Raw genomic sequence first — 72,089 nt, 5'->3', positions numbered from 1 at the left:
GGGGCGAAAGGGCAACTACGCCGAGTGCGTTGGTGCCAGTGCTCCAGTATACTGGGCCGCCCTCATGGAATGCCCAGCTGCTGCAGTTCTCAGTCGGTCGTATTCACCGTCTGCTCCGCAAGGGCAACTACGCCGAGCGCGTTGGAAAAATGGCCCTTTTCAGGGCCACAATATTATCAAGAAAGAGTTTAACGTACGTATGCGAGTATCTGACACCTCTGATATTTTCTGTTCTACTATATAAGCGTCCAACAAGGTCGCCCGTTCCATCATTGTCAACAACATCAGCCCAACAAAACGGCCCTTTTCAGGGCCACCAAACTTTCGCAAAAGAGTTATTAAGGAATATTCCTAAAATATAATATACACAATTAAGTACAACACATAACAGACGTTATCCAACGCCAACCCTGCGGTCGTATCTAGTATACAACCCTTCCAACTTTTTGGCTCAGCTCTGGTACTCTCTTCGGTCCCAAGCTAATCGATTCACCCCTCGAAACATAGGAAAAACCGAGGGGGGTGACACATCTAAATCTCAAGTTTAGATGCTCAACAAATCTCACACTAGCGAATCAATCTTCGAAAAACCTTCTTTCATTTGCCGCAGCTACTTGCATCGCGCATCATCTTTTTGCAGGAAATCTTCAGAATCGTCATCAATCTTCTTTCTACCTACTCAGCATGCGCGCAGCTAGCGACAGCAAAACAAAATCTTTTCTGCATCGTAGATAGAGTCGTCCCCCTCGGGAAAAACCACTAAAGGCTCAAACTCAATGTGGACGGAAGCGGAACGGAAACGGAAAGTTTGACAGTTGTCACAAATGACACCAAGATGGCTAACCGAAGTCGATTTGGTTCCAACAAGGTTTCAATCCGACAAGTTAGCTTACTCAGATCGGGCTTTCCCGCTGCCGTTGCCGTTCCGCTTCCGCTGTCATTGCGCTTGGGCCTTAACCCCTCATTTTATCTGTCAAACTTTCATAGCGAATCAAAACAAACATTGTGTAGTAGTAGAATTTCGACTAGAATGGGGTACGTTAATCGTTTGCTTGGGACCAATAGGCTAGTCAAGTAGTGAGCCAATTTAAAATCGTTAGTTTCGTATTGATTGTTGCTATTGGTCCCAAGCAAACGATTAACGTACCCCATTCTAGTCGAAATTCTACTACTACACAATGTTTGTTTTGATTCGCTATGAAAGTTTGACAGATAAAATGAGGGGTTAGTGGATTTTCCTATGTTTCGAGGGGTGAATCGATTAGCTTGGGACCGAAGAGAGTACCAGAGCTGAGCCAAAAAGTTGAGCACGTTTCTTTGGGACCTTCTGGCAACAATCAATACGAAACTAACGATTTTAAATTGGCTCACCACTTTAGTAGCCTATTGGTCCCAAGCAAACGATTAACGTACCCTATTCTAGTTGAAATTCTATTACTACACTATGTTTGTTTTGATTCGCTATGAAAGTTTGACAGATAACATCAGGGGTGTGTGGATTCATGCAGAACATGCAGGGGTGAGTGAAATAGCTTGGGACTGCTTGGGACCGTTGTTCTGGTACTGAGTGAGCCAAAAATAATAATGATTTTCTTCGAGACCCAGTGGTCTTAGAGTTACCTCTATGCTTCTAGTCTTAGAGTTACCTCTATGGTAATAGGGTGAATTATTAGATAGATGTGAACACAAAATTTGGCTTTCCTATAGTAATTTCCATATAAAATTCAAATGGTTTGTGCCAAGTCAGTTTCTTACTAAATGAGTTCAAATTTTGGAAGACTTATCAGGAACCAAATAGGAACCGTTTGAACACTGTGGAGCGAAAATTTCAAATTTTGCATCAGTCTAGTGAATATTATACTGCGTTCAGATTATAGCTGATATCACTAATATAAAAGACAATTGACACCGCCTTCAACCAGAGGGTCTACATACTTAACACTTAACACTATACAATGGACAACACACACAACACCCAGTAGACCAGTAGAGAAATTGAAGAAAAGTTCCACTGGCTGGAGTGGGAATGGAATCCTCACTTAATGACACACACAAAACGCCTGAACGACGGGTGACAGTGCTAAGGGGCTATTCATAAACTACGAAGACCGTTTTCAAAGGTTTTAGACACCCCCCCCCCCTCTCCCCCTGCGTAGACAACCGTCCATACAAATAGTTGTAAATTTGTATGGACCGTAGGCAATCTCCAATAGCCTCTCCCCTACGTCATTTAGTGTCTACGTGATTTATGAACAAGGCTATCTTCATATCAAAAGTCATACATATGATTTCCAGTAATCAATCTTTACCATTTTTGCACAGACTAATATTTTGGGGTTATAATGATCGCAGTAGGCCACGTCTGAAAGCTGACGTGTTTTTCTTTTGCTGCGTGTTTTTCGTCAGCGAATTAATCATTGTTTGCTTAAAATTTGTTATTTTTTGTACTGAAACTTAGTTTCAAGTGTGCATAAAGTTATCATTTAGTGATATATCGTGTTTTGCCTGAGTTTGCCTTGAGTGACTTGGTTTACACTGAAGCTAACCTCCAAAATCTAAGACGCAGCTTCAGTTCCATTGTCGGTTTTCATTGCCTCCCGGGAACCCGGTTCTCCGAGTTCGGATGCCACACTTTTGGCGTGTAGTTTTGTTCTATTGAAAGGTTCGTCACCGTGGGCGAGTTGGAACTCGGTCCGGTTGGTGAATTAGCCTTGGAACGTGCTGATAATGTGTCCATCGCGTGTTTTGGTGGTGATTCGGTAGTCGACGTGGCCGTGAATCAGCAAGTTTTCCACTTGCAAAAGTGCTCGGCTACTGGTCTCTCACCGGTGTCGAAGATTGCGAGCAATATGGATACACCCAAAACTGGATGGGTAGCCGATGGCCTAATATCCAATTGATAGAGGTTCTGAAATGGGTTGCTGGATCTGCAATAGAGCTATCACCTTCTAACTCCCGGACTAAATTTGTCTACAATGACCATAAATGCGATATTGTAGAGAGAGTTCTTCGATAATAAAACTGCCGGCCAGTGGGTGTTAGAGAGAATATACACACATACATACTAGACTGATGCAAAATTTGACTTTTTCACTCCACAGTGCTTAAATGGATTCAAATCGGGTTCTGATTAGCCTCCCGAAGTTAAAACTCATTTGGTTAGAAACAGACTTCACACAGGCCATTTGAAAATAACATGTAAATTGCTATGGGAAATCTCAACTTTTTGATCATTGCCTTCTAGTCTTCTTCCGTATTGAGCTGCGAAACAGTTCGATAGCCATTCTTATAGAAAATTTTCTCAGCTACAACTTTGCTGATGATCGTTTCTATCTAAAACGAGACAGGAAAAAGTTATTAATTATTTAAGAGATTGGTAAACTTATGACATGATCAAGCAGCTGCTCTGTAGGCAACACTGTATTTTGCATGCCATGATTTTTGTGTCCTATTCAACGCCCCAGAAACACCAATGTTGCCTGCTGAGCAGTGGATTGAGCATGATCATAAGACATCAGCGCATTGAACCATTGATAACTTTCGATCCTTTAATCAGAAAGTAGTCTTCAGCAAAGTTGTAGCTGGGAAAATTTCCTACAAGTACAGTTGAAAACTTTTGAAGCAGACCGATATGACTAATTATTAGATAGACATGAACAAAAATCTTGGTTTACTATAGTAATTCCCATACAAACTTCAAATGGTTTGTGCCATCTCAGTTTCTCACCAAATGTGTTCAAATTTTGAGATGTTAGTTAGGATCCGATTTGGAATCGTTTAAGTATTGTGGAGCAAAAATTTCAAATTTTGCATCACTCTAATACACACACATATTCATATTTTGGGGTTATGAATCAAACTGGGAGGTGGCCAATAAGAAATCTATTTTTTTTTCAAAAAGAATCACTCTAATAAGTGCTCATTGGAACAGTATTACATCTCAAATTGTGTACAGTTTGTCAGAAATAACACTTCAAAATTTCGACTCATGATGACGCAACAAATTTAAACCCCCCTAAGCACATGCCAACTCAACCCATTCAAACCAAATTAAAACAGTAATTTCTCTCACACTTTAAAGTTAAATTATCTGTTAAAAAGTTGAACAGTGAAAAGAACAAGTTAGTAAAACTAAGCTGTCTGTAATTTTTTCACAACGGTACCAAATTTTAAAGACAATTTCATAGAGTAATGTGGGCAAAAGTTTGAGAGGGGTAACACTTCAATTTGAGGATTTCGAAGCCCGAAGGAACCAGGCCTCAGTAATTTGTACGATTACTAATGCCTTGCTCAGACTTCAGAGTTATAACATGCTATAATAATTATCGACAAGAAAAATGTCATCAAGATAGGCTTATAACTCTGCAGTCTGGTCAGTGTTTAAAACTCTGCTCGGCCAAACCGCGTCCTCCCATTCAAATTGATCATGTCGCCTACCTGTATGCAACCGGCTACTAAGAGTTGGTTGGTACCGTACTCGATCCATTGCAGAACATCGCAGAGATCGGCAAGGCAAGATTCAGATCTAACATTTCCAGCTCATGCCATTTTACTCAGCGTTGTTGTTCGTTGGTTGAGTAGATCTATCTTGCAGATTATACGGTATCTTTTAGCATTTTCCCACCCAACTACGACGACGACAAGTCAAGAGCCCACACCGAAGCAGTTCAATTCGACCCGATCAGAAGGGGGAGAAAAGGAACCTACGAAATAGAAGCAATAACTTTGTTTGACATTTAACCAGGCATCGAACAAACGAACTACGGATAGAGGGGTTCACCAACTGCAACAACTATCGACTATCTCGCATAGACTATGCCTCCTCTTCCATACTTCAAAACCAGCCAGCCAGCAATGAATGGTGCATGCGACTCGGTCGGAAACCAAGAAGTCCAAAACCGGTAATACGAGGCGTACAGGTGGCTGGTACCATTAGGAGGAAAGATAAGTTGTTTGTTTGTTTCAGTGTATGTTTATTTTTTTCCCCAATGCGTTCGATCCAATCTCAGCGCTTGCTTAGATGCCGAAGTGGGCCTTACGGCACCTAATTGGGAATGGACTTCTTGAGACAGGTGGTGTACTGGTTTGCTAATAGTGCAACGGCCTACTGCGACCGCCGGAAGCTGATAGCGATGGCAGCTAATGAATGGGGGCCAATGGCCGCTCTCCGTCACGAAAGGTTAGAAACATGGTTTGGCTTTGGCCGCTCATTCAGAATGGTTCAAATCCTGTCCATACGTAGGCTATAAGCAGCACAGATGTGCCAGTTTCGCGATAAGCTTTGAAAGCATATAATCAATTACAACACCGGTCGAACAGACGGTGACGGTGACGACGGCGGTCGGTGGCCCCTGTAGAGCATAACTGCGAGCTTAGAGAAGCCCCAACCGTGGCTCGAGCCGTCGGGGAGCACGCATAGTGCAGATATGTCTGGTTTGTCACTGCATTTTAAATGACACTACCAAGATTGTGCCAGACCGACGCACATTTTCGCTCCCCATTTATTCTGCAATGGCGCATAACATATAGCCACGGTTCGCATAATCTTACTTATTTTAAATGCTAACGTTTTTCTCGGCTGACAGTTCGGAGCGGGAGATAAGATTAAGTTGTTAAATTATTGTTATTATCATCGAGCGCATACTGCGGTTAATTTATTTCTTGGGAACTTGGTCCGCCGGCAGCGCACTCTTTGGACCACAGATTTATGGCTCCAACCAGCCTACTTGAATCAATTTCTTGACCTTTGCGCGGAGCAGTATTTTTACAACCTCTGTCAAAAGCGAACAACAAACAACAAATTCATCAAATTTGTCTCGCTCACGCAACAAGAAAAAAAAAAGCTTTTTATATTTGACCACACCATCAATTTCCCTTTGTAGCATGTAAATCTTTCACGCGTGTTAACTGACTGCTACTCACAAAAAAAAAACCCTTGTAAGTTTTTCAATGCACAGCTGTAGTGTTAAAATCTAACCATGGCGACCGATCGACGACGACGGCAGCGCACCGTGGACGAAGAAAGTAAATTTATTCACTTTTTGTGTGTACCAAATCGGAAGCAAAAAGGCCGCAACAACGACGACGACGACGATGAGCGTTTTGCTTTGCGCCTCGTAAGAAGAAAAGATCGCAGCTGTGTGATATCATTCATTCATTCATTCAAAAAGTGCGTTCTCGGTCTAGTGATTTTTATAGGCACCACCACCATAAATATACACACTACCGACCGACCGCTGTCAGGCCAAGTCAAGCAGGCCAAGACTACGTCTACACTTGCAGCCTTGCAGTGCGCTCTGCGGTGGCCTACTGCGATTTCTTCCTTGCGTCAAAAGGGTAAAGCATGCAGAGAGGCCTTAAGTTTGAACGTTCGCTTGATGCTAATGAAGAGGCCACGAACTTTCCGACTGGCAACTGGTAAGTATATGCAATATTATACATTACTACCGCTGATGTTTCTATTTTTCAAAGGCTTAATTTGTGGTTTGGAATAGGTTATTTCGGTGGCCTCAAAAGGTGCATTAAAATTAGGATAATAAGCCCAATAAATTAGGGCTCTTGTAGCATAAACTGCAGAGGAAGCATTATTCGTAAGGTTCGTTTGGCATGGCTAATAAAGACTGTACTCGAAAAAATGCAACAGACAAAAGTGATCATCAAAACATAGTTTTAAGTCGGATATTTTTGAAACTCTCAGGGAACAAATAAACATATATTAGCTATGTTTTTGCAAACTTGGTTTATTCAAACTCCTCCCCTAGGCTAAATGCCCCCACCTTGGACTTAACGCTACCCCTCAACACTTGCGCCATCTTTCTTACACACTTTCATCTACTCTTTCTTCAAATCCTTGTCGTTTTTGAAGACCTTCTCTGTTTTTCGGAGCTTGCCCTTCATAATCGCCCACTACCACTCCACCACCGGTTTCGCGTAATGGCACGATGCCAGATCCGGCCAAAACAGAGTGTCTCCTTCGTGGGACCGGAGTAAGGACAGCCGTTGATGGTGCCGGTCGTTATGGCGGAACTTGCAGACGAAAAGCTCCAGGCCGGGGATCTGCTTGGCGTTCGCTATACATTTCGGCTGCACTAACCACAGGGCTGCTAGCGATCACTGCTGTCAAAATAGTGATTTTAGTGACCATGTTGAAGAAATAAGTGACCAAATAGTGACTTATAGTTTTAAAAATAGTGACTAAAAAGTGACCTAAGAGAAAATAAACGTTTGATGTTTTAGACTTATTCAACAAGTATAAACACTTATGTACGATATGAACCTTAAAAACGAAAGATTCAATAGAAAGTTTATGGCGAAACCCACGGTATTAGTCAGGGTGTCTACTAACTGCAAAAACCTGGAAAACCGGGAATCCTCATGAGATTTTATTTCTTCCTCAAATACCTGGAAGGCTCAGAGAATTAAATAATTTTCTTACTAAAGGCCCAAGCGCAATGACAGCGGAAGCGGAAAAGCCTGATCTGAGTAAGCCTACTTGTCGGATTGGAAACTAGCTAGAATCAAATCGACTTCGGTTAGGCATCTTGATGCCATTTGTGACAACTGTCAAACTTTCCGTTTCCGTTTCGCTTCCGCTCACATTGCGCTTGGGCCTTAAGGATACTTAAAGAAAAGAATTAATTTTAAAATACAAGCATATAATTTTTCTCGTTATTTTCAATCATAACTTTGACCTTTATAGATCCACAGTGGACTAATATTAAGTAACAAATAAATTTAAAAAAACAGAGGGTTGAAATGTTTTTTTTTTGGGTTTGGGACATGCATGTTTCCTAGTAATTTTAAATTTGAACCAGTTTTGGACTTAAAAGCTATAATACTTCGAGAAATTTTCAAGAATCTGGACTCAAAATCCATGCACAGTTTTAAAAGTTCGTGAAATTTATTATAATTTCTAAGGACCTCATTCATTCATAGATCTGGGAAAAAAATCTTTCAGAAAAACATCAAATGCAATCTGCTTTTAAGGTAGTTCTGAGGAATTTTAGATTTCTTGTGAAGCCTGAAAGTTTGGAGTAGAATTTCAAGAAACCCTGAATTGAATTAAAAGCTAATTTTAATGAAAACTTTGAAAATTTCTGAGGAGCACAACTCCTTCAGAGCACAATTCTAAGGGTCTTCTGAGGATAATTTTATAAAGTTGTGGGAGAAAATGAAACCGGAGCATAAGTCCTTGGAATCTTTTTGAAAATACTAAAAGGAGGATTACAATTTAATCTGAGAACAACACCAGAACATCTTCAAAGGAATTCGGAAAACAAATTCAGGAGGGTTTTCCAAACAAATTATGAGAAGAAATCTAAGGAATTTGTGAGGAGAAATGCCACTGAATTCTTATGAGGCTTTCAATGTGAGTAGAAATCCAAGGGAAGGAGTGAGATTCAAAAGGAGAATTTTAAGGTAATTCCGAGGAAAACTAAAAGAAAATTGAATTAGGAGGATAGGTTTATTGAAATGTTGAGGAATATTTCAATGGAAATCAGAATGGACTATTCTGAGGTCTTCAGAACTACTGGAAAGTTCCCAAATTTTTCCTGAAGTTAATGAAACTGCCTTTAAATTCTTTTATAGTTTGAGAAACAAGCCGGATGCTCACAATATTTCTCATAAAATTCTTAAACTTCCCTGAACTTTATAGGACTTCCTAAAGTTTCCTCAATGTTTCTAACATTGCCTTGAAGTTTCGACAATTTTCCTTAAGTATTATAACCATTATGAACGCTCACTAATTTTCCCTGAACTTGTATGGTTACCTAAAGTTATCTAAATTTGTGGTAAATTGGCAAATTTTCTGACATATATTCATAATTCCCTGACGCGTTTCCGAAAATTTTCGGATGCTAAAAGAACCGCTTTGAGGTTCTTGCTTACTCAAATTAATTAAGTTTTTTAACTTTATTGAGTAAGAAATTAAGTAAGTGTTAAACTTCAACTGGATTTGATTGTAAAGCTGTTTCTTTAAAACTGATTGCCATGTCTTAAAAAAGTTTGGGTAAATTGCTGTTGTTTTTTATCTACCAAAAAAATCATATTATGAACGCATTTAAAGAATAGCTTTCTGATTATAAACCTGGAATTTATCCGTTAAAGTACTGGAAAACCTGGAAAACTCAGGTAATTCTATTTAGAAAAATGAGTAGACACCCTGTAGATAGAGAAAGACGATTAAACGCCACAAAGCAAACAATGATCAATCTTGAAATAAATTCACGCTAAAAAAAGTTGAAAATAGCGACTGATTACAAGAAAAAGTGACTTTAGTGACTTGGCCTTAAAAAGAGAGAATTTTTAGTGACTGGCTTGAAAAAAGTGACCATGTCACTCAAAAGTGACTCGCTACCAGCCCTGCAACCATTCGCGGTACAACCAACAATCAATACGAAACTAACGATTTTAAATTGGCTCACCACTTGACTAGCCTATTGGTCCCAAGCAAATCGATTAACGTACCCCATTTTAGTATAATTTCTAGTACTACACTATGTTTGTTTTGATTCGCTATGAAAGTTTGACAGATAAAATGAGGGGTTCGTGGATTTTCCTATGTTTCGAGGGGTACATCGATTAGCTTGGGACCGAAGATAGTACCAGAGCTGTGCCAAAAAGTTGAGCTCGTTTCTTCGGGACCTTCTGGTCTTAGAGTTACCTCTATGCTAGTACTACGCAATGTTTGTTTTGATTCGCTATGAAAGTTTGAAAGATAAAATGAGGGGTTATTGGTTTTTCTTATGTTTCGAGGGGTGAATCGATTAGCTTGGGACCGAAGAGAGTACCAGAGCTAAGCCAAAAAGTTGAGCACGTTATTTCGGGACCTTCTAGTCTTAGAGTTACCTCTATGGTACAACTTCCTGGCACGGGATTTGGCCACCGTGTTCTGTTTGTCGGTTCGGTTAGGTGTCTTCCTTACCTTGAAGACATGAAGTCCGGCCCGCTGGACGAACCAGACGGAAGAATTGACCTTCTTGGCCACGTCCCGAATCGAAAGGTTCGGATTGCGCTTGCAGTAATCCCTCACCTTCCTTGCGTTCACGGGGCCGGTCGTCTTCGCTTTTCTTCCGCTGCCAGCTCGCCGCTGGATTGTCTGGGTCTCCTTGAACGATTTTACCACACGGGACGCGGTCGAATTGTCGATTCCAAACTGTTTCGCGATCCACCTGTGGGGCTGGCCTGGATTTTCAACGACAGCTCCCATAATGTTTTGTCGAAGGGCTTCTTGCTTGGAAGCCATCTCGATAACTACTTGACAGATTGTGATGAGATTTTGCACATGTAAACATTGCACTCTAAACTAGTTTTACTCAAACTTTCATCAATTACGGGTTATACAGGATGGAAAGTGTTGCTTTTTTTCGAGTACAATCTTAATTTGTTTAGTTACAAAATCTTGAAAACATATGGATTTGGGATCTCAATTGTTTTTTATAATATTCGGAATGTTAAGAATTATGCATGGACATATATCTTAAATATTTTCCTAAGTCCTAAATCCTGTGTGAACTTTACCATGTTTCAAAGCCAGAATTTTATAAAATTATAAAATTCATACTCCAAAAATTTAATTCTTATTCCTATGTCTGAGATTTAGCTGATGATTAAAATTTACATAACCTAAAAAAACTACAAGGGACAGCCCAATAAGGTTGTACAAACAGTTAACGTAGGACTACGCTCACATATGTTAACTATTTTGATTGAACGTTATTTAAAATTCCCGATATTATTATGAAATTCATTGATTTCCTCCGATGTGTAATAATTGATAAGTGTCCATTTTCCGTTTATTACTAATAAGATTCTTTTAGGCTCTGAACCATTTGGCAAATTTTTTAACTTTTGGTTAAAATTTGACAGATGGAAAGTTATCGGTTAACCCTGCTATCCGAGCATGGTTATTTCTGACCGACAAGAAGTTAAATTTTGACGACCGTGGCTCGAAAACCGGTCGATCGGCAGCACGGAGATTTTCGAAAATAAGAAATAACTTTCGAAATGTCACTTTTAACCACGAGTTAAATTAAACTTGGCAAATGGTTCACAGCCTTACAGTTCATGCAGACCTCCTACACTCTTTGGAATTTATAGAGGCAGATAACAGCGCCAAACGGTTTGTGACGAGACAACGTTGAACTGCAGCGTTGGAAGATAACACGGACACCAACATCTATGCATGTACGAACCCACACCACTAAGCGGACAGTACAGAGCAAATCAAAGCACGAAGCGGTGTCATAACTCATCGTCTTCATTCAGCTTCGGCAGCTTCCGATTGTGTTTGAATTCGCCGGCGTTGAAAAATACCTTCTACGTTATAAAATAGGAAAGTAATCACTATTCCAACGTAATTTTTGAATAGAATGTGTGCTGCGTTAGCCAAGCAAGACGGCATGTTTTATTACGTTTGGTTAGCAATAATTTCGATACGTTGCATTTTCAGTGGCTTGGAATAATTCTCTATGGAGAGGGAATGTTTTTCATGTATACTTCTAAGCTTATAACGATTATTTTGAGCAACAGCTTCGCAAATCATCATTTACTATTAGAGATTTGCATCTTACTGATAGCCGTGGTGAAATTGGAAACTCTTTCACTCGAAAGCAAAACATATTACAAGCCCATCATGCTCCAAGCATGTTTTCTCAAGTGTTTCGTATAAAGTAGTAATAGTTGAAAATCGAAGCAATCACAAAAAAGTGAGAATCTTGCTATCACAATATAATGATTATGACATCGCTGATCATCAACGTCCGCGCTGGCATTTGTCATACTGACACCTGTCATTTATGGAGCCCTTATGGTGAAATTGGCGGGAGACTCCCAACAGTTTCAATGTGCTCTCACCAGATCGCACTGCGATCACTAACGGTGGTGTATCCATTGCCTCGTTCAAATAATTGATTAGTGGGATATCTTGTTTATTAGATATCTTTGAGTTCATGTGTTCGAAAATATTTCAAACCAACTCTTTCTATGAAAATTGTGGTGGCCCTGAAAAGGGCCGTTTCGATGGTTTGGGGCTCTGAAAAGAGCCGGTTCAATGTGGAAATAGTTAAAGATCTCAGGAATGACTATAGCAACCATTATTCAAGGTTGCTAATTTTTAACGATCATCTAGTCATGATCGACATAATGAATTGAGCATTGTGTGTCCGGTGTATGAGCTCATATTTTGACATACGATTGAATTCACAACTTCAAAACACTTTACAATTACAGGAATCCCGAATAGCGTGGTGGGTTGTACCTCCCGATTTTTGTAATGGTTCATTACTGTGCGCGATACTATAAGTTTAATCAGGCTGATCAGGATGTGGAGAGGGGGTCTTCCAACCTACTCACTACGGCGAGTATCCACTTGAGATTGTTCATGTCCATTCGCCACCTGATGTTTCCATGACTTCCAGGGAAAACGCCTTACCTCGTGCGACCACCGACCGTAGTAAACACGACGACATTTTCTACTACCAAAACGTAGGCGGAATGAATTCTGATGTTCTTGACTACCACCTAGCTGTATCGGACCGGTGCTACGATGTCATCGTTTTTGTCGAGACTTGGCTCGATTCTCGAACGCTTTCCATCCAGGTGTTCGGATCCGAATACGAGGTTTTCCACTGTGACAGAAATCCGAAAAAAAGCGGAAATCTACTGGAGGTGGTGTTCTCGTGGCAGTTCGTTCCGGGTTAAAGGCGAGAGCTATTGAAAACGTCTTGTGGAACTGTGTGGAACAAGTTTGGGTGGCCGTAGCACTGAGCGATCGCACACTGTACCTATGTGCGGCGTATATTGCACCTTCGTGACAACGAACTTATCGATACCCATTGCCGGTCCGTTTTCACCAAAATGGAGAGTGCGACACCAACTGATGAGATAATCGTTCTGGGTGACTTCAATCTACCCGGCGTTTCCTGGAAACCATCTCACAGCGGCTTTCTCTACCCAGACCCTGTACACTCTGTATTTCATACAGGATCAGTTAACCTTCTCGACTGCTATAGTACAGCAACACTATCTCAAATAAACCACGTAGTCAACGAAAACAACCGTAGCCTGGACCGCTGCTTCGTTAACGTTCAGGACACCGCTCCTTTCATCTCCACGGCACCTTCTCCACTAGTAAAGCAAGTACATCATCACCCTCCCTTGGTTGTCACTGTTGCTGACAATCACGATCGGGTCTTTGACGACATTTCCACGACCGTGTCATATGATTTCCGGAAAGCCGATCACCGTAATATCGTCAACGTGCTATCTAGTATAGATTGGGAGAGTATCCTCGATCCTGATAATGTTGAAACCGCTGCGCAAACATTTTCACATGTCTTGGCTTATGTCATTGACAGGCACGTTCCGAAAAGAGACCGTAAAATTTCTCATCCTCCCTGGCAGACGAGTGAACTGCGTAGGTTGAAGTCGACCAAGAGAGCCACATTAAGGGGGTATTCCCGATCTTTTTTTTTTCAAAAAATCAATTTTTTTTTCACGTTTTTTTGTACTTTAGACTATATACTTTCATCCCCCCAAGCCGTTTTCCGATCAGCGAATTCGGTGTCCAGGCATAGCTGACTAATGGTAAGAACCCCCAAAATGGTTTTAACTAAAGTCAAAACTTTAAACGCGTTTTTCTCGAAACCACATTTTTTTTTATCGGGCGAAGATTTTCTCAGAAACTATAAGAGATATTGACTTGAATCTTTGCGCATTTTGTTCCTTATTAAATTCTTTGGAGCTTCTCCCACTTTCAGCCAAAAATATTAACATTTAACATTGTTTGAAGCACCTTAAAGCTGCAAAAAAGCGGGCTAAAAATCGCTTGTTTTTTTCATATGGCCGCCATTTTGTTAATTTGCAAGATTTTTTGCTGCCAACGGGAGAAGCTCCAGAGAATCTTATGCAGATTATTAATTCCATCACGAAATCTGTTTCAGATGAAGCCATTCCAGAGAAAAGTCTTCGCCCGTCCAGGCGTTTGCGGCGAACAGGGGTCTGTTTGCCGCCATTTTGTGACGTCAATAATGTCTTTTTTATGTCGAAAAAAAATTATTTGTAAACTTTAATGTTCAATAAACAAGAATCCCAAAGAGTTAGGCGCATTACTATTCATTTTCCTTGAAAAAAAAATTAATTGAAAAACAGGCCGAAAAAAGGCAAAAGATTGGGAATACCCCCTTAAGAAAATTCACTAAGTATCGTACGCTTTCGCTGAAACGTCACTACGTTAGGCTCAATTATGAGTTCAAGCGAGTAAGCCGTCGATGCTATTCGCGATATCAACGAGGGATTCAGAGGAAACTCAAGTCGCGCCCGAAGTCATTCTGGAATTACGTAAATGAGCAGCGCAAGGAATCCGGCCTACCTTCTTCAATGGTGTTGAATGGAGCAGTTGCTTCCACTCCTCAGCAGATCTGTCGCTTGTTTTCTGAGAAGTTCGCCAGTGTTTTCACGAATGAGAGATTAACTGACGAACACGTTACCCTAGCAGCTAGTAATGTTCCACTGTACGGTCAAACACTGGGTGCGATGATGTCAACGTCGAGATGATTTCCACTGCCGCATCACAACTCAAGTCGTCCTTCAATCCAGGACCCGATGGCGTTCCATCCGTATTCCTGAAAAAGCATATCGCCAGCTTGCTCATGCCCATGCTTCACCTATTTCGATTGTCCATCTCGAGTGGTACATTTCCATCTTGTTGGAAATTCGCACGTATGTTTCCTATCCACAAAAAGGGCAGCAAACGGGATGTGGACAATTATCGTGGAATTACGTCGTTGAGTGCAGTTTCGAAGTTATTCGAGTTAGTTATCATGGAGCCTCTACTCTCTCATTGTAAGCAGTATCTAAGTGGTGATCAACACGGCTTCACTTCCGGTCGTGCTACTTCCACAAATCTGCTGTGTTTGACATCGTATCTTACGGAAAGCATGGCAGAGAGGACTCAAACAGACGTCATATACACCGACTTGTCAGCAGCCTTCGATAAGCTAAACCATGCCATCGCGATTGCCAAGTTGCATAGACTTGGGGTCAGCGGCAACCTCTTGCGATGGTTTCGTTCATATCTCACTGATCGGCAACTGATGGTTGCCATTGGTGACAACCGGCCCAATATCTATCTAGCTACGTCAGGAATACCTCAAGGAAGTCACCTGGGACCTTTGATTTTCTTACTCTACTTCAATGACGTGAACTTGGTCATCAAAGGCCCACGACTATCGTATGCAGACGATCTTAAAATCTACCTACGAATCCGCTCGATTGATGACTGTCACTTCCTTCAACGTCAGTTCGAAGCCTTTGCCAGCTGGTGTAATTTGAACCGAATGGTGGTTAACCCCACTAAGTGTTCAGTGATCACTTTTCCTCAGAAGAAAGAACCAATCACATTTGAATACAAACTTATCGGCACTGTAATCGACCGTGTGAACCATGTGAAAGATCTGGGTGTTATTCTGGATTCTCAACTTACGTACAAGCAGCACATCTCGTACGTTGTCGACAAGGCGTCTAGGACACTGGGATTTATCTTCAGGATAGCAAAGAATTTCTCCGATATCAACTGTTTGAAGTCACTGTACTGTTCCTTGGTGCGATCCATTCTGGAATATTGTTCTGTGGTCTGGAGTCCAAACTACAACAATGGTGCTGAGAGAGTTGAGTCCGTTCAACGCCGTTTTCTTCGATTCGCTCTGCGGAAGCTGCCTTGGAGAGACCCATTTCATCTGCCCAGCTATGAAAGTCGTTGCCAGCTGATTGATCTGGAGCCTCTCCGAACTAGAAGAGACACCTCTAGAGCCCTGTTCATTGCGGACACTTTACAAGGTAGAATTGATTGCAGTGCAATCTTGGGGCAAGTCAACATTAACGTCCAACCCCGTGCGCTACGTAACAACGTTATGCTGAGATTGCCACTTCAGCGCACAAACTATGGCATGATCGGTGCAATAGATGGGCTGCAACGAGTGTTCAATCGAGTCTCGGGCATCTTCGATTTCCATATGCCTCGACAGCTGCTACGAAGATACTTCTCATCGTTTTTTTCTGGCACAGTTAACCGTGAATGATTGTGTGTTTTATTTATGTATTTTATTCTTAGTTTTTATTTTTTGATTTACCTACATAAGTTACTTAAATCATCATTGGGGCTATACACAGTCTGTTGATGCAGACAAATAAATAAATAGTAGATTTAACAGATTTAACAGGCAGATCGACTTTTCGTTCGGCTTCGGCGGATGTTCTTCGGCATGACCACATGTCGTGTGTTGGGCGATCTATATGAACACGTCCGAAGCTCCAAAGGAAATTCGGCTTCGGATTGTTTCGTTTAGTACCAACTATATGATGGCTGTGGTAGGGAAGACACCTTGTGGTCTAAGCATATGTATGGAAAAATGTAGATGCTACCAATTTTAGTTAAATTTCTTAGCTGTTTAACTATTTTCATTATTTGTACTAAATGCCACAAAATTGCTGAATGAAGCCCCCGTCGAAAGGCATATTGCATGACATATTTCACATTAATGCTTTGGAGAAATATGCGTTCAAAATCTTTCATAATTCCGTTACATGTTCCATTTTTGGTTTTCACAAAGTGTACCCCCATCTATAAATCACAGACGTAGTCCTAGGTCAAAACGGTCTAAGCTTGTAATTTTTTATAAGGGTACACAATGCTGAACAGGACATTTTTCAAGATCCCTGTATCAATTAAACTTTTAGAACCCTGGTCTTCTGAAGACTTTTGTGGGATGCGATCCATTATTTGATAAAAAAAATAACGATACATCACTCCTAGCTACGCCAATGCAAATCATGGCATGCTTTCCATAATGTGACAGAACATTCTTTTTTTTCCGTTACCGAAAACCGATCGACACTGTTTAAAAATTCATCAAACATACTTCGAATGGGCAGTTGCCAACAACAGCAATAATCGCCGGCCATCGCGACCGGCAGTCGCTCGGTCAGTTTCTGTATGCAAATTCAGCATTATTTCGACTCAAATTTCAAAACAAACGTTCGATGGAGGTTGCCTCCGTGCTCTTTGCTCCCCAGCTCGACACAGGAAGCCATGTCGCAAATAAATAATCACAAAAAATCATTAGACGGCAATTTTTCGATTCGCAGAAGTTGGATATCATCATGTGTTTGTGTGTGTTTATATAGCAATAACAGCAGCGGCAACCACCAACTAAACTACCAAGTAATGACTTGATTGCTAATGACCACCTCCGCCACTACCATACGAGAGTGCACGAGAGAAGGAGCCGGATTGCAAGAGGCAGAGGGACCCACCTGACGGCGGCGGTCGGCGGTGAGCACCGTCTTCTTCGATGGTGGTCATCATTTCGTAATTTCTGTTTAATCCAAACACAACACAGAGCTCGTCCGGCGAAGGTGGTGGGTGGTATATAGAAACGCATTGGCGATGATTTCTTGGTAACCAATCGGCCATTTTGCATTCAATTGCCATCGCTTGGACGAATCATTTGCAGGAAATCAAAGCTGACATTTGGCGACGTTTGTGCGAACGAATCTTGCCGCGCATTCGCTCGAATGGGTTTGGTCGTTTTATTTGGTATACGAGGGGTATGCAATCACAGTGTGCGTTGCGCTGTCAGCTGTCTCCCCGGAAATGTCACAGGTTGCTGCACACATCGTCTTTTTTGTCTTTATATAGGTAGTTAGCAACCAACGGGCCTCGTAAGACGAACGATTTCCAAAGACAGCGGCCACGTGTTCAGTGAGTTTTCCAACGAACGCAAATCACATAGCGCACCGGTGCTGTTTCACTTGACGTCCGCTCAACTCTTGTTGGGGGGCCTACATATAAACTTCCAAAAAGGGCAAAATACGAAACTGCACTCCATTGTTCTTGGAATCGTTGGGCGTAACGACAATGATTCTTTACGCTAAGGTGCGCGGATGTGGAAACTTAAACGTTGCAAAGGGAATTATCATGGTAGGATTTGTAAATGTTTTGATACAAACCTTTTTGGGTTAATTGCATATAAATTTGACAGCAGTTCTATTTACAAATGTCATCTCGCTTGTATGCAAGTTTCTAGTGAAGCAGTTGTGCCGGAATTCGGGTTTCTCCTTTTCCTTGAATGTCCCAGTTATTTCTCGCAGGGGAAATCACAACCATCGTAGATCCTGCGCATAACAGTCCGACTCCATTGCCATTCCATCCTTATACTATCACACAAAGGAAAACATTAAAGATGGGATCCATCCTTGGATCCCCTCGTGGAACACCAATTGGTGAAGGGGATACATTCAAAATGGCTGCCACTAGCCCGAGAAATTTGCATTTATTGATTTTTCCTTCCGACATACATTGTATGCATAATATTCAAATTTCATTGCTTACACATCAGTCTTGACCCATTATTCAGTCGTGAAACGAACAACAAACAACATCATCAACGAGTAAATAAGTAGGCGCGATTGTATTATCACTCACTCTCGGACAGCTCCCTATAGCTAGGATTGCTTGGATGATGAGGACTTCGTCATCGTCGCCAATTGCACACATGTCATAAAAATCACACTACAACGGGAAAAGTGCAAAATAACGGTGTCGGGGCGATAGAGCCAGCATCACGCATTATAATGCAATGCTGCACACGGAGCAGCTCATAAATATCTTAATTTATGAATCTCGCATATAGGCATTCTGTTAGGAGGCACTCATCTCGATGGGGTCCGCCGATGTCCAATAAAGAGTCACTAATTTGCACATCTGTACAATGTTTCCTGTGCCTGACGAGGCACACAACAATTTTGATCTTCCCATGCAAGTGCAAGGAGAGACATTTTTTATTTGATTTTGCTTTCCAGTTTGTTGGAACAAATGGTGCATTGCCCGTTTCCGCTGTAGGGTTGATTGCGATGGGTGATTGAAAAATTATGAAATAATTTGATTAGAGCTTCGAGTTGTCGAGCCCGGCTTGAAGGATGACGGTTGAGGGTGAAAATTTACGATCAAATATTAAATGGCGAACGGCGTTTGGACAGTTGCACAACTCTTTAAATTTAATTACTTGAATATGCTTGAACTGAGTTTGTGATTTTATGCTTAACTGATTGCCTTACCAATTGAGCGGGCTTTTACTCAAAATCGCAGAAACATAGGTTACTTATAGACTGAGTAAAATTTTCCTCGTATTTCCTAAAAACTCTACTGGAATATGACGAAAACCGACGAAAAGAGTATAGTGATAGACTGAGTGGAACCTCTCTCGATTTTCCCCATATTCGAAAAGTTTATCCTGGAAAATCGAGGAAAATTTTACTCAGTCAATGAGTTAACCTATGTTTTCGACAGTTGGAGTGAACGAAACTCAAATTTAAGTTGGTTTAATTGGCCGTGTATGGGATTAGTGAACATGGCCCACTTCGTCAAGCACTTTTAGCGTGACTTTCAGCCAACAATTTGGTGCAGTGTTTAACGTCCCTAGGAACGCCACAAAGAGAATCTGTGACAAGTTGTTAAATTTTACACTTAGCACTTTAATGAAACAAATCATCAAATATCCTCGTGAAGATGAACTGGCAATTATTGCATACAAATTTTGCAACCGATATTTGACAACGCTGTAGGGGCAATTGACGGTTCCCATTCGCATTAAATGTCCAACTTCTCTTCATGATCAGTAAATCAACCGTAAACTGAGTTATTTGATCCAATGCCAAGCCGTTTGTGACAGTAATTTTAAATTCATCGACATATGCGTAGGCTATCCCGGTAGTGTTCATGATACACGAGTAATGTATAATAGTTCTCTATAATACAAGAGATTGTATCCTCCTCCTGGCTACTACCTACTGGGTGACAGTGGCTATCAATGTAACTTGTACCCAATTGCTATAGTAACTCCATTTAAGGAAACTGTTGGGCAGAGGCTTGCTGCGAATAAAAAACGGTTCAATACCGTATGCGTGATAATGTTTGCACCATCGTACAAATAAGGTTCCCGTTTCACCTGTGCATACAATGCCTTGGTTTTCTTTGCATGCACGTAACCTATAGCTCATACCGTAGTAGGCTGTGTATAAAAGAAAATGATTTACTTAGTTTGACAGTCGCACCATGACGAAGTGGCAGCGTATTCGTGATTTGTCCCACGCGCAAGGACCGTCAAAAGGGTTTCATATCAAATTCCAGAACCGACCGATACATAAGTTCTCTTCCGGTAAAAGACGTGGCCGACGAGCACAAGAACGTGTATCTGACCAAGCATCCTGCTAGCGTTATGGTGTTTGGATTGGTGGCTTCCGATGGCAAAAAAATGGACCCGGTGTTCATTCCAGAAGGCGACAAGGTCAACTCGGAGGTCTACATAGGGATTTTAAGTAAGTATGTTCTTCCGTGGATCAAAGAACAGTACGGTCCGAAGCCAAATGTTGTATTTTAACAACATGGGGCTCCGTGCAAAACCTCGAACCGCACTCAGAATTGGTTGCAGGAACATCTACCGTTCTGGGTGAAGGATATGTGGCCGCTATCCAGCCCCGATCTTAATCCGCTGGATTACTCAATATGGCGCGTCATGAAGGCCAACCCAAGCAACAATTTTTGTTTTATTTAAGTTTTATAGCAGTTGATATAACCAAATTATAAAACATTCACTGACGACCACATTGCTTTAACAATCTCCTGAGAACCGCAATACAGCCATGTCATGGCCAATTGGCCCAGTTTTAATGCAGTCATTAAAACTTGATATGCGAACTACTTTAGGAGCATAGGATTTATGTTAGTTTTATCACACTCTAGACGTGATTGTTAAAAATGAAAACATAAAACCTCCTCCAGGTCAGAAAGTTTTAACAGCCTTCTAATGACTACCATAAAACTATATTACAACCGCATAAATCGCTCCTGAAGAAGTTGATAAAACATGATACGCAAAACATTTTGACAACTTTGAAGGTTTTGAGTTGGGGTTTTTGGATGATAGTTAATATTGAGAAATATTTTATTGTGGTTTTATTCTTTCGATGTTTGATGTGAAATCATGATCCTTGTCAGTTGGTAATAATGGCTGATATTATTGTACATTGAAAATAAGACGACTTTATTATAATTTTAAACCAATCTGCTATGCTTCACAGCATGCCGTGCAATATTTATGATGATTATTATACCAAATAGGAGCATAAATTTAGTGCGCCATATGAATACTAAAATATAGGGATATTTTTAATTTGTCTGCATTAGCACCATGCATTAAACAGTCATTCAAAGATTATCTATTTAGTACAAAACTGTTACTACTGTTGAGAAATAACCAGTCACATATCATTTAATTATACATAGATGTATGAAAGTGTTTTATTGCCTATCAATTAAAGCGTAATTATTCATACTGTGTGAAATTTGTTCATACGGCGACATTTTTTTTCGTTATAACTTGCTACTCCTTAAAAATACCTCAATATAACATATTCTCCTAGATTGGAATTCTATAGCATAACATAAACCTAATGGTTGTATCTTAGCATTTCGTAGTCCAAATTGAGAGCGTTAAGTTATATTTAAGCTATATAACTAGCTTGCTGGTTTTATTCGGTACAGCGAATCAAAACAAAACAAAAACCATGACCACCTGTCAAAAAGTCAACATTCCAAGCGATCCTCCTATTTTCGCTTGTAATCAAGATGTAAGAAATGCTTATTGGATCCACTAAAAGCTTTTTCAATACAAGGTTTAAAGCCGTGATGTCAATACTGGCCATCTCCAAACGGATTTAGTGAAACTGTCGGCGTTGCTTTAAGAAAGTTTAAGAAGGGTTCGTGGATCTTTCGGAAGTGTATCGGAAAGCCGCTTGTTCAATATTTTTAAGAGCTCCTTCACCGCACTGTGCCTTATGTAGGGATCGTATAACTGTAGTTCCTCCAGGAGTTTCATATTGTCGATCGTCTCATCTTCATCGTGTTCAGAAACACTGAAGGGGTTTTCATTTCATATATCTGAATAGATTTGTTTTTTATAATGACAAAAAATTTCAGAGTATTTTTTGTTGTAGCAGTATATTTCTTATCTGTGAATCTTAGGCCTCTGATAAAGATGATAGTTGTAATGAAGCTTTAATGAAGGTCTAAGACTGCTTCAAGTTTTATATCGGTCATAAAAAGTGTACCATAAAACATAATTGTATGTTTTGTTTTGGTTTTATTCTTCAGTTATAAGAAGTGATGCAGAACCACCTTACAGCTACCGTTAAAACTATGAAGTCTGAGTTTTAATTTAGTAGTCATAAAACAGTTTTATAGACGACTTGACGGCCTAATTTTATGACAAGCACACAAAACCGTAATACAACCACAGGCTGGAAGGGATGCTATGATAAAACAATGATAAAATAAGAATAAATCTTCCAAGCATTTAGATTGTTACTTGGGAAGGCCTGTTCTAAACGCCACCCGAGTACATCAAGCCTCAGAAAAACATTGACCCGTACCTGGAGAGAAATGGATCCAGACTACATTATTAGAACCTGCCGTGAATTCCGGAAGCGTGTGGAGGCCGTAATTGCAGAAAGTGGAAACTCGATCAATGATTAACATAGTTTAAGACTCTGAGAAACATCCCCCCTTTGAATAAATGAAAAAAAAACTCGAAAACGAAATTTTTGAGAATTTTTTTAAATTTTGACATTGCTCAATGGTGCAAATATTATCACACATACGGTAATATCCACCGCAAAGCATGAACCAAATTAGCATCTTCAACTATGAACCATTGTTGAGTGCGTTTTTGGTCAGATGAAAACAAGGTGGCGATGTATTTTCAATAAGGAACTAGAACTGAACATAGTGAACTGTATAAAAACTATTGTGGCATGTTGTGTCTTACATAATATCTGTGTGGATATGAACGATGTAATGGAAGCTGACTTGGAAGTAACAGAAGAACCCACACAAAGCGGTCAAAATGAAACAGAATATCAACCTGTTTCCGATAAAGGAGAAGGTATTGCTTTTCGTTTGCAGCTTTTGGAAAAATTGGAAGCTATTTTAAGTCAACAAAACTCACGGCACAATTAATTTCGAATGTAACGGATCATTCATTGTGTTTCAATAAATAAACCAGTACAAAAGAACCTTTTTAATTTTCCCTCCAAATCGAACATAACAACAAAGGACAGTTTAAAATACGGGTTGGTCTCAGATTAGATACTGTAGCACATTTGCTTAGTACATATCGGAATCTGATGAACTGGAGTTGTCAAAAGGTACAGAAATGTTTTGTGATTGAGCGATCGATTTTAAGAGCATAAGGCACTGTTTGCTTTCTTTCCGCTTCCGTTTGGATTCTTTTCGAAAGTACTCAAACATGTCCTGCTGCGAGTACCACTTCTTCCTCTTTTTCTCAGATTGAATCCTGTTTTCCGGATGTTTCATGCCAGGACTTATGCGATGACGTTCGTCTGAGGGACCAGCCACAGGTGAAACGGATGACTCGTAGAAGCTAGACGTTGAGCATCATCGTGAGAAGACAGAAACGATGGGTCCGGATCGTATACGATGTAGAAGCTCACGTTGAAATCATCGGGATCACCACTTTCATCTTACACCGGATCTGGTATGTTCTGTGCATTTTTAATCACGTCACCATTGCTGTTCACTACAAGTGGAGGATAACACGTATGCTGTGTTGACATGAATTCATGCATTTTCTCGAAGTGCACCCATTGGTCAGCTCTCTGCTCTCCGTTCTCGGTGGCGCCTCCAGTCGAAGGAGCGATAAAAAATTGATACGGGATGCGCTCTTTCACTTCTATCGTGCTAGCTTGCTGTCAAATCACTGAGATCTGAAAATAACTATCGAACTGTCAAAACTAACCATGCTCCAGAGTAGAGTTATTTTCAACCGGAGGGGAAATAACTATCAATCTGTCAAATTTTTACCAAAAGTTAAAAAAAAATTCGCCAAATGATTCAGAGCCTAAGATAAAAGCAGAGCCTAATATTACGTTCAGACTACAGAGTTATAACATGTTATAGCGCTATCTTGATGGTGGTTTTTGTGTTGCAATTATTTGACAACCGTTATGACATGTTATAACTCTCCAGTCTGGACAGCGTTTCCCTAGTAGCACGCTTGTCACAAATCACTTGTAGAAACTTATATACGACTTATTTCAGTCATTAACAAGTCGCTGTAACTTATTGTGATGAAATAGTGCTACTCGGGTTAAGCTGCCTTCGCTACCTATGCCTAAGCGGTTTCTAGCAACACTACCAATGCGCTATTGGCTCTGGCTTTGAGAGTTTGCTCAGTTCAAACACAAACCAATGAATGGATAATGACTTGTTTGAAAGTGTCGATTTCTCGCTCAACTTTTCACATGTACAACATTAATCCCGCAAAGGGACGGTCCATCGTAATGGTTAACATCCATACCGCTCATGCCAATGTCACTAGCAGAAATCCCATCCCCGGACAAGTCACAAATGACCCAAAAGTTTTAAAATGAAAAAAAAAAAAAAAAAACGCAACAAGTATGGATTCCCCACAACTATGGATCACTTCCACTTGATTAACACTCTAATGGCGTCAGCAGTTACTAGTTTAATATTTTCGGATCTCAGGAATGGCTATTTGATTGGTTGGTTGGTTGGTTGTCTTTATTAAGGAGATTTTCATTCAGCCAGACGCTGGTTCATCTCCGAGAATGGCCATTTCAATAAATAAATAAATAAATTTCATGGACGTTAGTCTATTGACATTTCTGGAAATTCAGAAAAAAAAAATCCGGATCTCAATTTAAAATGTCGGTAATTTCTGACAGATATCTCATTTAAAATATCATTGACGTTGATTGATTCGCATTTCCCGATATAAAACTATCGTGCATGATTTTGTGCTGGGGAAGTTTTGTTTTGGTATTGATATTTCATCTCAAATATCATTGAAGATGGTCCATTCTGTATTCCGTAAATTCTGTAAATAAGAATTATTGAAGATTGTAGTAAGTCATGAATTGCTGTAAGAAATTAATTGAGCATTTATTCCACAATCCATTCAACAAGCAGATTTACTTTTATCAATATCCGATGTTTTTATATCGATATTTTCGTATCAACATATCGCCAATATCTATATTTCAGGGCTCACTTTTTAGTGTTTATGGCACTATTTTAAGTCAGTCACTAAAGTCACTTTTTTTTCGACCAATGAGAATAAAGAATTTACCTCACATCAAATCACAGCTTGATTTGGTAACACACTTGTGTTAGAAAGCGTCTAATTTTGACAAGAAGAGTTTCAAACAGACGGAAACTTTAACTGTCCAATTAGTGTTGTTGTCAAAATCACTAATGTTTTGTTTTTTTTTTAAAGTCCGTTATCTTCAAAATACATCCAGATTATTAAATTTGATTTTTTTCCTGATCTCGGAATTGTCATAAAGTTATCAGAAATTTTCTGAGGTTTCGGAAATAAATCGGCTCTCAAAGGCTTTTTTACTGATCATGATCATTAAAGTTTTCCAAGCATACGATGTCGAAAAATGGTCTCGGAAAATTTTCAAATTCTAGACTTTTTTCAAAGACTAGTATTTAGAAAAAAAAAATGAAGCCTACACCCAACCGGGGGATGTAAGATTCTTTTACAATTATGTGGGATTCATCATCAGAGGATGTTAGTGGAGACCGCATGAACCGAGGATGCGATATACCTAGCTGCGGTCCAATGCAAGAAAATTGGAGACCGAAAAATGTAGACTGTATTAGTGAGGTAAATTAGTTATGTCGAAAAAAAAATAGGAATCAGATTGCCGACTGGTTCGTGGTTCGAGAACGTTGCGATTATCAGACCTGTGCTTTCTCCACTGCTCTCTCATTGCTTCTGAATATGGATAGCCTAAAAGCAACAATCAATACGAAACTAACGATTTTAAATTGGCTCACTTCTTTAGTAGCCTATTGGTCCCGAGCAAACGATTAACGTACCCTATTCTAGTTGAAATTCTATTACTACACTATGTTTGTTTTGATTCGCTATGAAAGTTTGACAGATAACATCAGGGGTGTGTGGATTCATGCAGAACATGCAGGGGTGAGTGAAATAGCTTGGGACTGCTTGGGACCGTTGTTCTGGTAGGGTTTTTGATCTAATTTCCGTCCTACTAAGGACATCGCGCACTTTACTACGCTTTTTGGAAAGGGTTTGAACAAAACACGGAATGTTTTCATCAAAGATAACTTCTAAATTTATCCACCTTTCCATACGTACCGTTGGATTTGATAAAGAGTCAAACATTGTTGAGATATTATTAAAAATCTAACACTGCTTCTTGCTTCTAAATTCGTCCTACGCGTTTCAATTCCGTCCAAACGCATTGAAACGCCATTAGATTTTCTTCGTCCTACGGACAAACGGAGTAAAAGGGGATGCGCTAGGAGCGCTTCTTTTGTTTTGAGAACAATGAGCGTAAATATGCATACAATGCGCTCTAATAGGATTTATGTTGTAGCTAATGAACTAACGCATCGGAACAAACGTATTATTGTTTTGTGCATTGTGAAATCATTAATATTATTGATGATTTCTGCTCGATAGAACGGAAATGGGCGATTACGACGAAGTAGCGCTCTTCCCTACTGAGTGAGCCAAAAATAATAATGATTTTATTCGGGACCCAGTGGTCTTAGAGTTATCTCTATGCTAAAAGCAAACATCAAGCGCTCATTTTCTCGCATACTCGACTTCGTATGCTTTTTCTGCTGGAGAGATTCGAGGCAAGTGTGTGTGTCGTTCTACAATGTTCTACAATGTGCGTCGTTCTACGTAGATAGAACACGAAATAAAAAAGACAAAAAACCATTACATTGTTTGCATGGTCAATCTCTAACATTCGTTGCGATGTTCATGAACAGAGGATGATAGGAAACGGAACTAACATTCATTGTAATAGATTTTTGGTTTGCGTGTAGTTGTTTTAGTATTTGTCCAGACATCTTAAAAAAAAAGCATTTCGCTTAATATTGAGTTCTTTTCTATCTCCATTAAATACTTGGAGAGTATTTTGCCGAATTTTCCAGATTTTAGAAAAAAAATATGTCTAAGATCATAACTGTTTTCTATGTTCCAGAAACTTTTTTTCTTCTACGACTGTTGTTCAAAATGTTCAAAATATCTAATATTATTGCACACCGCACAAATTTCCTTAATTTGTCTGTCCTAAAGATCTGGATTAAAAAAAAGAAATCTTCCAAATTCTTTCATATTAATCCTGGAATCTAACATTTTTTCTTAAGATCAAGAATGTTAAACTGCCTATGTCCGTGATCTGTTCATCTTGAAACATTTGCATCGTTCCAGAATAATGAGATTTTTTCTTAGACTTCGGTCTAGCAAAGTTGTCTAGGTCCCAGCTTTATGGAAACCAAATTTATGTGTAAGGTGTTACAGAAGTTTCTATATTCTAGATGAGTGGATCTTGAACTTATGTCGATTGCGATCCACTTTGAGACATGCCATAAGCTCTCGACCGACCAATATTTAATAGAGATGTTGTATAGCCAAAATGACATTAAAACTCAAACCTGGCCCAAGAAACATCATGATTTCCTGAAACCCACAATCAGAGTGGTATTTTTGGCTTTAATTACCAAATCAACAACAAAAAATATGAAATGACTAAAACGACAAAATTTTGCGAAAAAGACAAAACCGGCTTTAAATGTGCGGAAATGATCTGAAAACACTGAAAGAGTAGCATGAGTAGTATCAAAATGCCAACTTAGTATTAAAACATAATGGAAAAGCATCAACTCTGGTCCAACTTGCAGCGTCAAAATGGCCTTAAAAAAAGCAAAAGTTGAAAATTTCAAAAATTGCCATTGTATACAATAAGACCAGATCATGAAAAACTTAGTATTATGAAACAGAAGGTACTAAATAGTAGACTAATTAGCAGGTTGAGAAAAAGCAATTGCTGCCTGCAATAAAGTTGCCACTACCTTACAAAGGGTTAAATTAGCATTTGCTTTCAAAAAACTACAAATTTGTGTTAAAAATATTACAAGCAATAATTGCAATAATGAAGAAATATTCAGTATATTTACTCTTAAACTTCAGTAGCAACGCCATTCGCCATGGCTTCCTTAGCTGCAGGTTCCATAAAATCCTTGAGCACGTGTCCCATATCAAGTTGATTGTCTATCTGAGAGCAAGAATCGCTCGAATTTCCATTTTAACAATCTCATTACGTCCGCACCCTTTGGCTGACTGATTCGTACTCCCCCAGCCGTGCTCAGCCCACCCCAGTCTGCGAGAGCATCGCCTCATTCGGAGGGGATTGGAAATTGTCAAACAATATCTTGAAATTGTATCTTTACTCCCGGCGATGTGTTATTGTAGGTACCTACCACCGGCGTGAGGAGATGAATGCTTTTTGTTTGCCAATCATTTCATATCTGATGCGGCGATACGGAGACGACTCCCCCGCACGTGCCAGCCGTCGGTCGGTTGCCCTGGATGAAGGTAATCCGCATGTAATGCTGTCTTGTGCTGCATCAGCAGAAAATCGATTTCACCGAGACCGTTTGCGAATCTCGTCCTGCCAATCTGCGCAAGTCGGATCGATACAACGCCATTTTCCTGGTGTATTCGCACCTTTCATAGCTCTGTAGATGTCGCACAATCGGTGGTGTTAGTGGTGGTTGAAGTTGTCCTTTTTTCGTGCCAACACCAGCCTACTGCGCTTCCAGGCAACGTTTTCTGCTGCCCGGGGAGCCTAGGTAGCTAAATTCAGTCGGTTGCCCCGGCAACCGTGTGAGGCGCCAGCTGTGGGGGTGTGTTCTGCAGGTGGATGTTATTCGAGGGATGAAAATTAAAGCAGCACATTCCTTCTCAGGGTTGCTGAAATTTGTATCCTATGGTGCTCTTGGAATAAGAAGGCGAAACATGTTTTTCACAAAGTCGAACAGTTGTTGTTGCTTAAATATTTCAAGAGTGAATCTTTAAATAGTCGTATCTGCTTTTGTAAACAAAGATTCAAGCGTCAATTCGTCGAAATCCGTCAGGCAGGGTAAAGTATGGTGGTGTTAGTTTGCTTGGGCGAGTTAGGAGTTTCGTCATATTGACGTCTGAATCGTTGTTTACAAAAGTAGATACGGCTGTTTTAAAATTCACTCTTCATTTCACACGTGCACCTGACGTCGGCTCGTTAAGATTCCGAGTGTGTTAAGCCAAAACATTAGCGCGACTCTTGGTCGGCCATGGCCCCGGACGTCCCCCGTCAAATCAGGGGTCATCAACAGCTGTCAAGTTTATGTTTTCGCGGCTTGCAACTCGGCACACAGTAGAGTCATCAAAGCAGGCAGCACCCAAATCCAAATCGCCCGGTTTGACCCGAAAAACCGAAAGAGCGAGTGCTCCTGCTCTACCCCGGAGTGAACGAGTGGGAAATCATTTTGATTTATTGCTTAACAATTGGGACTGTCGGGTTCTCTGTCAGCCGAGATTAGTCGGCCGTAATTCAAACGATGACGAACAGCGACTACACATAGATGTAGCAGAAGAGAGCTCCACCGCCGGCGCTATTCCCCTCCCTTTCCCCGAGAACACGATGTTCGAAATGATTGTTGTTTAATTGCAAAAGTGTTATTATAGGCCGATGCCGTTCGCGGCTGTTGTTTTCGAAGCCGCACGACAAGAGCTGAATTTTTGGCGCGTTTGTTTATTTTTACGCTATGTCAAATTTAGCAAGATGAAAAATTATTATGTTCAATTATACCGGTCGAGATTACGGCCATTCAGAAAACGAGTGTAGTTATTTATTTTTGTTTAGGGTTTTAATAACTTTGTTGCAGACAAGGACAAATCCAAATGGCAACAGGTGCGCGGTGAGACAATAAATTTAATGACCGTAATGATCGTCAATTTAGAAAATTCCGATTCGATTTCAAATTTATTACAGTATAGGTAGGGTAGATGTAACAGTCATGGCTAAACGTTCCTATTATGGTGTGGTCCAATTATGGCATATGGGAATTCCATAGGCTATAATTGGAACACACCATAATGGGAACGTATATGTAGCTAAAATACCCGGGTAGGACAAGTAAAGCACTGTCCCATCCATTTGAATGTTTTTATAAATTCGAATTCATCGTTTCAGATTAGTTCAGTTCAATTATATTGCTTAACACCATTATTTCTCTTCCGGAATAACTCCGAAAGCTTTGTAGTCATCATAGTTTATTCAAAGAAGAATTGTTCTTTTGGAACAATTGCGGAGTAGGGTGCTTAATTTTGAAAAAAAGTATTTTCAATCTTATAAGTCATTCCCCAGTTTTATTCATTGCCCCAAAATATGAGCCTGTGCATAAAATGGTAAAGATTGATGAAGATTTAGAGATTACTATGGGACTTCTTCAAGGGCGTAGCCAGGTTTCGAGCTAGGGAGGGGCGAAAAAAAAATTACCATGGAAAATTTGGCCGAATGCCATTTCACCGAACGCCATTTCCTCGAAAGCCTTTGTGTTGCCGAGTTTAGGGGGGGGGGGGCAGTCGCCCCCCCCTGCCCCTATCTGGCTACGCCTATGGACTTCTTTTAATTTCACTATCATCAATCTATCTTTGGTTCAAATCGTCGGAATGCCATCAAAACTAAATATTTGGTTGCCGTGACAACGATAAACAAGCCTGATGTTGCTATGATCAAACTGGTCTTGTTTTCTCACACCTATTCAAGTATCAATTTACCCCATTTTGTGATTTTTCACATTTTAATCTTCCTTAAATTGCTACCAAACTGACGGTAACAACAACATGCCTGTTGTTGATTGTCATAACAGTAACATATTCAAATTTTACAGCGTTACTACTATAATCAAAGTTGGAGCGTTGTTTGAGAAATTTCAACTGCAACCATCGTAATCTTCAAACCTCTTACGTGACCTCTAAACCTTCATCAATCTTTACCATTTTTTGCACAGATTCAAATTTGGCGTTATGGAACATTAGTTGTTGTTATTCACATCGTCGTGATTGTGCGCTGCTAAATTTGTCGATTTTTTATCACACGGGCTATCGTTATTCGTTTTTTTCCGTTCGGTATACCTGTAATATTGTACTGGTTGTTAGTGGAAAGTGCAGTTCGTTGCGATAATCGTCTAATTAGAGCATATTTTGTGTTGTGAAAACAGTGAAAAAGTTATCCAATCAGACATATTGTAGTGTATACTGTCTAGCATTGGGCGATCTTGAGAATCCAATTCCTCTTTGCGTATTAGAGCATCTCCACCGCTGTTTCTAAATCACTTTTGGAAACTGAGTCAGCATGACTTCCGCCTGTGACCAATGCGCTAAACCAGCTAAAAGCGATGAAGAATCCGTCTCCTGCATGGCTTTTTTGCGACAGGATGATTCACCTAAAGTGCGGGTGCAGTTTCGAACGCCTTTGGATACGGTTGTGTTTTAAGTTTGTTCTCTGTTTTGTGCGTGCGTTCGCTCTCATAATTTTCGGCTGCAATTGCCAGATTATCGCTGGCGCTCTGCCTCCCGGACGTTTATACGTGTGTGATTAGTAGTTTTCTCGCTTTCCGGGAAGTTTTAGAATAGAGAAAGAAAACGTGATTCAACATGTTTGCAAGCATCAGAAGAGATGTCGCGATCTGCGTTGTTTGATTTTCTCCCGGACCAGAAATTAGTGGCATCGCGAGTGATAATTTTTAATTTCAGTTTATTTACGCGCTGCAAGGTACGTGAAAGAGCTCGGCACAATCGGTGTTGATGTTGGGTCGCTTGTAACTTTTTTTGTTGTGTTTTTGAAAGAAATTGATCGAAATTGTGCCAGAAGTGCTTCTGAACGTGTTTCGCAGTTGGATGTGGTGAAATTCGTGAATTCGCGGTTTATGTTCAGTGAAAATTCCGTGTCACAAAGTTGCTCAACGAGTTTCCTTTTTTTTGCCGTTCGACGACGACGGGTTTGCGAGAGAAAAATAAGCATCGGGAATTTGCTCCCGGATGTATTGATCTGGTGAGTACGTTCCAGTTGAAGATTGTTCTTATACATATCTCGATTGCATTTTCGAGGAGACGTTCGGAGAGCTTTGAGATTTAGGCGTTGTTGCATTTGCGGGCAGATGAGTTGGTTGCCGGTAAGTGCCAGTAAGTGCTGCCAGCAGATGAATCAAGAGGTATTCGAAACAAAATTGATAAGAAATGTCCATTCAGATTGATTTAATACAGTTGAACAAATTTCAAAACTATATACGTGCCAGATTTGGAAATAATATTTTTTGAATCTGGAAGTGTGTTTATGATACCATTATCCATTTGATAAAGGTAGAGTGAACATGCGGGGCTTATTGTAAGTAAAAGTGACCTCGGAGTGGTCGTGAATTACCAGGCATTCTGAAATGGGTCACTGGAGCTGCAATAGAGCTAACACCTTCTAACTCCCGGACTAAACCTGCTTTAATTGAAGGGTAATAAAAAGCAGTTTTCTTCCATAATAACACTGCCGGACAGTGGGGGTTAGATTGTACACACACACACACACACACAGATTCAAATTTGGCGTTATGAATCAAACTGGAGAGTGCCCTATAAGATTACAAATACTGTTTTCAAAATGAAGCACCCTATTGCAGAGCTCACGAAATTTGAAGATCTTGTATCGAAAACAGCTAGTGGCCTGTTGATGTAACTTTAAAAAAAAAATAGAGGTCAAGAAAGTAAGCTGAACAATGCATTAGGTCCTAAGTAACATAGATAGATTCTCTGCATCGACTTTCTCTTTCGTTAATAACTTGGGTACAGAACCGTTTCTTGTCGTGTTTGTCGTATTAGAAGCTAGATAATAGCTTCTTTCGTCGATCTGTCTGCTGAAAATATATAGGAATATGACCGAATGCATTGTTCAGCTTGAAATGCTTCATGTCTTGCGAATCTTTCACTAGAGATTCAAAAACGCTTAGTTTCACTTCACGTATACAAACTTTGATAAGTCATGGCGAGGTTGTATTTGTTTTTCAAACTGAATAACTTGATCATAATTGACGATGATGATGACTACCAACTGTTGTAGCAAGACACCTGCACATAGCAATGGACTATTCTTACCACATGACTTGATCAAGATTTGTTTTCTGGTCGTACTCATCAAACCCGTAAGCAGAGACACTTGTGCGAAATCCACGGGAGTGATAGAAAATCTCCTTCCAGAAGTAAGTTCATGTATCCAGAACCCAAATCAAGCCACCATGTAGAATAATATCAAAGATATCTAATTAACAAGATATCCCACTAATCAATTCCTCATACAAGGCATATAATTACCACCCGTATGTGATCGCAGTGCCATCTGTTGAGTGCCCATTGAAACTGTTGGGAGTTCCCCGCCAACTTCACCACCTGGGCTCAATAAATGACAGGTGTCAGCATGATAGATGTCAATGCGGACGTTGATGATCAGCCGAGGAAAGAAGACGAAATCATCATCATTATATTGCGATAGCAAGATTCTTACTTGTTTGTGATTGTTCCGATTTTAAATAATTACAACTTTATTCGCAACAGAAACACTTGAAAAAACAATCACACATCCAAGCGCGCATCATGATGTGCTTGTAACATGTTTTGCTTTCGAGTGAAAGAGTTTCCAATTTCACCACGGCTATCAGTAAGATGCAAATCTCTAATAGTAATTGATGATTTGCGGAGCTGGTGCTCAAAAGAATCTTAATAAGCATAGAAGTAAACATGGGAAAAGCATTCACTCTCTCTAAAGAATTATTCCAACACCCCAGTCACTGGAAATACAACGTATCGAAATCATTGCTAAACGTAATAAAATATGCCGTCTTCTTTGGCCAACGCAGCACGCATTCTATTCAAAAATTACATTGGAATAATCATTACTTTCCTATTATATAACGTAGGAAGTATTTGTCAACGCCGGTGAAAGCAAACGCAAACGGAAACAGCCAAAGCTGAATGAAGACGATGAGTGATGACACTGCTTCGTGTTTTGATTTGCGCTGTATCTTCCGCTCAGTTGTGTGGGTTCGTACATGTATCATGATGTTGGTGTGCGTGTTTTCTTCCAAAGCTGCAGTTCAACGTCGTCTCGTCACAAACCGTTTGGCGCTGTTATCTGTCTCTACAAAATCCAAAGAGTGAAGGGATGTCCTCACCCCTGGACACTTCCTGATCGGAACCAGCTTCCAAGCCGTCCCGGAACATAATCTGTGCAACATTCCGGACAATCGTCTTACGCACTGGGAGCTCACACAGAAGCGGTTCCAGAGAATTTGGTCCAGATGGTATCCAGAGTACCTGCAACAGCTCCAATCGCGATCCACGAAGTGCAGGTCACCAGTCACCATTGAACTTGGACGAGTCGTGGTGATTAAAGACGACAACCTACCACCGATCCAATGGCCGCTCAGGAAGATCACCAAGGTACACCCGGGCAAGGACGGAGTAGTTCGTGTCGTCACTCTGAAAACTGGATCATCCGAAGCCGTCGTCAGACCAGTCGCCAAGATAGCGCTGTTGCCGATTCCGGAGAACTAAGTTCCAGAATCCTTTGAGTGAGACCTGGTAGAGCACGCCGAAATTTGCTCGAGGCTTGCGAGGGAATCTAGCAGGTAATTGCGGTTCCAATTCCTTACAGTATATTGTCAAGTCTACCTGGTCTTTTCTATCCCCAGTCGATGACACCAACGATGAGCAATGGACATTGCTTATCGCCAACTCTCTCTGCATGGAGTTCAGTAGCCCCGGTAGCCACAACAAGCCGAACGTTACCGACCACTCACGTCGTCCACATTTCGCTGTCCAAGCCGAAGCGAAACGATTCGATGAGCTGAAGTTCCGAGAGCAATATAGAGTTTGTTGTATATAGTGTTGAACAATCAAGTTAGTTCAAGGTGGCCGGAATGATTGATGTTGAACTAAATTTAAACTAAATTAATCCCAAATGAACTTAAACCTACTTAACCTAAATGAACTAACTAAATCCTAAACCTAAACTTAAAGTTAAATCATAATTCTATAAATTGAAACGAATTTAAAACTAAAACGGTATCACCCTAATCCTAAACCAGAGATGATAAGAGAAGAGAGATGGAAACTGCGCGCATGCGCTACACACTGATGCCCACTTGTAGTGGTCGCTAAGTACATTGTACATAGGTAGGATAGAGGAGACAATTGTAAATAATAGATAGTACAAAATATACCGTCGGAAGCGATACATCCCTTTTTCTGTTCTGTTCTGGTCGTGGAAGAAAAGGCAAAGAAGTGCAATAGGTCAATAACTTAACGAATTCCTTGGTGGTCCGAAAGTGTTTCTTGGCGATTTATTAGCTTAAGTGACTAATCAGCATAAAGCGATCCCCGAATCGCGCGCAGTGTGCACAGTGCAAAACGTGCATCAGGAGCAATTTGTGTGACAAAGTGTCCGAGCAAGTGGAAGAATCAGTGAATCATCGCAACAGAATCTTCTGGGCCGTCGATATTTCAGGACGGTGGAAAATCCTTCGAAAAGGAACGGGTAAGCCCCATCAATCCCAATAGGCGGGAGAAGAAGGAAAGGGGAAAAGAGCCCACCCGCAATCCACGAAATGTTAGCTACAGGGAGTTGGTAATCCCATCCAAATCACTTCAATCGAGTGCCCTGATGGCTCCTCGCGGTTCCCGATACAGTGAAGGCATAATCATTAGCAAATTGATATTTTTCACACGTGATATTGGAGCGAAATATAATGCTTGATATTGATTTTACAAGCTCCTTTTATATTGCGAGGCTATACGCCTATTTATTTGAAACTAAGCGATCGATTCAACCTCTGGTGGTAAATAGGAGAACGTCAAAAAGAGTGATGCGAGCAGAATTTTTTACCGTGAGACATAGGCAGCAGAACACTTTTTTACTTTTCCTGATAAATTAAGATGCTCCAAAATTTCATTTACAGTTGAAAAATTTAATTCTGTATCGTTTTTGCAAGGATCCTGCTAGTGTCCAGGAATATTTTTGTTGAGAAAAAAGGAAAATTATAAAAGTGTCTTAGTGGTTATGATCTTCCGGATTTCCTGTATGTGAATAGTTAAGTTGCAAATCAGTTCAGATCTGTGAAAAATCGTAAAATATTACAATTACTGATGGAAATTGGCAAGATGTTGAATGAAAAATGCTTTAATTTGCGTTGTGAAAAATCATCATTCTGTTTACATCACGGTTTGGCTGACTTTTCCTCTTGAATTCGCTAGGCGCACTCTACATTTGTGGTGCATTAAAAAGGCCTATTCGTGGCGTGTAAAGTTGAATCGACGCAAAAATGATTCCGTTGCACCTCGTTTTCTTGGAAAGAGAAGATGCTAACTCTTTTGTGTCTTCACCGATGGCAGGCACGAAGCAACTGCTGCCAGCCGTTATGGAAGTTTCGGTTGCGTTCGGGTGTAAAGCAAAAATCACGAAACTCAATCTCACCATAGTTTGGTGGGATTTGCAGCTGGTGAGTTTTGTTAGCTTGCTATTCCGAGCTGCGATATCACAGCTTGCAATATCAACCGCAGTTGTTTGCATGTTGATTTTTGTCTATGAAAATCAAGCGTGATCTTGATCTTTGGTGGGATTTGATTTTTTGATATTTTCCCAACACTGGCCCGATAATTAGAAAATTTGGTTGAGCAAGAAGCACCCAACTGTAGTTTTTGTAATATTTATTAAAATTGCAAAATTATTTAAAATTCTAAAGCTTCCCAAACTGTGCATTCGAATCATGTTTTTTATTCTTTTTTTTTTATAAGTCGAAACTATTGAAATATTTTTAAAATCAAAGAAAACGATTTATATAAGATAATGCTACAACTGAGTACTTCTTGTATTTAATCAATTTTTAAACAACCTAACCTTACCAAACACTTACCTATGTTGTCATTAAAATTTTTCCATGGACCGATGCCTACTTCGTTTATGTAAGTCAATAATCTTGTATGATAACAATAGACAGTGCCCATCTCCGGGTATTTTCTTAACGAGCATCACTCCATTGTCGAATCGCATGTGCTGCATTTTGCTGCTCTCCTTTCCCTTTTACTTTTTTGACTCCATGGTACCGTAATGTAACCACAACGGGAAGGCCGTTCAGAATGTAAATAAAACAACAACAAAATTTATCTTCCACTTAATTAATTTTGGTATCCATGACAGACTACAATGTGTAGTCTTTATCAGTGTCATTCCCACTAAAGAACTTTTCAAAATCTAACCCCCTTGGATGTCAAGATGTCAAGATAAAGGTATAAAAATGAATCTACAATGTGTACCTACAATCGGAACCTACCTAACTACTGACATTTTTACCTACGGGCTGAGCGCCTCTGAGTTATTCTCATTGGCCATGTATCCATTATGTCTTCTTCTTCTAGGATTTTTAGTTTTTATAGACTTTGTAATGTTCTAAATGCTGACTAAAAGTAAATTGGTACGCCCCTCGCGCAACGCTAGCACGCCTCTAGTGTTGGGAATAGAAAATCTTTGACAATGGTTTGTTTACACTTCTATAGAGAACAACTGGTGCAAGTTTGATCAAAGTAGTCGATCGCGTTAAGCAATAACGTCAAATGGAACTCGAAAGAAGAAAAAATATTGTTCACAAACAAAATCCGGAGTGGTCCGGTTCCAAGCTGGCTATAGTGCTGAAGATGCCGAAAACAAAAGTTTGTCGAGTACTCAAAACCTACATGGAAACTCTGAATGTGGAAAGGAAACAGCGGATCTACGAAAAAAAATGGAACCAGGGATCGTCAGCTGCGCAGCAAGGTGTTGAGGTACGTTACCAACCCCGGTCTTTCGATCCCAAATGTGACCAGAAGGTACAACGCCTACTTTCAAACGGTGCGGAACATCCTTGCCAGGGAAGGATACAAGTCGTACAAAGCCAGTAAACATCCGAACCGGCACATGAAGCAGAAATCCGTGGCCAAAAAGCGTGCAAGGCTCTTGTACGACCGTGTTTTGACGAAACACAAGGGCTGCACTTTGATCTGATGATATGACGAAACATACGTCAAACTCGATTTTAAGCAGCTTCCCGGTCAAAAGTTTTACATCGCGACTGGACGTGGGGATGTTCCGGGAAGATTTAAGTTCGTGTTTGCCGACAAGTTCGGGAAGAAGGCCATGATTTGGCAAGCGATTTGCAGTTGTGGCCTGAAAACGGAACCATTCGTCACATCTGACGATCCCATGTTTATTTATTTATTTATTTATTTAACCACCATCTTTGACATTTTAGCCATAAAGACTGTTTAAAGTGACTTAATCCTATTCTTAAAAACTGGTCTACTTATATTAAAATCAAAAACATCACACACATCATTAAACAGTCTGCAACATCTATCGAGAGGATTGTTATAACCGTGAGCAGTACGATGTCCGGGAGTCCTCAGAAAGTAATAGTTGCGGAGACGGTGAGCTGGAGTGCGGAAATTGATGTTCCCGAGCAAACAACTGCAGTCAATATGATTACTAGTCATGTCAAATATGAACATCCTCTGGAGAAAGACTCGGCGATTTGTTAGTGTTTGCAGTCCAATAAGCGCACATCTATGCTCGTACGGAGGTAAGCTATCTGGATTTGTCCATGGCAGACGTCGTAATGCAAACTTTATAAACTGTTTCTGGATTCTCTCGATGCGCAGTACATGAGCAGGATGATATGGAGCCCAAATTTGTACTCCATATTCATGAACACTGCGGACCATAGAGCAGTACAGCGCTTTCAAGGCATACACGTCGTCGAATTGTGCAGTATTGCGGCGCAAAAATCCTAGCATGGAGTTGGCCTTTGCAACTGTCATGGATATGTGCTCGTTGAACCGTAGTTTGCTGTCCAAGATGAGTCCAAGATCCTTAATGGCATTAACCCTTTCCAGCGGCGATTGATTCATAGAGTAATCAAAAATGATCGAATACATCGAAGAATGCGTGTATTGCCGTTCATCCGCAAGCATAGGGGCAAAGTCATCTTTTGGCTCGATTTGGCCAGCTGTCACTACTCCAAGGTGGTTCTGGAGTGGTATGCTGCCAACAAGATCGATTTTGTTCCCAAGCTAATGAATCCTCCGAATTGCCCGCAATTTCGACCAATCGAAAAATACTGGGCAATTTCAAAGCAGTGACTTCGATGAAGCGGCGTGGCAGTCAAGGACATCCAGCAAATGCGGGAAAAATGGAAGAAATGCGCTGATTCCGTGTCCGTTTCCACTGTGCGGGCGCTAATGGACTCCATCAAGAGGAAGGTCTGAGATTTCGTTCGATCTGGAGAAATGTAACCATCTAGTGCTATAACTTGAAGTTTTAATAAAGTACTGAAAAGCAATCATGAATGGACTTTTTCAACTTATTGAATCACGAATTACAGGTCTTTTTGTGCGTACCAATTTACTTTCAGTTAGCCTTTAGATGTACTTCGACAGTTATCAATTGAGAGCTTTCTATGCCAGCCAATGTATGAATTTGTATATTGTATGGCAAGCACAACGCACAATGAGTCAGGAATGAAATCTAGCAGGATTGCATCCATTTGAGTTGACGTCCTCAATAAAGTTAGGGCTATAATTTGTTGGATAAAAATAGTTTAAGTTTTTGCCATAAAGATGGCGCAGCGATACCAACTTTTTTTTCGCACACTAGACGTTCGCTGTTCGTTGAAAAGAATACTTTTATCATTTTTCGTCGATCGGTTTTGGTCCAGGCAAAACCGATAAAAAATAAATTTCACTTGAATTTTGAGAAAAATACATGATTTTCTGAATGATTTTTTTAAACACAAGTGAACGCAAAATGTTATCAAAACATTGACTTTCATTCCTCAAAATATCTTGAGGTATACTGAGATATATTTGAGATATTTGGATTGGAATCCAACAATATATCACAATATATTTTATTTAAACAATCATATTATTCTATCATGTACATTACGGTGGGTCATGTTTAAATGGCGTAACACAACCCCCTTATTACCACTGTTTTTTCGATGTGTATGTGTATTGAGGCCATCAACAACTGTGCCAAATTTGAACGAATTTGACTACGATTTGTAACTGCGGGTGAACTTTAAAATTTGTATGGGAAATGGAACAAGACTAGTTATTTACTGGTCCAAAATTCAAAAAAATGATCAATGTTTACAATTTTGCAATTTATCAATGTTTAGTGCAGTAAACTTCTCAAAACCGCTTTGCATTGAAAATCCCTCACTCATCACAAACAATTTCACTTCACCGACGGCCGATCGTAGCAACCGAATAAATTGCGAGGTGTTGAAGTGCGATCACTTTGTAGCCTACCTAGGATTACATCGTGATGAGATTTTCTTTCGACGCTGCGAAAATGCATCCACATCCACGCGCACACACAGTCTTGTTCTTCTAGGCTTTTTACGCTTCTGAGCGTTTGGCCGGCTCTCAACGTGATATTCTAGATGCACTTCCCCAGTTATTAATTGAGAGCTTTCTATGCCAACCAAATGCACGAAATTGTAACACAATGATACTCTATGCCCATGGAAGTCGAGAAACTGTCCAACCCGGAAGATTCCCTCGAGCGGACCGCGAATCGAACCCACCGCCTCCGGTTTGGTAATACCGTGCCTTTACTGACTATCTGAGACCCTCTCTATACACGCAACCAAGCAAGCGAGAAGCATGTTGTTTGCTCTGTTTGTTTACATTGACCCCAACGATTTTCATTAACTCCTCCTTGTGATGAACGCCATTATTATTGCCCCGAGTGCATGCAGCTTCAACAAACACATGAAAAGTCGGACGCCGCCGTCCGCAAGTGGTTTTTCATCGACCGTGTGAGAAATGTTTACTGGGAAAACAACATTTCTGAGTAATGAAAACTTTTATTAAACTGTAAAAGAAAATATGAACTTAATGGCTGATTCATCGTTGTTTTCGATCCCAATGCAAATGCATCGATGGCAGTCAAGATGTAGGACAACAACAAAAAAAATGGGGAACATCATGCAATTATTGGAATTAGTTTGAATAATGAAACATATTTGTCACGTGCCGCGACACGCGGCGACCTCCCTCTGCTTCGAGGTTAACTTCATGTCGAAAAACTACCAACTAATGAACTGTATTCTCACTCACTCTCCCATCAAGGCTCGTCAGAAGCCGAAGCCACACGTCCTAGCAGAGCAGCGTTCGCAGTAGGCCGTGTGGAAATACTCGAAAATGAACACCAAGTAGGCTGATGGGCAACGACCACGAAGAATCGCACCGACAATGGGAAAGTAACGAACACCATTATTATAATTAAACGCGGTGCAATATGGGCTGAAAGGGCGATCACGTGACCACGGCCACGAGAGCGAAGAAGGATTGAAGAATGGGGGTTGGTTGATTGTTTTTTGAATTTTATGAGCGAAGGAGAAGAAGTTTATTGAATTTCATTGAGTTTAATTGCGATGTTTAGACTAATTGGTGAACGGATGCTGGCGGTAGCGTTCAATCAATTAAAGTAGAAAAATTGTGCATCAGAAGGAATCACTATCCCGATTAAATATGTTCATCTCGGCAAAGTTGAGCCTTCTTCGGCTAAGGGTTTCTTTTGATTTTGTTTTGGACTTTTAATGAGCAAGCAGGACCGATCGTTGGCTGATCACTGTTAGTAAAGGGTGTACTGCACACGCTCAAATTGCTCTAACTTTTGATCCGAAGACATAGTTTAATGTGCATTGTTTACACTCTTTGATCAAAATGGCGACGAAAAACAGTGCGTGATTCACATATAAATTAAAGTGGAGAAGAATCGTCAACGGTGAAAAAAAAAACAGCCGCTGATTATTTCCCCAATTTAGAAACGAATTGCATCATTTTCGCATTATACCTGCACTATTAAATATGTCACACTTTGATGCGCATTTAGCATGATTCGTTCGACATGTTACAGGAAGAAGTCAGGTTGAAAATCATGGAATCTTTACCCTCGTTGTTCGTTTGGTTGTATCTATCGTTGCGTTATAAGATTAGGTACTTTTCGACCGTTATGATTTGGCCATGTAACACTAACTTAAGACTCTTAGGACTATCGAATCTGAACAAGAAGTTGTAAAGGTTTTCCACACCATTCGCATTGTACTTGTTGCCGAGCTTGTGGCATCTGGAGAGTCACATCTTGTAGCTTGCCACCGAACGTGTTTATTCTGCCGTAAAGTGCCATAATCCTGCGCAGGCCTATTTCCAGGCTGTTTTGAAAATTTCTAAACTAATAGAAAATTGTATATCATTTGAATTGAACATGATGGTAGGTATTAACTACTTGTGCATGGTTAAATTATAAATTTAGATAAAACTGTAAAATACTGCAACATTTTAGCGAAATGCACGGAATTAGATGCTGCGCAGCATTATGCCACTTTGCCGTATATAGTAAACATGTTGTAAATATGAACTACATTTCCTCGGATTTGGAACCGTCAATTATCATCTGTTAAACCATTATTAGAGCTGGATATGATTGATAAGCCATATCTGCTATGTGTTGGTGTCGAATCCATTTTTTCGTTGATTCTATCATCTAACAGCAACGATTGTAAAACTCGGGACATCTTAGCTGGATGGTAGCCCCCTTTTGGACCCATTCAGCTGAGCTCTGTTTTGTTCGGATTTTTGTTAGTAGTCAGTACCTTGTCATTTTCTGTTTGTAAGTCTTCTTTTGGCTATCGGGACGGTTCCGCACGTGATGAGCCTTTGGACCTCGGCACGGTGCTGTCTTGTTCAGTTTAATGTTAAATCAGTGCCAACATTTCAAAGGGGCGTAATTGCATTTGTAAACAATGGCTTTAGTAGTCGATTTCTCGTGAATGAAAGCTCACTCATGAAAATGAATGACACCAGCACGCAGAGGGATGTTTCCTGTACCAGTTAGTATTTGTTATTTAGAGGGGTGGGCTTTTATTTGCGAGAAATCGACGACTAAAGCTATTGTTTACAAAATCAATTACGCCCATTTGAAATGTCATTGTTCAATGTTGTTTTTAACTTCCTATGAAGAGCCAAGAAGGCTGTACTCCACAGCCTTAGCAGGCGGTGGAATGCCACATAGGATGAGCCGTCGGCCCTCGTGACGGTGTCCACCCGCAGAATAGCAGCAAACAACCCAACAACAATGTTAGTATGTAGAATTAAAACACTCTGTTAAACAAAAACTCCGTTTCCGAGGTTCTCCTTCTGAGACCTCCCCATGACAAAGAGATGAACTAGCCTATGGCTAAAAATCTCTTAAATAAAGATTTAAAAAAATGTAAAACTTAAATTTAATCAGTTTATTTTAATACATGACATGTGAATAAATAAGTATCGATTGTTCAAACTTTTAAATAAAAACAACCAACCAATCAACTTCTTTTACGTGCCACGTTCTGGAACGATCGAACTATATAAGCCTCGCATGAAACGCGTCGATACAACCGGGATAATCTATTTGCCACTACGGATCAGAATGATAACGATGCTAGTGTTTTTGAAATCCTCAATCACCAGCACCTTGTCGTTGGTGGGTCGGTTTTTCATTCCCGTTACCAGTGCCTCCAGTATGCAAAGAGTGACGCGGATGACTTCACATCGTATGCTGCCATGGTGAACAAACACTGTGAAGCGTTTCAGCTGTCCAAGCTCACACCGGACCAATTCAAAGCTCTCCGTTTTGTCTGTGGACTCCAATCGCCACGGGATGTGGACATACGAGCTAGGTTGATCTCGAAATTGGAAGCCGACGAAACCGCAGTCAACGAATTGGGAGAAGCCACCAGCAAGAAGCCACCCTGGAGAACCTCGTGGAAGAATGCCATCGCGTGGCCAATCTCAAGCAGAACACATTGATGGTGGAGAACAAAGAAGCACGCAACGTCAACATTGTTTCTCGCAACCAGAATAATCCTGCCTCAAAAAAGAACCAAAAAGTGCCGAAAACGCCATGTTGGAAGTGTGGCGACCAGCACTATGTTCGTGAGTGTCCGTTCGCTTCGCACACCTGTTCCAGATGCAAGCAACAAGGACACAAGGAAGGTTATTGCAACAGCAACAAGAATGCGCCGTCGAAACCGTTCAAACAGGCCAAATCCAAAGAGAACGTGAAGACAAAAAGCATCTACACGGTTCGCAACATCGGAAGCAAGCGGAAGTTCATCCCGGTCGAGCTCAATGGTGTAGCAGTCAAACTTCAACACGACTCGGCGTCCGACATCACCATAATCTCAGAAGAAACATGGATCAGCATCGGACAGCCACCCACTCAACCGACGGAAGAATCTGCAGTTACAGCTTCTGGTGGCAATCTCAATCTTCTCACTGAGTTCCAGACCGAGATCACCATCAAGAATGTTACCAAGACTGGTCGCATTTTCATCTCAAGCAGCGCTGAACTCAACGTTCTAGGAATCGAGACTATGGATCTGTTCGATTTGTGGTCTGTGCCGATAAGCAGCTTGGTCAACGTAGTACATAAACGTTCTGATCAGTTCACCAATCAGCTCAAGCAACAGTTTCCGGAAGTTTTTCGAAGCACGCTGGGTAGATGCACAAAAGCGCAAGTGAAGTTGTACCTCAAGCCTGACGCACGTCCTGCATACTGCCCGAAACGACCAGTAGCGTACGCTGCACTCGCCAAGGTGGACGCAGAACTTGAGAGGCTCCAGCAAAACGGTATAATTTCTCCAGTTCAATTCTCGGACTGGGCAGCACCAATAGTCGTCGTACGCAAGTCGGACAATGTATCAGTCCGTGTATGTGGCGATTATTCAACGGGGCTGAACAACGCGCTAGAATGTGACCATCATCCACTGCCTCATCCTGACGACCTCTTTGCGGAACTAGCTGGAGCAGGTTACTTCACTCATCTCGATTTGTCTGACGCTTACCTACAGGTCGAGGTCGAGGAGGAATCGCGAAAGCTACTCACGGTCAACATGCATCGTGGACTGTTCCAGTATAACCGACTACCCCCCGGAGTCAAGTCGGCACCCGGCGCTTTCCAGCGCATCATCGACAGCATGGTGGCCGGCATCCCTGGAGTCAACCCGTATTTGGACGACATCCTCATCGCTGGTCACACCAAGCAGGAACACGATCGCAGTCTCTACGCTGTTCTCGAGCAGATCCGTGAGTATGGCTTTCACCTACGCCTCGAAAAATGTCGTTTCGCACTCTCCCAGATCAAGTTTCTCGGACACATCGTGGATAAGGACGGTATTCGGCCTGACCCTTCAAAAACAGAAGCCATTTCCAAGATGCAGTCTCCAACGGCGTGGAAGCGTGATTACCTCTCACCCCAGTAGGCCTGGGTTCAATCCCAGTCGGCGCCGCCGGGATGTTCTGAGGCATAACATCTCTGTTCGGCGATCGAATCGTCGTCCCATCAAAGTTTCGAAAGCGGATCGTTCGTCAACTGCATCGTGGACACCCAGGAATGGACCGAAGTTACATCTACTGGCCTAACGTTGACGACGATGTGGAGCAATTTGTCCGTCAGTGCACTGCATGTGCTGAAGCAGCAAAGTCCCCGACAAAAGCAACCTTGGAGTCATGGCCTCTCCCGGACAAGCCATGGCAACGTGTCCATATCGATTTTGCTGGTCCGATCCGTGGATACTACTATTTCGTCATGGTTGATGCTTTCTCTAAGTGGCCCGAAATTTTTCGCACTCAATCCATTACCACAACTGCAACGCTGAATATGCTGCGTGAAACGTTTTCTCGTTACGGCAACCCAGACACATTGGTCTCAGACAACGGAACGCAATTCACCAGCGAGCAGTTTCAACAGTATTGCCGTGCAAATGGTATCACCCATCTCCGCACTGCTCCCTACCACCCGCAGTCCAACGGCCAAGCGGAGCGATTCGTTGATTCACTCAAGCGTGGCCTCAAGAAGCTAGCCAAGGGGAAAGGATCACCCACACTGGAGCACCTGCAGACATTCCTTTCGGTGTATCGTTCAATCCCAAACCGAAACACACCGCAGTCGACGTCTCCAGCAGAAGCATTCCTCGGAAGACCAGTGCGCACCACTTTGTTCCTGTAACTGAAGCTGTCAAGAATTACAAACAAAACGAACAGTTCAATTGGCGGCATGGAGCAGTCAAGCGCGAGTTTGAAGAAGATGACCTGGTCTACGTTGAACAGCATCGCAGAAACGCCAAGTCCTGGATTCCTGGTCGAGTCATCGAACGGAAAGGTTCCGTCAACTATATCGTTGCACTGGACATGAACGGGAGACCGAAGCTGGTGAGGTCGCATGTAAACCAAATGCGCCCTCGTCACACTTCTGATGATCCAGAGCAAGCGACGCAGCAACTACCATGGGAAATCCTGCTTGATGAAATTCAAGATGAAGCTGTACCGTTGGATCCAGAAGTGCCATTCAATCACGATGTCCCTATTCCTGTTGGTTCCGTATCACTCGAAGCTGATGGTCAAGTGGCAAGTACGTCTGGCGAAAATCCTTTTTCGACAATCGATCATGAACCTGCTGCTCAAGATGGAGAACTTCAGTCCGCACAAAAGCCCGTGTCATCTGAAGCCGTTGGAGACTTTATTCGACGTTCTGTACGAGAATCAAGAATTCCAAGATGGCTCTTTTCCTATGACATTTTCTAAAAGGGAGAGATGTAGTAGGCCTAGATGTAGTAGGCCTTGCCTGACTGTCATAAGTTAAGGTATTAGTACACGAGACAAATATTTGTCTTAATTTGACAGATACACTTAATGTATCTGTCAAATTAAGACAAATATTTGTCTCGTGTACCTTTAGAGATGGATTCTTTATCCGACCACCAACCAAGATAGACGTAATAAATAGTAGCTATTAACAACAGATTGTTTTACATGTTGGCCTTGGTTACGGATATAACACTAACGCATCAGAATAAACCTATTATTGATTTGTCCACGGTGAAATCATTGATATTATTGATCTTCTCTGACCGATAGAACGGAAATGGGCGATTACGACGAAGTAGCGCTTTACTCTGTACAAAACAATGCTGGGATTGAGAGGCACCATCCCTATTGAAGCGATGTCGATGGAAAGAGTGAAATTGTCAACTCCCTGTTGTTAACATCTCGGGGAAAAGGGCGGGCTCTTCTCCACACTCATTGGGGTATCCTTCTGTCAGATGACTCGTTGTTTTACCAATTGTATGATCATGTGGTTGGAAGGAGATTCCCTACCATCCCGTGGAGTCGTATACATGAATGGTTCCCAAACACCAAACAGTGAGGAGCGCCCACTGCTATCGGATTTAGTTTCCGTGCTACAATGAGTGGTAGACCATTATCATACACCTACATCATACAAACAACAATTCAAAACTTATCATTCCTAGCAGGGAAACAGGGAATAGTTGAACTTTAAAGCCGTGAAATCATTCAATTTATATGATTGTAAATTAATTAAAAGCTAGCAGATGCATTGATTGAAAGACTTGGGCGTCTTAAAATCGTCAATTGTTCATTTTAACCCGTATTTCCATTTTACCCCAATTCCCATAACACATTTCAGCACAGGGAAAGAATAAACATCATCATTAGTGAAATCTGCAGGCTAGCAAAATCGGGAAAGCACTGTATCACCTAACTCAAGCCTCCGCTACCGTCAGGTACTACAGCCTATACCGCCAAGCTCAAAACAGGGATGTAAAAGCTATTGAATGTTTTGTTATCTCAAAACGAACCGTTTGCTCCATGTCAACCAATCAATTCACAGTCCATTTCCGTTGCATTAATTTCCATTCTATATCTTCGAGGTGTTAATTGGACACACTCACTTGTAAGTAGTCCCCATTCCCAGTTGGAATAGATAGCTAGCTAGCTAGCATTAGCAAATATGTTTTTCATGTAAGTGTTTTTCCAACTGCCTACCCACTGAATCACTTTCCGAAGAACGTGCTAACCATTAAACCATTTGTTGCGATACAGTTATCCCTCGAGTGGAAAGATAAAAAGACCTCGACCGATGTACGGTGGCGACGGCATGCCTGCCCATAATGCATTACAGTACAGTTACTCACTAGGCGAATGGTTTTGAAATGAGAGAAATTCGCGGAAAATGTTGCCACACAACTAGAAACAGATGATGGCAGAAAAGCTGCTAAGTACGCAGAGATTTGGTATTAGTTTTGCCTGCGGAGTTATTTGAAGAGGTGGAAGAAATTACCGTCATATGTATGAATGCCATCAGCCAGGCTCAGCTCAGTGCTTGCAAGACGGAGCAAAGTTTAATTAGTAAAATATGTGCGGCTATATTTCTTCGTAGTTATAAATTTAATCTTCTCGTGAAAAATTGATGCAGCCGAAAAGCGGAAATCTAATCAAGGTTGGGATTGCTGAAGTATGTATGTACCCTTTTCGTGGTCGTCGCCGCCGCGCGTCGGTCTCGTTTCCATAAGGATTCTTCCAAATTTGCATGGCATGCTGCCGTCGCGCCGCCGACAAAACACATGTTCGACTAAAATGTTTCCAATGTGGGCAATAAATATAGACTGTTTTACGAGATGTATTCACGCTGATGGCTGGATGTTGCGGTGTTCGCGGTGGTGATATGACTGTTGTTGCCCTGCACACGCTTACGTCGCTTGTATGAATGAAATTCTCTAATTAAAATCTTGGCTAATAGCAAACAGCCGCGACATTATTCTCGTTAATTATCGGCTCGTAAAAAAGTGCAACTGCACCGGTCGAGATCGTTACATTTTCACGTGCTAGGCGAGCTGGCGCGTCTGGTTGTTAAAAAGAATAGTGCATAGGATCGGTGCATAACTGCCATCATCATCGTGACAGTAGACAGCAAACGGCAGTAGCGGTCCTCAGCAGCAGGTCGGCAATAAATCAACGTTCCTCGGTGAAAAATATCTCAATTATTGCCGGTAGACGAAGATCTCTATGAGGACGAAGTGATTTGATGCTGCTGTAAGTAATAATAGGGGTAATAAAAATCAAAACCATGACGACAATGTTGGGTTGGGAAATGTTGATTATAATGGGGATTTGGGTTTGAATGTTTTTTCGTTGCAACACGGGTAGTAACAGGACTTTCACTTTTTTTAAACGTAGGATTCAAGGGGCAAGTCAGCTGTACTCGCATCGAATAGATTTGAGCAACTCATAATTACTCGAAACTGATCAAAGTAGTCTCGCTTTGTTCAGCATATACAAACCTTCAATGAAAAGTCGAAACAGACGTCATCTACCTACACGAGATTTTATTTATTTGAGTTGAATTCATGCATTTGTTAAATTTAGTAACCGATAAAAGTGTATGAGATCACGTGCAGGACGGCTCATATCTGATAACAGATTGATCGGTACTATGTGACATCAATCCGCATTAGTTGTCAAGATATCGTAAACCGGGATTTGATTCTTCTGAAAACACAGGATTTATTGTAGCTATAGCATTTTTTTCCAGGCGATAACGGAGTAATCTACCCTTGACTCGTGAACCTCAGCTGGTGCATTAGTTTCTGTCTGGATGCACAACCAGAGCGTATAAACCATACGATATATACTGAAATCTTATTTCAAAGGGCTGGTTATCACGACAGGAAGACGTACACACAAAATCACGGCCTCCCTGTTCGGTAATTTTTTACTGGGTTTTTGAACAGCTAAAAAAGTCAGTAAACTTAAAAAAATTGTAAAAAATTGTATAAAAGTGATTTTTTCTTGAAATTTATACAGACTGTGTTCTTATTACATTTATTTGATGATAAAAATAAAATATGTTAAAATTGTTCGTTGCATTACGTGTGACCGTTATTTTCAGTTTACTGACTTTTTCAGCTGTTTGAAAACCCAGTAAAAAATTACTGACCCCAGTAAAATAATCTCTGTGTGTATGCGGTGAGAAAGTTCCTTATATCTAGACAGTAATAAGTGGGAAGGAATGTTATTTGATCGTAAATATTATCAGTGGCTCCTGATGAATGTGGGCGTCTTAGTGGAATACCTGTATAATGAGAGAGAGAAGGATTAGTATTTTCCATTTAATTCCACTACTTTATTTGCTTATCCTTGACAGATACGCGTATTTCGTCTACAATGTGCAGACTTCACGGAAGAACAATTGACACACCTCAACAAGTGGCTAAGATACGCGGTTACAACCAAACCAGACGTGGAGCAGATCATCATTGACGTAGAAACAGCGATTACCAAGACGCTTCCAACAACATCACAGAATACGGTTAGGACTAGCACATCGAACATAATCAAGGACTGACAGGAACAAAGTCGCGCCAACGAAAAAGAAATTCGGATTGTAAAGGAGCTAAAAAGTAAAGCAGTATACTACGTGAAGGCGGACAAGGGAAACGCGGTCGTTATCGTGGACAAGGAAGATTACGATAATCAGATGACAACGAAGATTAACAACGGACCGTATAGACAGCTTCGAGTAGACCCCTTACAGAACATAGTGAAACGCGTGGAGAAAGCACTGAAGGAGTGCAAATCGATATTAGGAGATGGAGCAGGTCGTTTACGGGAACCCAATCCCATTCTACCCAGGATCAAAGGTCCCCCCAAAGTCCACGAACCGGGAAATGAAATGCGAGAGATCGTGTCTGCAGTTGGTTCCCTCACCCACAAACTAGCGAAGTGGCTAGTCAAAGAGTTCCAGAGTATGCCGAATCAGTTCCAGAGTAAAGCAGTTAGTAACACCCAGGAGTTCCCCCAGGAACTACAATCTTCAGGAGACATCAACGAGGACGAGATTATGGTATCTTTCGACGTCACAGCTCTTTTTCCCAACGTACCGGTCAAGGAAGCGATCAACCATTTGGAGGACTGGCTATTAACACAACGAGTGGATGCAGCATGGAGAAACAAGGTTTGGACGTACCTTAAGCTGACCCGCCTTTGTATGGAAGAGAACTACTTCTCTTTCCGATGTAACTTCTACAAGCAGACGAAAGGAGCCCCAATGGGAAACCCCCTATCCCCCTTCTTGTGTGAACTTTTCATGGCCAACTTGGAGACAATCCTGAAGGAGAAAGGACTATTACCAAACCGTTGGTGGAGGTTTGTTGACGATATCTTAAGCGTAGTTAAACAGGAAGCCCTTCCACAAATTTTAGATGAGATCAATAGAATTTACAAGGATATCTAATTCACTCACGAGGTAGAAAAAGACGGGAAACTCGCATTTCTCGATCTTCTAGTCATCAGGGAATCGTCATCATCTTCCTCGCTTGAATACGAAATTTACAGGAAACCAACAAACACCAAAAGAGTTATCCCCTATCAGTGTTCGGAAAATCATTCTCAAATCTCATTCTTTGAGCCTCCCTGCGAGAATAAACTCGCGTGCGAATGCGGCAAACAAAATTGACGCTTGAGTTTCTCATGCATATTCACGCACTCACACTCACAACGCCGAAAAATCATTCCAGCTTTAAACTCATAAAAACCACTCAAACTTTAATTGATGTCATGCCTATGCATGTTGTGTTAGTTTTCTAACCCCTGATGCACCAAAAATAGTAATAACAATGAATAACGCCAGAATATAAAGCAATGAATTTTTTAACCTAAAAACTCATCGGTGATTTTTGCGACGTTGAATTTTGCAAGGTAAAACTCATAGGCGCATAAACTCATGCATGATATTTGAGTATTTGAGTTTTTCCGAACACTGTCCCCTATACTTCCAACCATTCGTTCCAGCAGAAAATGGCCGCCTTTCACCACATGATTAATCGAATGCAGACTCTTCCACTCAGCGATACAGGAAAGGTTAAGGAATTACAGTACATCTTCGAAACCGCAAGACTCAACGGATGCGATAAAAAAGCGAGAATTCCACAAAGGAGATTATTTACAACCCTCAACGCAGCACCTGAACCATTGAAACGAGTGTCCGTTCGATTTGATCAAGATATTACACAGAAAAAATTCTGAATTTTAACTATCGCAAAAACTTCCTTCGTTTAATTTTGAGCTATACTTGGCATAAACAGCGAAATCGTTTGCAAGCTTGCATACAATTTTGCTAATTCATGCGATATTGCGCTTAAATTTACACGAAATATCGCGTAAATTTATGCCAAATCTAGCGTTAATTTTATGTGCGCGATTTCTCGCAGAAATTTACATGAATTTTTTAAATGGTGTACTTGCAAGCTAACTAAGACCACAGTTAAAACAATTCGGATTAGATTTAGTTTTCACCAGTAGATATAACCAGTTGAAATCATTGTTAGGATCCACTAAAGACCCAGTTAATGTTTTAGGTAAAGCAGGTGTATATAAAATAAGCTGTAATCATTGTAACAAAGTATATGTAGGACAAACCAAGAGAACTTTAGCAACTAGATTTAAAGAACATATAGCGGAGGTTAATAAGGCCAAAAAGCAAGAAGAAAAGGGCCTAACATATGATTTTAAATCAAAGGTTGCAGAACACATATTCACAGAGGACCACCAACTATCGACGGAGGACATAACGATTTTACGAACCGTATCTACACCATGGAAATTGGATGGACTTTACTCATCAGGGATCAAGGAAACGGACACACATGCCTTTTCAAGTTACTACCTAGGACACATCAACGAGTAAGCAGCGGAGTACCTGGTCCTATAGAAAATTAAATTTAAGTTTACCTAGTTCCTAAGCGAAAATGTACCTGTGTTAATATATATTCGGTAAATGCGATGTTTTTCTTTAGTCGAGTATTAGTACAAGACACTGAAGAAGTCTGCACATTGTAGACGAAATACGCGTATCTGTCAAGGATAAGCAAATAAATTAGTGGAATTAAATGGAAAATACTAATCCTTCTCTCTCTCATTATATGATCAGTGGCGTTCCAAAACTAGTCGCGACCATCGGAAGAACAAGACCGGGGACGCTATCAAGAATCAATGCCGGATTTAGGACTCGGGGGGCCCGGCAAATATCTTTGGGGGCCCCAATGTAAACTGTTTTCGAAGTTTTAATTTCAAATATGCGGGTTTAATTAGTATTAAAAAAATCAGAAGTTAATGGTTCGTCATGCATTTGCCTTGTTAACAAAAGTTGTAGTTAATAACAAAACCTACAAAAGCTATATACATCATTTAGCGGAGTGCTGTTGATGAAAAAACTTAGACGCAAATGCACGAAATGAATGCAAATGATTTTCCATGCCTGACGGTGCCCCCAAAACCTTTCTAAGTTCACAAAAGAATGTAACAGTTGTTTGGAGTTGGGTTTATTCTCTTTGTTTCAATGTACATAAAATAATACAGATCATTGAAAGGATTAAGAAACTTATATGAAGCACTGACGTCTACATTTAGCTTCTGAAAAATCTTTAATAAATTCTTCAAAATCGATCGTTTTTAGAACATCGCTTTTGATGTTCAGTAAACAAAGAGAGCTGAGTCTTTCGTCAGCCATCGTTTCAGTTTGCTTTTTATCAAAGCTAATTTGCGGAACGATCTTTCACCTGAGAAATTCGTAACCATCAAACACAGATAAATTCGCAGACCAATGTATAAGTTCGGAAACGTATCAGCTGACTCTTCATCGTTCAGCAGTATAGCCTGTGCAGATGCTGTTAGACATGCCTTAATCTTGGAAAATGCTGCAAACTGTACGATTTCATCAGCAAATAGCCTTGTCAGAGCATGCGGATACATGCCAACTAACTTTTCAGCTTCAAACCGTAGTTCTGCTTCCCACAGACTGCATAGATCAACAATTCCCTTGAACCTATCGTGAACCGCTTTATATGCTGCTTGCCTTTTTTGTAATTCTTGTGAAAGTTGATTAAGTATGATATCAAATGTAAGACGCGTGAAGTTCTCCTTGTATGTACTGGATGTTTCGGGTTGATTTTTCCGTGGTCTTCCTTTGGTGGGTTCCGCAGTGTCACAAAGAGCGACAGATTCACCTTCTACTTCGTCAAAACGGTTTCGCTCTCCTTGCAAAAATGAATCCAGTGAATCATACAAATCAACCACTTTCTTCAAATCGACATCGATGCCTTGCATTGCTTTGCTTGTCTCGTTAAAGCGTAACAGAATGCGTCACCAGATCTTGGTCATCAAAGCAGTTTTGAGGAGATCCATTCTATCAGCTAGTGAACGCGATTTATATCTTGTTGCAGGAGATTGGTCATTCGCAGCTTCAATATGTCTCAACGCCTTCCTAATGCTTCCATATCCTTCAAGGAGAGCTTCAGTTGCATCGGCACGTGCTGACCAACGAGTATCGGAGAGAGATTTAACCGTTAATTTCTTTTCATTGCCTTTCAAAAATTTGTTTAAAATATTCCATCGACAGGTAGATGCAGAAAGGAATGTATACAGTTTTTGAACGAAGCTGAAGTAACTAACCGCTTCTACATAGCTAGAGACAGCCGCATGACCTACTAGGTTCAACGAATGAGCTGCACATGAAACGAAAACAGCAGATGGATTCTTCTCAAGAAGTCGAGCTTGCATTCCCGAATAGGGACCAGCCATGTTAGACGCGTTGTCATATGACTGTCCGTCGTGGACTGTCGTAGTCATCGAAATTAATTCCTTGATTTTTAAGAAATTCTAGCAAAGTGTGAGAGTTGGGCTGCAAGAAAGTCAAGAATGTTTCCACTGGTCTGCCCGAAACAACATATCGCAAGATTACTGTGAACTGATCAGTATGAGTGAGATCTGGTGTTGAGTCCACTGATACAGAAAAGTATTTGGATGCTTTCAGTTCCATTATGATGAAACTTTGAACCTTCTTTGCCGTTAGTAGCTAAATTTCTTCATAAACAGTGGATGATAAATACGATTCCCGATCACTTCCATTATTCCCAAAATTCTTCAAGTGACTCATCAAAAGCGGATCAAATTGAGCAATGAGTTCCATTATTCCCAAACAGTTGCCATTGTGTTTGGAGCCAATAATCTCGTCACTTCCTCTGAACGCTCCGCCAAAAAGATAATGACAGTAATAGTACGACGCAGAATTTCCCGTCAGTACAACCGTTTTTCTTTTACCTGAGCTTCCAGTTCCTTATCTACGTGACTCGATTCTGAACATCACAAATTGTACTTCAGTACCGCTTCTCGATATGGCTGACCTTGCTCATGTGTTTTCATTTTTTCCTCCGATTTCTTCCAATTATTGAAACCTTCTTCTCTGGAAAATGCATCGCGGTTTGTTGTCATGAGTGTGCAGTACAAGCATTAAACGGAACCTTCAATTTGATCAGCATTTTCAGTACACTTTGGAAAGGCAGCAACCACCTCAGAAGATTCTAAACCTTGTTTAGGTGTTTCAGCTGGTTTATCGGGCGAAGTAGGAGCAACGGGATCTTTTTCAGTTTTTGATTCACTACTGAAAAACTTCGAGAGACTAGGAGTTTTAGCCAGCACTGCTGCATCTTTCTCTGCCTTCTGCTTCGAAGCTGTCCTCTTCTGAGCACCAGATGGCTGAATGATTCGAGGCATTATTCAAAAACAGCTGAAATAATAATATCAGGCATAACATTTGATAACGGCACAAAAGCATTTGTAAACAAACATTCTAAGGCCCACACGCGAACCAAAGTACGCCCACGCAAACCAACAACATCATCGGATAGGGGCAACTATCACCTTTCCGAAAGTGGTATTGGTTTACGTGGGCGTACTTTGGTTCGCGTGTGGGCCTTAGAATGTTTGTTTACAAATGCTTTTGTGCCGTTATCAAATGTTATGCCTGATATTATTTCGTTAAAAACAATAAACCAGATTCTCTGGATGACGCATATTAAACTTACGTTTTCATGTTTCCTTCCTATGAGTGGTTGCAAAAAGCAGTTCTTTGAAAGACTATATCGAGTACACTTAACACGACCTCACAGGAAAATAATCAGCTTGCAATTAAACCAACCCTTGCGATGCTTTGTTTTGATTTTGATTTCTGACGTTTAACCTTCTTTCACTAGCACACGAGGATGAATGGATTCATTATTTTCCCGTTGATCTATTTCCCTATTGCTCACACTTTGCCAAAAAGCCGTAGAGGATGTTCATTTGTATTCATTTCGTGTTCAACCTAATCAATGAGGTACATAGAGAGGTGGCGCAGATGTACATTTTTCATTCAAGTTCATTGCAATGCCATCGCTTAGACGGTTCATTCGAAAGTAGTGATGTTAAATGTAGGTACGTCCAATATTCTTAAATAAAATTAATTATGAACTGAACTTAAAGAACCTTAATGTTTACGTACATATATTAATGTGAACGTAAAACGTAAAAGTAAAAAAAAATTTATTAGCATAAAAATATGATAATTTTATAATTACATTTGCCCCCTTTGCCCCCCCCCCCCAAATCTGGGCCTGGTTATAAAAACACGGAAAGTATATGATGGTGGTTCGTTGCACCTACGGTCGCAGCAACTATGATTTGAAGATAATTTTATTCAAAGAGTTACGTCTGTTTGTCTGTGGTCAAACGCTTTTTCAACGTCCAACAATGCCATGGCAGATGTTTTAGATACAGATTTGTTCCGTCTGAGAATGGTTGTTACTGGAGTCAGCTGGTGATCAGTCGATCGACCTTTACGGAAGCCAAATTGCTCCTCGAGGAATAAGTTGTTTTCCTCGGCAGATGCCAGGAGTCGATAGTAGATTGCTCTTTCGAACAGCTTGGATAACCCCGAGAGAAGGGTGATGGTTCGGTAGGTTGAAGGAGAGGATGAATCTTTCCCAGGTTTCCGGTTGGAGATGACTTTAGCTGACTTCCAGCACGAGGGGAAGTAGCCAAGTCTGATGGTTGAAAAATCTGGAACTCAGGTGTTTGAGTTCCAGATTCAGGATTTGGTTGAAACCTGGAGCCTTCATATGTTTAGATGATTTGGTATAGGCCAACAGTTCGTCAGCCATAATCTCGGATTCCACAGGAAAGTTGTTGGGAATTCGATGCAGGTTGGTTACATTTACCACCACTACAGTATCGAATGGACTAGGCATGTTCAGCCCAAGGGGTTATCAGATGGGTGAGTTAATCATTGGGTTGATTCAACAGGATGAGTGGGCTTTGGCTAATTTTTAAGGATTTTGCTAGCTTCCAGAAGCAGCTTAGCACAATCTGGGAGAGAGCTCATCTTGTTACTGCAGCCCTCATTTCTGAGGTCCACCATCCTGGCTTGGATAATTTTTGTTAGACGGTTACAATGGGTCTTCAAGGCAGGCAGTACAGTGCGTTGGTACTGCTTACCTATGTTTTTAGTGGGACTATCAAGGTTCTGAGTATCGCCTCCTCCAAGAAACGCAGGCATCGGTCAACGTCTTCGGGGGCGTCCGGATGTACTTCGTAGTCGACGGCGGTGTCGACACAGAGTGCTGTAACCGATCCCATTCTACACGATGGTAGTTTCGCCGGGATGCTTGAAATCTGTTAGCCGAACCGCCTACTTCGGCCATCACCGGGTAGTGGTCCGAGCTCAGCTCCTGGAAGGCCACAGGTTGCGAGATGTTGTGTCCCATGTTGCTGACGAAGATGTCCATGGTCGCATGGACCCTAGACCGACTCAACCAGGTGGGAGTGTCTGGGGCCAAGATGGTATAGTGGGTCTCTTGCAGGTCTTCATTCAGGATGGTGCCGTTTCGATTGCTCCGACCGTTGCCCTAAGCTTGGTGTTTTGCGTTAAGGTCACCAGCGAGGATGAAGTTCTCGCATCTCCGGGTGAGTTTGATGATGTCTTTCCAGAGGGCCACTGACGACCCGTCCCTAATGTTGGTTTGCTTGGGGCAGGGGGCTGCGATGATGGTAATTGGGTCAAGTGATGTGCTCACCTCCACTCCGATGGCTTCGAATGTTTTCAGCTGGAAGTTTGGTAGCAGCTGGTCTTGCAGCGTTGTCGACACTTCCACCCCCGGAGCAGGTGCGGTCAAGTCTGACGAGTCGGAAGTCGGGAAGGAATACGTTCAGTTCGGGCTTCAAGTGCGTCTCGGTGATGATAGCAATGTCGACCTCCTTGGTGTTGAAGAAATCGAGTAGCTCTCTATGCTTGTTCGTCAACGAGCAAGCGTTCCAATTTGCAATGTTTATAGCTTCACGGTCCATACTTGGTGACGAGTGATAAGGCAGCATGAAGCTGTTCAGATCGAGTCTTTCAGGGGCGCAGGATGACAATCACCTCTGCAACTAGCGTTACTTGTTCCTCCGATGTAAACGGAGATTCGTCAACTGAATCGCCTGAGACAACACGGGCATACGATAGTCCAGGCGCCTAGGCAGAAACTTGATTTGGGAGGGTCGCTGCAGCAGTGAGGCCATGCTTAGCTGAGGGGTCGGCTCGTTGATTGTTCAGGGGTAGCGGTGGGAGATATGGGACCAGGCGACGAGGCTGGATTGCCGGGTATTGATAAATCCGTGATGGCTTGTAGTGTACGTTTGTTTCGATGCCGATCTGGCTGGTTGCTAGGAGCCACCTTCTTCCTGATATTGATGAATTCCGTTCGCTTGGGGCAGTCCCGAGTAGTGGCATGGTAAATACCGCCGCAATTCACGCACTTCGGCTCGGTGTCATCAGCTTGAGCACAGGTCGCCGTCGAGTGGGCCATAGCACACTTGTCGCACCGTAGTTTCATATGACAGTTCTTCAGGCCATGGCCAAAGGAGAGGCAACTTGTGCGTTGGGTCACATCACGGTGCTTTGGTTTGTAGGATTCCCAGTAGATAATTACCTGAAACAGGTCACGTATGTTGCTCTTCAGTGCAGCAAGGGTGGTGGAGCCCTTCGTGGAGTGGACCAGAAACAGTTGGTCACGATAGTTGGTATTGGGCATATTGGGTTTTATTTTGAGCCTCACCAGTTCATCTTTTACAGCAGCCGCTTTGTACGACGGCAGTCCCCGTAAAACAACCTTCAATTGTTTCACCGAAGGCAAATCGTGGGTGTAAAACTACTTGTACTGCTGTAGGCTGGAGCACATGATCTTTGTTCCTCGATACAGATCTTGAATCACGGGAACAATTTAAGTTTTGACAGCTCATCCCTAAACTGGGCGACGTCCTTCATCGGGGTAAACAGCGGGGAATCCGCTCCTTTTTGGCACTGTAAGCGGCGTCACCACCGCCATTGTCTACTCCGAACACTGAGAATTGGTAGCTCTGTAGCAGCCGAATTGCTGCGTCATCTGAAGCAGCACTGGTATCCGTTTGGGCCTTCTTAACTAGGGCCCTCCGATGCAGGAGTATAGTACAACGCTTGAGCACCATGTTTTGTTTAGTGACAAGTGCAACTAGACTTGCTAATGCGCCTGTCAATTACGGCATTGTTTTAAGACTTCAGGTTGATGAAGATCTGAAAATCAAATTCAAATGGCGTCTCTCAGATATTATTCCAAGATGTCAGGTTGGTCAGGAAGAATTCAGAAGATCTCACTTTTATAAAAGATTTCATTTAAGTCCTGTGGATTTATTGCTCGGGGTTCCCTCAGCTCAGTCGGTAAAGCCACAGCTACAAAGCAAAACCATGATGGAGGTGGATGGGTTTGATTCCCAGTCCGGTCAAGGTCCAGTTCGGCTACAATCCCCTTTTGAAAATTGGTTTGAATGTATCAGCACTAGTCAAAAATTCAGGATTTGCAGAAGTTAGTTCAGCAATGATTGGACCTATTTAGTAAGAATTCGAGTTTTTTTTTATTTGATGAGCAAGTAAATAAAATAGATTCTGATGTAACGCATTTAAGCCAAACCAATCTTAATTAATCAAAACTTTAATGTACTTAAAAAATTAAGGAGATTGAATATTAGATTAGATTAGATTAGAATAGATTAGACTATGAAGAGCTTTGAGTGTGTTGGTTTATTTCCTTTAAATTCCGTTATAATTGCTTATCTTTTGACAGACACGCGTATTTCGTCTACTACTTGCAGACTTCATCTGTACCAAGTACTCAACACCACTTGGCACTGATGAAGTCTGCTAGTAGTAGACGAAATACGCGTGTCTGTCAAAAGATAAGCAATTATAACGGAATTTAAAGGAAATAAACCAACACTCTCAAAGCTCTTCATAAAGGGATTCTGTTAAGAGGTTCGATAAATTTAAAGGATATATTAGACTAGATTAGATTAGAATAGATTTGAGTATATAAGATACATTGAAAATGTATAATAATGATCATTCAAGCATAATTCACATCCACACATACAAATTTTACACATGAACATTAGGGTGCTTCATTCTGAAAAAAGTGATGAATTTCTGATGGGCCACCCTCCAGTTCGATTCATAGCCCCAAAATATGAACCTGTGCAAAAATTGGTAAAGATTGATGAAGGTTTAGAGGTCGCGCCAATGATTTGAAATTTGTATGGGAATTACTATGGAAGAATTTAAAAAATCGCTTATATCGCTATAACTTTGCTTCTACTTGTCCAAATGTCGAAAAAATTTAGTATGTTATTGCTATGGCAATAAACAAAAAGCCTACAGTTGCTACGCTCAGTTTTGCAGCGTATCAAGAATTATAAAAATGTGAAAAAATGGCAAAATAGGGTAAATTGACAGATGAATATGTACAAGGCAACAACGCCAATTTCATCGCAACAACAACAGGCTTGTTGATCATTGTCATGACAACAACATATTTTTTTTTTCAACGTTTGGACAACTACAACCAAAGTTAGAGCAATGTAAACGAAAATCAATAATTTCCCATACTAATTCACCAAAATCTCCATACAAAATCCAAATCATTGGCGCGACCTCTAAACCTTCATCAATCTTTACCATTTTTTGCACAGGTTCATATTTTGGGGCTATGAATCGAACTGGAGGGTGGCCTATCAAAAATTCATCACTTTTTTCAAAATGAAACACCCTAATGAACATATACAAAACTAGGACAATTTTTTATCATCTAGTGATGCTTTCGCAGTTATTAATTGAGAGCCTGCTATATGCCAACCAATGTTTGAATTTGTTTATTATGTCCTATGCCCAGGGAAGTCATTTCCAACACAATAGATTTTCCAGCCCGGATCGGAAATTGAAATCGCTGTCTCCGGTTTGGTAATACCTTTACCAGTATTTTTTTAGGGTTTCTGAGCTTTGCCGAGCTTATCTTTGTTAAAAAGATTTTTAGTCGTCGGCTGGTTTACCTCTGAGATGCAGAACTTATGTGAAGATCTCTGAAGGTTTCTGAGGTTTTCTGAAGTTTGTTGAACTCATCTCTCAAGTTAAAATTTTGGTTTTATGGGGGTTCTGTAGACCATGATTTAGACTTGTAGAATGCTTTAAAACCTCGATAAAACATACAATGTTACTTGGGCTGTTATGTTATGGAAACAGCTAGAGATGTAACGGGAAGAAAATTAAGAGAACGTCCTGGTACTCGCCACCTGTTTAGTGAGGTTCTAAAAATAGGCAATCTCTTTATCTCTGTATTGCAGCCTCCCTTAGCTTAGTCGGTAAAGGTGCACTAAGATTCCCGGACTAGGAATTTTTCGGGTTGGACAATTTCTCGACTTCCCTGGGCCTAGAGTATATGATTGTACTTGCCACACAATTAAACTAATGCGAAAATGGTACAGGCATCGAAAGCTCTCAATTAATTACTGTGGAAGTGCATCTATCACACTAAGTTGAGAGCACGCAATAAGCGATAAGCAATATGCTTGAAAAGCAAAGAAGAAGAAGAAGAAGAAGAAGAAGACTGTATTGCAGCCTTGTAACTTAGGATTTCCCTATCAAGTTTTCCGAAAATAGCAAGGTAATGTACACTTACAAAATATATTCAGCTAAATTTAACAACTCTCCCAAATCATCATTGAAACTTGCATCACCGTCAGTCATGGCTCACGAGGTAGCCTATTGACTTATTGATTTCTATTACCATATCTCTTCCCCAGTTCATGCTCACTGTGCTCCCTCTTTCATTAAACAGTCAATCGTTAGGTGAAATATATGAGTGCGGCCAATGTTACGTGGAAAACGCATTAACTCCACTTGAAACGTGATCAGTAGAGTCAGCAGCGCGGGCTCGGCATCATGCGACATTTTAAGCCTATAGAGGTAAAACAGTGATACTTACCTCTTCGGCTGGTTGCGGAAAGTTTAATTGGCAGCAGTCACGCAATTCACCGGCCGCAACATGCATTAAGATGTTCGACTTTGAACGTGGGGTCGCTACAGGTCGTTCGCTCCTGCGTTCCTTTCTCGGTGCGGATTGTCCAGTTGTAATTTTCCTAAAAGCATCGCTCCCCTTTGCTCATAAATAACACCAAATGTAATATTGTAGAGTATCCGTCCTGCAAAACCGAAAATCCATTTCATTAACTTCGATAACAACGGGAATTACAACCGAGATTTGGGACAACTGTAATGGCAATGCGGCTAGACGGACGGGCGGAACATTCACAGTCGGATCGGAATGGGATTAGCGAGGATGAATTGCAACGAAGCGCACACAGCTGGATGCTGCCATCACGAATGTGGAAAGCCTAACAAATGTTATCGATTTTCGGACGGCATCATAGTAGGCGAACTTAGGGAAATCTCAGCCTACTTTGGCAATTACTGTAACGAGTAGAAGAAAGGAAATGGGGAGAGGGGGTCTCTTTCTTCCGAACTACAAGAAGTTAATAGGAAACGTAATCATGATTGATGGTTTTATTATTTTGTTGCCGGGCGAGGAAAAGTCATACAAGTGTGTGTCTTTTCGTTACGGTTTTCTTCCCCCCTCGTTTTACGCTTCACCGGGGAGTTTTAAATTTCGCTAGGGCACTGAACCGGTCGGAGTGTTTCCGTTGCACTCCATGCTCCATGGCCTACTGTAGTTGTTTTTTTTTCGAAACGGCTCATTTCCCTACCTCAGCGAGTGCATGAAATAAAAATCAAAACACTGTTTCCCGGGTATTAATGCTATCATGGGTGCGGAGCTCTCTGGGCTTAGGGGTTGGGCCAGTCACTTTCGTAGATCATCGTAAACAAATATACCATCCGTCTAAGGAAAGTCGTCATTCATATAGGGGTGGAAATTCATCAAGCTCGAATCCACCCTCGCAATGGCATGCTAACCGAGATGATGCTGTCAGCCAGCCCGGAGATCCATCAAGGGATACTGGAGATAATGAAACGGATTTGACAATTATTACAGTGGTGTGTTATGTTAACACGGGTTGTTTATGATAGCCGGTAGTTGCCGGTCGTGGAAAAATTTGGCATTCAGACGTATTTCGATCCACACGCAGGTGTTTCACTGATTTGCATACTTAATCAGCGCTAGTCCTCAGAGAAAAGGGAGCAACACAAATCCCACGTGTATCAACTTCATTAGCATAGAACCCGACGAAACAAACGAAAAATCGATATCGCAACTCACTCAAACGAACAAAAGAGGAAGGAAACCAAACACAGAAAGACACTTTCCACTTTAATTTCCCATAGGAAAAATTTCGTGCCCTACGTCGCCGTTCGTATGGGAGAAAGACCGAGCCTGACTCATAATGCAACTTCCGTTTTGTTCCGGTGTGCGTCTCGGGTTTCCTCTGATACGCGTATGGTCCTGCTGAACTGAAAGAACATAAAGTACTCCACTTCCGAATGCATTGACTGCGCTTCCATGCCAGCCAGGCTGCAGCCGTTTGATCATCATCGAACTCTACAACATGGGAACTGCGAAAGGCTTCATTGAACGTTGTTGCACACGTGCATCATTATTTTTTTAAGGTTCCTCTGTCACATCCCCTCAGCTGCTGAACAATGGGACATAAGTATCGTCGAGGTGGAAGAGCAGGGGAGGGAGAGACGATTGGCCTTTGCTCTGGGAGGGATTTATTGTGCGGACTTCCTACGTGGGCCATTCGGTTTAATGCTTTAATTCCGGCCACGTGGTGACGGAATGAGCAGCAATAAATTTGAGCGACCAATGTAGGCGCTCACGAAGTAGGCTAGGATAAAATTAATCGATTTCGGTTGTTTTTCGTAGACTGGTTTAAACCCTTGGAAAGTTTTTACAATTTTTACTGCATTTTGGTTTCTTGCTATTCGATTATTTTCTATAGTCTATTTATTATTTTTTAGTTTCATTACATGGGTTTTCTTATAAATTGTTACTTAGGTTTTACCAAAGCGTCTCTGTTGAATATTACAAATTGAATTCTAAATCTCGGTGTTTTTAAGTACAGGAAGGTATATATTTATTTTTTTTTTTTTAAATTTGGGATTTTTTCTACGTTAAAGAGGGAGCTTGAGGTTAGGTGACCGTGCATTTCATAGTTGCCACTTTGTGATTGACAATAACCAGCAACATTTCATAGACCCAAATTGTCTTTGTACATATTTCGAAGACTCTGAAACTAACTCAGAGAGAGAGAGAGAGATAGTCACTTTTACTCAATTATTTGAGAAATTTCTAAAAACATAGGTTAGTCAGCGCTGAGTGACCTACGTTTTTAGCAATTGATCATTTTGTCAAGCTTCTGAATTCATGTTCCATCATATGTCACAGCTGTTGTTTGCGGTGACATCTATCGGAAACTAGACACAGTCTGTTTTCCTATAATTGTTCACAGAGGACACTGCAGTGCAAAACATGTCTGGTACCTCTATATATGCATTTTGATTATTATTCGAAGTCCCTCCTTTTTTACACATTCTGCACACAAATTAGCTCACCCCTCACAGAATTTCCCGCCGAATTTTATATATGGGGCGGGGCATAAAGTATCTTTTGCGCAGAATATGTAAAAAAAGGAGGGACTTCAATTGTTAAAGCAAATGTATATATAGAGGTACCAGACATGTTTTGTAATCTCATACATTCTCTGCTTGAACGTCAAGCAGTACAGTTCGGTCTTTGCTCGCTCTGTCGAGTTGTTCTAGTTTGTTCCAAACATTCGCAGTTTAATCGCGTCGTCAGTAGTGTCGGTCGCTTCGTGTGATGGGAAGACAGCGCTCCTGGAGCAGGCTCCGAGAGAAAACGGAGAAGAAAAACAGCGGTGAGGGTAGCTTGAGTGTACCTATTTCGAATAGGTACGCTACTCTTCCCACCGATGTAGGGAATCCCACCTCAGCCACGGTGAAGCGGTCTAAGAAGAGGAAGAAAAATCAAGGCCAGTCCGATGGTGCGAGTGGACGGGACGATGCCACCGCGACGAACGTCAGCGTCATTGGTGATTTCGGTGACGCCGTCGACAACGAAACTGCTGCCAGCCCGAGTGCAGCAAAAATGAAGCTTCCTCCACTGGTGGTGAAGCAAGTCCCACTCAACACGCTGATTGGCGATCTTTCATCGCTGGGCGTTGCAGCTGAGTTTAAGCTCGGCAGGATCGGCACCAAGGTGATGCTCCGAACCAAAGCGGAGTACGAAGTGGCCGTGAAATATCTGAAGGATACCAAGGCGGAATTCTTCACGCACGACATCCCCGGTGAGAAGCCTTTCAAGGTAGTCATCAGGGGTCTACCAAACTTCGACCCCAAGATGGTCGAAGCCGAAATCAACCGGTACAAGCTAACCCCAATCGCTGTCTTCCGAATGACAAGGAGAGATGAAAACGTGAAGACGTACCCGGATTGTCTTTTCCTGGTGCACTTCCAGAAAGGGACGGTGACGCTCAATGCGCTACAAGCCATCCGATCGATCTACTCCATCATCGTACGGTGGGAGCCATACCGTGGCGGTCATCGTGACGTAACGCAGTGTCAGAGGTGCCTCAATTTTGGACACGGTACCCGCAACTGCAACATCAAGCCACGCTGCAGCAACTGCGCTCAAGAACACGCCACTTCCAACTGTCCTGCGGATGGAGCCGTGGCGATAAAATGCGCTAACTGTGGTGGTGCACATCAAGGCTCTGACAGACAGTGCTCCAAACGCGAGGACTTCAAACGCATCCGAAAGCTGGCGTCAAGCAACAATCAACCAGGACGCAAGAAGGACAAAACCCCATCATTCAGGACGGAGGATTTTCCGCCTCTTCGTGCTCCCCAGCAAAGGCAAGCGAATTCGCGGGTGCAACCCGCCCCCCCTCAAGAAGCTTCCGGTGATTCTGCTGGTCAAAGCTCTCCATCCCCCCCTGGATTCTGGAGACAACCAACAGCGCAAAACAACAACCCCGATCTGTTCTCAGCGGATGAACTGATGGAAATTTTCGTCAACATGTCCGGTGCTCTTCGTAAGTGCCGCAATAAGCCCGAACAGATCCAAGTGCTCGGTAAGTTCATCATCCAGTATGGCGTCTAAACCGCTAACTATCGTCACCTGGAATGCTTGCTCTGTAAGAGCAAAAAAGATTGAGCTTGCCGACTTCCTCCGCAAGCACAGCATCGACGTGGGCCTTCTAACCGAGACCCATCTAAAGTCCGGCGACAGCTTCTGGTTGCCTGACCACAACATTATCCGGCTTGATCGCACCAGCTCCAGGGGGGGTGGTGTTGCGGTCGTCGTCAAGAAAGGAATAAAATACCACACTCTGTCCCATATCCGCACCTCTATCATCGAGGCCCTTGGTGTGGAGGTAGAGTCGTCGACTGGATACGTCCAGTTCATTGCCGTCTACTGCCCTCGACAGTGTGCCGCCAGCAGTGGACTAGCGGCTAAATTCAAGAAGGACCTGTCCACCATCACCCGTACCGGTTCCCGCTTCGTAGTTGGAGGAGATCTGAATGCTCGCCATGAGGCCTGGCGGAACTACCAGCAGAACCAGAACGGTCGTCTCCTGTTCGACCACTCACAGCATGGGCTGTACTCCGTTTGGTTTTCGGATGAACCAACATTCATCTCACCAGCGGGCAACCCATCGACGCTAGACCTGTTCCTGACAAATATCGGCTTGTCCAAGCCGGTAGCCTTAAACGAACTCAGCTCCGACCATCAACCGGTGGTGGCTGAACTGGGATACAACGTAGTTGCTGCTTCAAGCCTGCGCAAGGACTACCATCGCGTAAACTGGGCCCAGTTTGGACGCGTGGTAGACAGGCACATCATCGACAACCCGCCGCTTGACACCGTTGAGGACATCGACCGAGCGTTGGAGGGACTCCACCAAGCCATAACCGTTGCTGACGAGGCGTGCGTCCGACGAGTTCCTGTGAGGGGTAAGTTTATTGCCATTGATTCCCACACCCAACTTTTGATTCGCCTGAGAAATGTTCGTAGACGCCAGTTTCAGAGGACTGGAGATCTGGGCAAAAAACGTGAAATGGCTGATCTGAACAGACAGATTGCTTCCAGAATGGACTCACTCCGAAATGAAAGTTTCGGGCGTGTTGTCCAGAATCTGGACGACCGCTCCAGACCATTCTGGAAGGTAGCCAAGGTCCTGAAAACTCATCCCAAACCCATTCCACCTCTCAGAGTCGAAAATGATGACGATCGGCTTTTAATCACCCCACAGGAGAAAGCAAATGCGATCGGCGAGCATGTCGCTTCATCGCATTTGCTTGGCTCGAATATCCAAAGTCCGCTCGAAGATCAGGTTGCGCAAAGCGTTCAAAACCTAGATGCCTCCCCTTGTGTCGTGCTTCCGGCGGATATGATTACAGTACAACAAATTTGCTCAGCGCTGAAATGCACCAAGAACATGAAGGCTCCCGGGTTTGACGGTATATTCAACTTGATCTTGAAGAGACTCAGCATGAAAGTGCAGTCTCTTCTAACCGCAATCTTCAACAGATGTTTGGAACTGCACTACTTTCCAAGCATCTGGAAAGTAGCAAAAATCATACCAATCCGCAAACCCGGTAAGGATCCAACATTGCCTTCAAGCTACAGACCAATCAGCCTCCTTTCAGCGCTAAGCAAATTGTTCGAGAAACTCATTCTCAATCGTTTGCTCAAGTTTGTCGAGGAAAATAACATTCTCCTTCCGGAACAGTTTGGATTCAGAAAGGGGCACTCCACCAATCATCAGCTAGTACGGGTGATGAATAACATCCGAAGTAACAAAGCTGTATCCAAGTCCACAGCCATGGCCTTGTTAGACGTTGAAAAGGCGTTTGACAATGTTTGGCATGACGGACTTGTGTACAAGCTTTGTAACTTCAACTTCCCATTACATCTGGTTAAAATCACCCGTAACTACCTTCAGCAAAGGTCGTTTAAGGTATCGTTGAATGGTTGTCTTTCCGACACGTTTTCCATCCCAGCAGGAGTTCCGCAAGGAAGTCTGCTGGGCCCCTTGCTTTACAGCATTTATACTTCCGACATTCCTCCCCTCGGTGACGGTTGCGTGTTTTTCCTGTTCGCAGATGATACCGCAATAGCCGTCAAAGGAAGGATGCCTCGCGAAATAACGAACAAACTTCAACGATGCCTTAACGCCTTTGCTGATTATGCCACCACGTGGAAAATCAAAATCAATGCCTCCAAAACACAAGCGATCATGTTCCTCCATCGGCAATCGCCCAAACTGAAACCGGCTCCATCTTGTACTGTAATCATGGATGGCACAAGGGTTGAGTGGTCTGCCGAAGTAACCTATCTCGGGATGTTGTTCGATGACAAGCTCCTCTTCCGTCCGCATGTAGAGAAAACAGTAGTCAAGTGTTCTGCCTTGGTTAGGTGTCTGTATCCGCTGATTTGCCGCAGATCTCGCCTCTCAAGGGTAAACAAACTGGCCGTCTACAAACAAATCATAGCACCTGCGATCCTCTACGCAGCTCCGGTGTGGGAATCATGTGCACAGACTCACAGGAACAAAATTCAGGTCGCACAAAATAGAGTGCTGAGGATGGTTCTTGATCGTCCTTTCGACACTAGAATAACAAATTTACACGAAGAGGCAGGAATTGCCAAAATAGATTCAAGAATTAACGAAATTAAGACTAAATTTGCAGAAAAATGTAATTTATCAGAACATGCTTTGATAAGCAACTTGTATATAGTAGGTTAGGTGTATATAGTAGCTGTAGGTTAGTTGTAGTTGTAAATAGTAGTTATAAGTAGCCTCCTTTTTCCAATTCAAATCAAACCAATCCCACCAAGGTGGTCATACTTTAAAATAGGCCTGATAGGACTAGAAACTGTAAATAATAATTAAAATCTCACTGTACTAAAGTTGAAAAGACGCATCTGTGTCACTTGAAAAATGCATACATGTAAACCACACAAACACAAGAAATAAAGATCATTTAACTAAACTCATTTAACTAACTGTTTTGTAATCTGTGAAAGGGAAATCACAAATCGAGTGTAAACAACATACATGGCATGTTGAGAGATTGAGGTCGTGAGAGCAAATTTTCTCTCTCAAATTTGAATTTTTTGGCTCTCTGGGAGCTGGTAGTAAATCAGGTAAAACTGTATGGGGAAAAATCATTTTTATTTAATTGTAGCTTGTTTAACAATAATTCTAGGAAAAAACTGAAATACAAAGTCCCTGATTAATTTCTTTAGGTTGTCGTTCACTTTTTTTGACCTGCATATGCACCGAAAACGAATTATTCCCACTTCTCTCAATTTCTATATGGGGATTTTTATCACTTCCTACCAGTGGAACAGCGCCATCTTTGTGGAAAATGGTCGAACAAAATGATTAATTTCTCATTCAACTGAATAAAAGTGACTCTCTCTGTCTGAGCTAGTCTCATCGGCCGTTCAGAGACCGAATACACCTATGCATCTCCTCGGCTGTCATGAGTAGGACATTATTGTTTGTGGGATGGAGAAATTAGATCTTGATTCACTAGGGAAGAAATGCGATCTTAATCATCGAAAGCTCTCAATTAATATCTGTGGAAGTGCATCTAGAACAGGTGTGTTGTTATGTGAAGGGCTCGGTTGCCTCAGACAGCCGTTTTTGCTTACTGTGTGTGTGTGTGTGTGTGTATTCCCTCTAGCCCCCACTGGCCGGCAGTGTTATTATGGAAGAACTCTCTCTACAATGTCGCATTTATGGTCATTGTAGACAGCTTTAGTCCGGAAGTTAGACGATGATAGCTCTATTGCAGATCCAGCAACCCATTTCAGAATGTCTGGAGAGTCACGCCCATTCCGAGGTTATTTTCACTTACAATAAGCCCCGAATGTATGTATTACCTCTATCAATTGGATATTAGTATTACACACACACTTCCTCGTCAAGTCTTGAGCGAGGCATTTTTCAGATTAGTCGCAATCTCCGACACCGTCAAGAGACCAGCAGCGGACAACTTTTGCAAGCGGCAACGTCTGCCACCGAATCACCACCAAAACTCGCAACGGACACATTATCAGCACTTTCCCGGGCTAATTCACCAATCGGACCGGATTAAAACTCGTCCACGGTGACGAATCTCTCAATAGAACTACGCGCCGAAAGTGTGGCATCAGAACTCGGAGAACCGGGCTCCCGGGAGGCAATTAAACCGACACCAAACAATTGAACTGAAGCTGCGACGTTGATTTTGGAGGTTAAATTCAAGGTCAACAGAAGCACTCAAGGCGGCACTTTTTAATCTTATTTGGCTTCAAAACTGGACGCCTCAACACAGGAAAAAACAGGATTTATCACTAAATGATAAATTTATGAACACTTGAAACTAAATTTCAGCACACAAATTAGGGTAGAGAACTACTTCGGCCTAATCGCCCGTTTTGGGCCTATCGAGCAGAAAATTTCAAATAAATCCATAATTTCTTAGTTATCAATTCAATTATGCATTTGGTACGATAATTTAGTTAATAAGCCACGGAACGAAGTCAATGAGAACGCGTGATATGAAGGTTTGCACCCATTATTCCCAAAAACAAAAGAAGCGCTCCGACCGAATCAATTTTTTTCTTCATCCGATAAGCCGAAGTGAATTCATTGGCGTTTCAATGGCGTTTCAATGCGTTAGGCCGAGTTTAGAATTCGTAGGCCGAGTATGGCGTCAAGAAGCAGTGTTAGACTTTTGACAATATCTCAACGATCGGTTTTTCTTTATCAAATCTTACGGTACATACGGAAAGGTAAATAAATTTGGAAGCCATCAGAGCATTTCCAGCCCAAAACGCAAACCGGTTGGTCATGAGTGTTTCCGATTTGAATGAAACATTTCTCACGTGTTCGCTGCTACTAATGGTTGCATTTTTCATTTAAATATGATTTTTTCCTCCAGAGTAACTTTTGAAAAGGGCGTATAAAAATGGATTATTTTTTTTTTTTCAAAAAATCATAACTTGAAAACTATTGATCTGATCAAAATGACATATCAGAAGAAGTTTTAGGTAGTTAAATTATCTTTGCGGAAAAAAAAACACTGAAAGAAAAACTTAGTAAATTAGTATTTAAAAAACGTAAAACGATGATTATCTCAAAACACCCCCCCTTCGATCTTTATAAATTTTTGTTTGCAAAAAATCTGAAAAAATGCCCTAATATTTGGTGAAGAGTGTATGCTGGTAACTTTCTTTAAAAAAAAATCTATAGTTTTTGAAATTTTTGTTGGTTTTTACAAGTTGGTGAAATTGCATATTTTTTAGTAAAATAGTTATTTATTTGGATTCTACGCATAATTGTCAAAAACTTTGCATATTAAAACTTTTTTTTTAAGTCCAGCCGTTCTCAAGTTAATGCAATTTAAAAAAATAATTATAATAATTTTCTACATTTTGGGCCATTTTCAAATGTTAGTCGTGATGTCCAGCAACGAGATGTTTTTCCATGAATATATATTAAAAACCAAACAATTCATTCTCAAATATGGTAGCTGTCAGACTTACCCGTTTCTATTTAGACGCAGCAGAAAAGAAACAAGTTTATAAGTAAATACTCTCAAATATACCCAAATAATCAACAAACCCACTCATGTGCCTTTTTTCTGTCCTCTATTAGTTGTATACCTGGATAGAATTGTGTATGTCATAACAGAGGCTCAAAATATAAACAGGTAAACAAATATGTTATTAAACCTGTAATTGAGATAAATTCTCTAGGTACTTCTCTGACGTATACCATATTGTGCCTTAAGAGCTCATCCCGCGATATCACAACTACATAAAAAGGCACCCCGTGGAGGCTTCTTACACTCACACTTAAAAAAGTTTGCTATAATCAATTGTACCTAATGAAGATAGGTATAATGTCAACATTGTAATTATTCTGCTACATATATATATATATATATATTGG

The 72,089-nt window shown here is 41.4% G+C and overlaps 1 pseudogene; it reads right to left on the bottom strand.

The window, feature by feature from the left end:
• Positions 1-23,221: 23,221 nt before the first annotated feature.
• Positions 23,222-43,867, bottom strand: LOC135706488 (uncharacterized; annotated as a pseudogene).
• Between the last annotated feature and the right edge of the window lie 28,222 nt (positions 43,868-72,089).

This window comes from Ochlerotatus camptorhynchus, unplaced genomic scaffold (assembly GCF_037179485.1).
Source record: "Ochlerotatus camptorhynchus isolate MF236.1 unplaced genomic scaffold, CSIRO-AGI_Acam_v1.1 ptg000023l, whole genome shotgun sequence".
Taxonomy (NCBI): Eukaryota; Metazoa; Arthropoda; class Insecta; order Diptera; family Culicidae; genus Ochlerotatus; species Ochlerotatus camptorhynchus.
The sequence above is the reverse complement of the archived record's forward strand: the minus strand, read 5'-3'. Positions and strand labels throughout refer to the sequence as shown.